Genomic DNA, 62,122 nt, shown 5'->3' with positions numbered 1-62,122 from the left:
ATTTTATTTTTAGCAAATTGCTGCAGAAATGTGGAAACCGAATTTAAGATGGGAAAAATGTGAAACTGACAGATCCTTCCATCCCTATTTATGTGTAAACAATCATGAAAGGGAGAATAGGGACATGCTGCTAAGCCCCACCCTTTCCAAAGCATGACCATCATCCATCGTATTTACAGATCTGCACAAGTATAAGGGCAAAGGTCCAAAATGCAATCAGGGCCCCTCTATGAGTAAAGGAGACATTCTGTCACAGACCTTTGCCCTGAAAGTCATAGAGGGCTGTAAACTTGATGGTGATATGCCAGAGGACACACACGTTCCTTGTCTATTTGAATGCCCTCAAATGGTTCCTGTCTTCCATGGATTCAAAAGCTCAGCAAGTGAGATGTTATTTTGGTCAAGCAAAGAAAAACAGACCTGCTAGTTCAGCCCAAAGGCTATTCTGTTCCCACAATGGCTAGTTTTTGGGAAGCCCATAACCAACATATAAGTGAAAAAGTCCTCTCACAATTGGGGGGTGGGGTGGGTGACATAATTGTCCTATGCTTCCAACAATTCGCAATGTACCTCTGAAGCTGGAATGAAGTGGTTTGGACACAATACTAAACCATGAACAAGCCTGTTCTTATCTCCCTCTTCCAGAGTGACTTAGAGCAGTGTTTCTCAACCTTCTTTGAGCCACGGCACACTTCTTCCGTGAAAAAAATCACGAGGCACACCACCATTAAAAAAGTTAAAAAATTTAACTCTGTGCCGCCCTATATTATAATTATGACTGTAAGAAACACTTGCCAAATATTGCTTTCCGGCGGGTTAGCGTTGTGTATTGGCGGCCGCCAGGCTCGTTTGCACTGAGCTTTGGGAAAGAGGAGGAGAAATATTGCTTTCCAGCGGGTTAGGGGTGTTTATTGGCGGCCGCCAGGCACGTGACAATGTAAATTGCCCTTCTCATCGCCGCACGTCGCGGCACACCAGCCAGCGTCTCACGGCACACTAGTGTGCCGCGGAACAGCAGTTGAGAAACGCTGACTTAGAGGAAGCAGTCAAGGTATATACTTCTGTTTTCAACTGAGTGCAGGCTATTTTGTCTAAACTGAGTCCAACTGTGGTTAGTTTTAACTAAGATTTAGCTGAAACAAGTAGGACCAGAAATCACATTTTGTTACAACAAGCCAGTGTATATTATTCTTTTGTCCTGGTTTGGATGAAAGGACAAAATGTGGTTAGTTGAATATAGAGATGTTCCAGCTCTATTCCCTGAAGCACTGAAAGGGAAGTGGAATACGCAAGTCTAAGTGTCAGTCACATAATGTTTGTTTAGCATTAAGGCTGCTCAGAGTCTCTGTATAATAGCAGGCTGTGCATACACATGCATTTTATGTATAACAGTGCAGGAGTAGGGAACCTGCAGTCAGTCCTCCAATTGTTGGGGCTCCAGTTCTGATCAGTCCCAGCAGTCTCATCAACATTTGGAGGGCCAAGTGCCCCCCCACCCCGTGCTAGAGACAAGATGACTCCCCCCACAAAGACTTAAGTGCTAGACAGCAGGTGAGTCAAATCCTGCACCCAAGTTTAGCAGCTCTTACAATCAGCATTTTAACAATGAATTGTCCAAAGGGCAAAAAGCTAGGGACCGGAATTTCTTGAAACAAAAGTATGGGTTGTCTTTGGGTAACAGGACTTGTTGGTTATGGTTGTTGGTTATGGAACTTCCCCAGTTCCATATGGTTGTATGCTAATTTTGTGGTGGTGCAGCCTTTTTATTGTTTCAGCTGTTAATTGCTTGTATTTGTATTTTATTGCTTTTAATTTGTGAACTGCCCAGCAGAGAATGATTAACTGGATGGTATATACCCCACCCCCAAAGGTTGCCCTGAGCTCCTTGGAGGAAGGGATATAAACATAATCTTATTGAATGAAGAACAGCAATTGCAGCTCCCCAGATGTCTATGCAAAGCTCCAGAAGCAGGATGAGACCATTAACAGCGCTCTCCCACTTGTGCATGCCAACAACCAACATTCAGAAGCACCTATAGGAGAGGTAACAGCTTTATCATCCATGAATTTGTATAATCTTTTTTCAAGTCATCTAAGTTGGTGGTTGTCACTAAATGTTGTGGGAGCCAATTCCATAGTTTAACAATGTGTACTGTATGACGAATTGCTTCCTTCTGCCAGTCCTAAGTGACTCTCAGTTCTAGTACTGTATTAAGAGAAAAACACCATACTGTATCCTTCTCCACTAAAAACCAGTAACAGGGAAAATACAGAGTCTACTCTCCCTCTTGCCCTTTATTCTTAAGGCTCTTAGTGGCTAGGTTCTACCTGAGTATGTCTCTCCATGTCGGGGACTGGGAACCACAAGTTGTGAGAGTTATTTCGTGCGCAGGTCCTCCTGGCGGGCTTCCCCATATGCGCCACAGGACCCGGGTTCAAATCTACACCTGGCCGGGTTACCTCGGGCCTGCCGCGGCCTTTCAGTCCAGCCTACCCCGCAGGGTTGTCTGTGAGGGGGTCACTGCGCCACCTTGAGCACCTTGGGATAACAAAGGCGGGGTCTTGAAACGATCCGCCTGGCCACGGCGAGAGCGGCCTTGGGCTTCCTCTGGCGTTCTCCTCCTCCTCCTAGCAACCCTGTGAGGTAGCGCGGGCCGAGGGGCGCGCAGCCTGCTCGCCAGGCCAAGGGAGGCTCGGGGCTCCTCCGCGGCCTCTCAACAGACACGCGAGGTCGGCGGCGACGGCCGCCTTGCTTTCTCCCCGCGCTCCTTCTCCGAAGAGCCTCCCACGCCGGGCGCTGCCGAGGTGCGAGGCCCCTCAACGCTCGCGGCGGAAGGCGGGCCAGGCCGGCCAGGCCCGGCCCAGTGGGAGGCGGGCTGCGAGGAGAGCCGGCCTGCCTCGCGCGCCCCAGCCGGCCCCGCCTCGCCTCAGCCAGCCTCCTCCTCCGCCGCCGCCGCCGCTGTTGTTGTCGGACAGCTCAGCCGGCCGGGGAAGCGGCAAGGCGAGGACACGTCGCGGCCTGGGTCAGTGCGAGAGGAAGGCGGCGGGGAGGACGGGCATGGGGCTGCTCGCGACAGGCGAGCCCGGGGCGGAGGGCCGAGCGCGGTGCCTCTCTGAGGCGATTCTCGCGAAGCAGCGGCGGCCAAGGGGATGCTGCCGCCGCCGCCTCAGAACATCATGGAAGAGGAAACGGAGGGGACTTTCTGACCTCTAGGATGTCAGGAGGAAGAGGGGCGGGCGGGGCGGGGTGGGGTGGGGGGCAGATCCGCAGCCTCCCGTGGCTTGTGGAACGATGAGCCCCGTTCGGACGTTTAGCGAATGCGTGTCGGCGAGGGCGGGGACTCGCGGTCCGTTCTGCGGTCGCTGCGCCTGAAGTCTAGGCGTGTTCGCCGCCCGGCAATGGGTAAAAGGGATGGGGGGGGGGATGCAAAATGTCATGAATTCCCGTGGGGAGTGACAGGATGGAGTGACTGTGCGCGTGTGTGTATCTGTGGGGCGGGGAGGTCATCGGTGCCCATGTGGTGGCAGGGGAATGATGTGTGCCTGTGCGCAGCAGCTCCCCCTGCGCACGCAGATAGACGCAGGTTTACCTGCGCCCTGCACCTGCCGCCCTGAGTGTAACGGACAGGATGTTATCAATACCTGCCCAGCCAAGCAGTGGACTGGGGGGGGGATGCCCAGTGTCCAAGTGCGTATATTTTATTTTTATTTTTGGGAGGGATGGTGTCAGGGGAGCATTAAATGGGTTGCGATTGTTTGGGTGTCAAGAAGCTGAAAGATAGCCTGGGTCCTTCCTGTAAGGTGTTCTCAAAGGCTGGGTACCAGGTAGGAGAAACCTTGGTTACAGATGATACGGGGATTAGTTAGGAGGTGGCCAGTGCTGCGAAGGTGCTGAGGAGGACAGGGTGGGTGGCCTTTAGACTAACAACGGCAACAGTGGGTTACTGGATCAGGGGGGCAGCTGGGCTTGGAACGTGGCATCCGTAGCGTCAGTAATGGCTGGGAGCAGCTGTGTGTGTGTGTGTGTGCCAAAGCACAACTCATTTTGTAGGGATGGGTGTTTCTCCAGCCTCTTCTTCCTAAAGCGAATCTCTCAGACTGTCACATTTGCTGTCTGCTGCTCGGCACAACCAGTGCAGTATTATGAAACTGGAAGCATGTGCTGAAATTGAAATGATTGGTTAAGCTTGTGGCTTTTGTATTTGGTAGCTGGGTTCTTGGCAGTAAATACCCTGTGCATAAAATGAGATGGGGTCACTGCCTCACAGGGACCAAAGTGTTGTTGTTTTGCTGACTAAGAATTTAGAGCAGTGTTTGCACGGCTAATTTGTAACCCCCCCCCAAAAAAAATTCTGCATATTTTTGCTTAGCTTACTGTTTTTGATGCTGAAAGCACCAGTCTATTTGTCACTGTCCTTATGTGCATTCAAACCATTGTATTTCTCTATTGGAGATTTCTGGAGAAATACAAGTGAAACTCGGAAAATTAGAATATTGTCAAAAAGTGCATTTATTTCAGTAATGCAACTTAATATTTTATTTTATTTTATTTTTACTAATGCTTTCTTTTGGAAATTTCACAGTAATAAAACAAATAGTTAAAATAATACAAAAATAAACAACGCTATTACATTTCATCAATTACATTTCATTTATAATTGATCCGCCTAATGACAAATAATGACAATTACAACAAATAAAGGCTTGACATATCTTGCTTTGCATGTCATGCATCTATCTCATATATTGGTTTCACCTTTTAAGTTGCATTACTGAAATAAATGTACTTTTTGGCGATATTCTAATTTTTCGAGTTTCACCTGTATTTTAGAAGAATTGTCTTGTGACAGGTTAGTGTGTTTTGCCGTGTGGAGGCAAAACCATCACAAAACTGAATATGGGAAGCCATCTATAGTTTGCAACAGCAAGAAGTCAAAATGTCTTAATATTAGCTTATTTAATTATCTTGATGTATATCCAAGACTGAAATTTAATGTGTTAGCAAGCTCCTAGGGTCTCTCTAAAGTAATAAAACCTGCCCCCCACCCTGTAGTGGAGTACAGACTGAGCAGTTAGGATTCTGTGGCTGTAAGTATCTTATTTAAATGATCATTTGGGGGTACATTTTCATGTCAGTTAGGTGGGGAATCCTACCTGTCTGCGAGTGATGTAGTTTTATTTATTTTCATTTGTATTTTGATTCATTTAGCTATTTTCATTCAGTTATAATTTCTCTTCTGGTTCTCAGATGTGGAGGTGTAATTCAAAGGGATGGTAATATGCCTGTCCATGAAATTTAGAATGATGCATTTAAAAATATTCATAAAGCTGCAGAAGGGAAAGTGGTTCTGACGAAGTTGTGGGCTCTTAGATGTTTAGTTAGTGGTCCCACTGAATTGCTTTGTGCTGAAGTTGCAGTCCAAATTGTAACGTTTGATTTGGTTTGAGAGGCTTGATGTCTGTATGGTTGCTGTTGGCTCATTTGTAGCAATTTACAATTTTATCTTGCTTGTTTTCTTAGAAATTGTGCTGTTTGGGGTCATATTTATTCCTATGTAACCTCTTCATTCATTGCTATCAAATAAACTGTAGGTATTTTAAACCATATTCTGTTTCCCGTCTTGTGTTCTTCCAGGCAGTGCAATGTCAGCAGCAGAGCATCAACCGGCAGAGCCTTCTCCATTGCCCAATTTAGCCAGCTCATCTGAAGCACTGGAAACAGATGCAGCCAATAAATATGAGGCAGTTTGCCCTCATTGGTTTTATTGCAAGGTAGTAGATTCAAGAGAGAGGTGGATTCCCTTCAGTGGACAAGATTCAGAGAAGTTAGAAAATGCTCATAAATCCAGTAAGTTGAAATGCTGGGGAGGTGGGAGCTATCCTTTTTAACACTAGGCCTTATTATTAGTTAGCAATCTTTCCCGGTATCCTCTGTTGTATTAGTGGTGTTCAGAGGCCTTCCACAATATGAGTATATCCAATTCTAAGTCATCTTCCCTTGAAAGATGGCGTGGTTGCATGGTTCACTCAAATACTAAAATTCCCCTTCCAGTAGCACCTTAGAGACCAACTAAGTTGGTCATAGGTATAAGCTTTCGTGTGCAAACCAACACGGCTACCTACCTGTAACTAGGACTTGAAACTGGGTTTGAAATATGAGCGTTTCCAAGCCAGAAGCCCATTGTCATGGCCACTCTTATAGTACAATCCTATGTATGTCACTACTCAGACATAAGACCCATTGAGTTCAATGAGATACACTCCCAATGAAGTATATATGGGATTCAGGCTTAATTTGAAGGCTATTTTGTCCCTAAGATTATAAGAAGTGCCCCGCTGGATTAGGCCAAAAATCCCCTAGTCCAGGATTCTGTTTATGTACAGTAGCAATCAGATGCTCCTGGGAAGCCAACAAAGCAGGGAATTGAAAAAGTCAGAGGTAGCTTTCATAATTTTCCCCAACTCCATATAATCATTGCCATATGTTGTGGCAGTGCATGCTATAAATATTGTGTTGTGCAAATAAGTACTTTTCATTTGTCCATCATAAATTTATTGCCAATCAATTTCATTGGATGTCTCAAAGTACTTCTGGTATAGGACAAGGAAGAAAGCCAGTGATTTACGTACTAATATAGTGGCTTCTTAACTAAGTGAGTCTGAAGACTATGATCTGCAGTATAATTGTGAATACCAAGTGATCAGAGGGTGTGTTTCAAAAGCAGGGAATTATTAAATAATGACCTACCTTTTACAATTGTACTTCATTGCTAGTGTTGGTGGCTGGAAGTAAGTGTGTGAGAAATGAGTGGAGAAATTTAACTGCAGGTCCCTGGGGAAGGACAGGAAAGCTATTTCTTCAACCACAAAGATGATGTACTTGCTTTAAAGAATAAAGCTGCAGTCTTCTGAATTCTGCATTAGATACCATATTTTGTAGGAAGCAAAAAATAGGCCACTTATTCTTTAGAATCTGGTTTTAGCCCTGCTTTTCCATTTTAAAAAGCTCTCTTAATAATGTGTGGCTGTGGAGGTCAGGTGTCCCCTTATCTTAGGTTTAATATCTGCTTTATAGTAGTCCTTTTGTTCTGCAGGCAAGTACTGTGATGAGCTAGTTGTTCCAACAGAGGGGGGAAGATACGATGTACATCTGAAGAAGAGGTTACGCTATGCTGTTTACTGGGAAGAAGATGAATCTGAAGTGAGGCGCTGCACTTGGTTTTACAAGGGAGACAAAGACAACAGATATATTCCATACCCTGAAAGCTTCAGTGAAGAGCTAGAGGTAACTGTAAATCATAACTGCTGCCTCTGGCAGGCACCAGGCATACCCTGATTGTAATGTTTCCATTTGGGGCAAGTCTATTTGATCTTGGATATGCCAAGTTTTGTAACTTTGTAAAACACCATGGGAGCTCACAGGCCCCTGTGTGGGAAAACTTATATGTATGATATCGGTACAGTATCTGTAAATTTTCACCTACAAGTCAAATGGCCAAGGTCATGGTGTGTGTGGAGAAAGGCTACCCCCCACCATTCTACATTTCTAATCATCTCTCCCCTCAGTTGATAATAATGTCAGTTACAGCAGAAGGCCCAATTTCCTGATGCCGCATTTTGTTTGGCTCCCAGATTTATACTTATTACATAGACAAGCATTCTTGGTTACTGTTCCCTCATTGCTGCCTCACCATCTCCCAGACAGTAAAATACCTACATATTTTGCTTTTTCTCTTAATTGTCTCGATTGGCGTGTCATCCACCCCGCCGGCATGTATCGAGAGGTTAATTAGGACTTCATTGGCTTGGTTCTTCAAACTATTGTTTTGGAACTGATTCTTGTCATTTAGTTTTGTACACTGTGTTCTCAGAATAGTAATCCAGTTAAAGATGAGTAAATATGCATATGATTGTGCTTTAATTTTTTTTTAAAAAAAAGACATGTATTTGACTATTTAAAGAATTTTTTCTTATTCTCAGGACACCTATATGATCTGTGTCACCTTAGATGAGTGGAAGAAGAAACTGGAGTCTCCGACCAGAGAAATCATAATATTGCATAACCCAAAGGTATAGTGAAGCTTAAAAGTTTGCTCTTTGCGCCTCTCAAGTATTACAAGCATCGTCTATCTTTTAATAAACAGTTTTGACTCTGTTTCAGGAAATCAGGAACTTCTGAAAAGAAAAGTTCATTTCTAGAGGGGAGAATAGGTGAAGTGTTATTGCCTGGTCTGTTAGAAAATTGGAGAAAGGGGTTTCTATATTCTACCCATTTTCTGGGTCTTATGGTGTAGACATGCATGTGGGTTGTTTGAAGGTGTGAGATTGAATTATGCCTATGGTTGCTGAGTGTGGAGAGTATAATTTGAGGGAGTGTCAAAATGGTAGGTATACTTATATTGGTTTATAATATGTATATGCTGGATTGATGTAAGTGTATTGATCATGTAAAGGTGTGCTTGAGAAGAACCGAATGGAAGGCATTTTTAGCTGTAATTTATGTTGTGCTTATTGTTGGGAATTTAATTGCTTAATTATATAATCGATGGAGATATGGTAGCTTGCAAATGGGAAGTGGTTTTTCTTTTGTCTAGTTGTCAATCATGCTGTTTTAAAATGTGGAATTTACTGTATATATTTTTAGTTGGTTTTCATTTGTAATATTTCATTTCCTATGTTTAGAGGGTATTTTGTTTAGCTATGTACTATATTCCACAATGTGGCATTTTCCTTTTATTTTTGTAGCTAATTTTCCTATGTAATGTTTATTTTGCTGCTAAAGAAGATGCTCTGCTTATTTCTTAATTGTCTGATAGAATGCGGACATTTTCTGGCAATCTTTGTATTTGTCATTGGAAAAAAAGTTTTAATCTATGTTGTAAACCACTTAGAGATTTGCATAAATATGAGCAGTATATAAAGTTTCCAAATAAATAAAATGGGTGTTTTATAGAGCCCATACATCGAGAGGGGAGAATGTCTGTCTCCTCCAGCATTCCTGCATGTCCATATTTGGGAGTTGCATTTAAATTATTGCCCACCTTTGAAATTGATTGTCTCTGCTTTGTGGTTTGTTTCTCCCATTTATATAGTGCTAACATCTTTTATTTTTGTGGTCCTTTCAAGTTGATGGTACATTACCACCCAGTAACAACCACTGATGACTGGGGCGCAAGTCCCACAGAGCAAGGCCGGCCAAGAACTGTGAAGAGAGGAGTGGAAAATATTTCTGCTGAAATCCCGAATGGTAATGACACATGTTTTTTCCCCCTTGCTTATTTTAAACTTACCTGCTTTTCCTTTCTTGATATGATTTTACACAGGAATTGTTCATGAAACAGGGTAAACACATGTGACTGAAATGATTAAAAAACTGCCTGGTACTTCTGCCCTTGCTTCAAACCAAACCAAACCAAACCCAAACGTGAACATAATTCTTATACTACAACTGAAAAGTAAATAGCCATGTTTGTCATTTTTAAAAATCTATTAATGATTTTTTATTTTTCTAAATTAGGGAAGCCAAAGCATAATCAAATATTTGATTTACCTCAAGTACAGAACCATAACTTTTCTTTGAAAAATTTAAGCTTTTGGGAGAAAACTAGTTATATTTTGAGAGAATGTCACTCCCATTTGAAAATAGTGTCTTGAGAAGTATGTAATTTCTATTTATTTCAGGGGAACCTTTGCAGATAGACCATTTGGTTTTTGTTGTTCATGGAATTGGACCTGCATGTGATATTCGGTTCCGGAGTATTGTTCAGTGTGGTAAGTCTGCAGTATAAAAGATACTTGTTGGCGCTGCATCCCAGGAGGTCCACAAAAGATGTGGGTCTGTTGTACAGACAGAGTTATTGTGATATTTTAACCATTTTATTCCATTATATATTATTTAATTGTATTCCACTTTTCAGAGAGACATTCCCAGGGCAGATTTACAGTTAAAACAGAAATAGAACAATACGGCAGAAACAGTAAAATGAATACAATAAAACAATAGCAGTGGAATCTAAAACAGCTGATGTCAGAGCCCACTGGTCCAGTGAATATCAGCTATATGCTAGAGTGTAAGGCTGAATATATGTTTTGTTCATATGATGAGGAAATAAACTGATGACTGTATTTGACTAGAAAGTCAGTCAGATTGATTCTGTTTGAGATTGAGAAGCAAGTTGTCCACCAGACCAATTGGCTAATGATTCTAAGGGTTATATGTACACTTAGATCTCACAGAGATTGCCAAGGAGGATATATCCAAACGAAACTAGTACAGTAGTTCCTCCATATTACAGCAGCCTTAAATTACATATAATTATCTTTCCATCAGGGTTGAAATAGGAAAATTGCAAGGCTTAGTGGTCCAAAACACATCTCTAGAGAATGTCGTTTACATATGTTTATTACATATAAGTTCTCACTGGCACTGGAAATTACATTTTAAATTTTTGTTGATTAGGCAGAATAGTTTGGCACATCTACCAGTTCAGATACTTTCAACAGGAAACTGGTGATGGTACTAAAAGAATAGAGTATAGGTGCAAAAGTTCTTCAATATCCTTTCACCTTACGACACTTTATTCTGCAAGTAGTACAGCTTTGCTTGACCTTGTTTTGTAATCAAGATGGTTGCAAAACTTGCAAAGAACACAAATGTAGTTTACAGATGTAACAAATCCAGGTGCGTAGGAAGAGGGGGGCGGTGGGAGCGCACTGCCCCGGGCAGCGCAATCCTGGTAGGGTGCCATCGCGGCTATCCCCACCCCCAGAATGCGTGCCACGCCCCTGTGGGCGGCGCGCTCCGCCCCAGGACGCTCACCAGCCCTGGTGCCAGAGCATGAAGCTCCGCCACTGAACAAATCATTGGGGCTTACTTTGTTGAAGAATACTGTATTTTTCCGTCTATAAGATGCCCCCATGTATAAGGGAAACCCCCCCATTTTTGGGGACTCAATTTTAAGAAAATGAGGGGAGATGACCCAAAGTTGTTGAGCCGCTCCCCTCACGCAGCTGTGGGCAGGAAACACTCCAGTGTGGTGTAGTGGTTAGGAGCAGTGGACTCATAATCTGGTGAACCGGGTTCAATTCCCTGCTCTTCCACATGCAGCTACTGGGTGACTTTGGGCTAGTCACACTTCTCTGAAGTCTCTCAGCCTCACAGAGTGTTTGTTGTGGGGGAGGAAGGGAAAGGAGATTGTTAGCCGCTTTGAGACTCCTTAGGGTAGTGTTAAAGCGGGATATCAAATCCAAACTTTTCCTCTTCTTTTCCCTGTGGCAGTTCATTCCTTGGGGGGGGGGGAATCCTTAAAAAGCTCAGCAACTTTGGTTGGCCCTCACACATGTTCACTTCATCAAATCTGGCCTTCTTTGAAAAAAGTTTGGACACCCCGCCCTAGATCGTTTCCCGTGCGCAGCAGCATGGGGGAAGTTGCACTTCCCTGATGACACCGCGTGGAGGAAACAACCCAGGGAGTGCCTGCTGCGTTCAGCGGCATCGGGAGAAGTTGCGCTCTTGCCAACGAGCTGGCTGGCGGCACGCAGCTTCTCCCCCTCCCACACAGCTCCGGGCAGGAAACACCCCCCCATATCGCTTCCCACTCACTGCAGCATCGGGGGGGGGAGCCACACTTCTGACTATCGGCTGGCTGGTGGCGTGCCGCTTCTCTCCCCCCCCCAATGCCACTATCCGTGTATTGGATGACCCCAGTTTTTTGACATGATTTTTGAGTCAAAAAACTTCTCCCAGTACACGGAAAAATACAGTATGTCCTAGATTGCTTCTACACTAGGGCTTTTTTCTATAATTAGCAACCTTTGCTCGCTTTCTTTTTATGAGAAATCTACTTATTGTCATTGCAGAAATGCAGAATTCTTATTTTTTCTGCATTACCCTTTGTGTGTTTGGAGACTTGATGTGTGGCTTTTTATTTTTAATAATAATTTAACATGGCCAAGATTCCATTGCTACTGTTCTGCTGTACAGTATTCCTTTTACTGTCTTTGCTGTATTATTGTATTTCTATTTTAACTGTAAACTGCCTTGGGAATGTCTCTCTGAAAGGTAGAATGTAATTTTGTTTGCCTCTTATGGTTTCAGCAGTAACAGGACTTGCCAAGCAGCAGCTCCTCCTTGGTCATGATGAAGGACAATGCAGTGCTTAAATGGCCTAACCCAGGCAGGTTACAACAGTGTAAAACTACAGTACTGAAATTGGTTAAAACAATTTAGAATCCGAATAGGGTGGGTCCTAAAAACATATAATCCTGGGTGTCAGAGGCCAGGGTAAAAAGGTGCATCTTCAGTGAAATGCTCACCTAACACTTCTCCTTTTTACGCTGCAACTCAAAATGCAATAAGGTGTGATTCAATATGCAGCCAAACTAGTTTTAGGAAAACAAGAGAGTATATTTTTTCAGAAGTTAACCTTGGGTGCAAAGCTGTCTGTCAATGTTTGGTTTTCAGTTCATCTTGGTTTGCAATATAAGATGGGTAAAATGCTTCTTGGAAGGGCTATATCTCAAAAAGTATGAAGTTACCCTGTTACAATTACAGGCCAGTGCTATGATTCCCAATGCTATGCTCCATGAGCTTTGTAAGCTGATTGCGGTATATGTAGAAACACTAAACCTTCAAAATGTGAATTGTTCCTTGAATTAAATATGCATAAACTTAATAAACTCCTTGGGTGCAAATCAGATGAGATGCTGTGGCATCCATGATCAGATCTCCCATCCTTCATCTTCTTTTTCTAAAGACAGAAGCCCTGACATGAGGTTGGGCCTGAGGGGTCGGGGGGGTCAGCCTCTCTCTCTTTTTCTGCTTTCCCAATCTGAATCCCCTTCCTAGCTGCTATTTGACCCCCTGATAGGGGGATGTACAAGTGCAATATGAAATTTGAGTATCTTCCTTCTCCTCGGTCAAATACCAGCTTTGGGGTGCAGTCCAGATTGGGAAAACAGAGCAGGGGGAATTTATTAAATACTCCCTCCTTCTTTTCCACCCCCCCACCCCCCACAATGGATGTTCCTATTTTGGAAAAACGTGGGAGATCGGTTTATCCATATCCCATCATTACATCTAGTTGGGCCCTCAATGTGGGATGGTTGCTCTGTGCCTTGATGCAGAATTGATTTTATTTTTCTTACAGTCAATGACTTCCGCAATGTTTCATTGAGTATGCTGCCTGCACACTTCAAGAACGCTCAGGAGCAGCAACAGATTGGCCGAGTAGAATTCCTCCCAGTGAACTGGCACAGTACTTTACATACTGGAGTAGATGTGTAAGTGAACCAAGAGTGTTCCCAGCAAACCTGCCAGTCATTGTATGCTGACAGCCTAGAGTTTGCCAAAGTACAAGAGATCTGGAGGGTGGCAACACAAGAACAGGCCTTTTCTGCAGTGACTCCCTAAATGTGGAATGCTCTCCTCAGGAATGCTCACCTGGAACCTTCATTGCATATATTTAGGTGCCAGGCAAAAACATTCATCTTCTCCAAGGCCTTTGGCTAATTAAACCAGGGGTCAGCAACCTTTTTCAGCTGTGCGCCAGTCCACTGTCCCTCAGACCTTGTGGTGGGCCGGACTATATTTTGAAAAAAAGAAGAAGAACATATTCCTATGCCCCACAAATAACCCAGAGATGCATTTTAAATAAGTGGACACATTCTACTCATGTAAAAACACGCTAATTCCCGGACCGTCCGTGGGCTGGATTGAGAAGGCGATTGGGCCGGATCCGGCCCACGGGCCTTAGGTTGCCTACCCCTGAATTAAACAATCCATGGCCTTTTAAACTGTGTTGGGGGCGGTTATTCTTTTTTGTTTGTTACTATGTTATTTATTTTTGTGTTTCTGTATTGGAAGCCACCTTGTAATCCTTGGATGAAGGGCAGTATAGATATTTATTAAATAATGATAATACTCCTATTTCCTACAATGTGTGAACTGTCACGGCTGGTAATAATGACAAAGCAGTGGAGACAGAATGGGAAGTGCATGTTATGGACTTTTGGCATACTCTAATTCTGTTCAGCGTGTCCAAAAATGGTGTTTTAAGTTTGCTGTTGCTACTTTGCTCTAGAATAGCCTTGCAAATAAGGACTCAGAAGATAGTTGCCCCCTATTCAATTTTTTTTGCATGCCGCTCCCACAGTCTCCTAGATCAATCTCTGTATTGGCAACAGAGTGGGTTATGGAGGCACTTGCATTTATTTTCAGCGAATAAGTGCCTAATTACAACCACCCTGTAGTAAATTTGCACCGGAATAAGGGAGTTTTTTTTGTAACTTTTTGCTTGAAGGATCCAGCAAATCCTCTTTGGTAAACTTTTTGCCAAGTATTTCATCTCCCACTCCTGCTCTAATCACCTGGAGAAATAGAGCTGCTTTCAAAAACCCTGTGCTGCCTGGAGGATGGAAACAAAACACTACACCTTATAAGCAGGTCTTACAATCTGCCTGCCTACCTGTCCCATGCATATGCTTAATCAAGGGTTAATTGGAAAACTGGACAGCTCCCTAGGCTTCTTTGTTCTAGTATTAGACAGCCTATATTGGGAAACATTGCTTCAAAATAGGGATGGAGAGCCCCCAGCTCTCTGACCTCTCTGACCTTGGAATTCTCTTCAGTTAGAGACCCTTTCTCCAGGCCACAGTCCCTTACCAGACATGCTTTGCACCATCCATGAGTGCTTATGCTGGCTGTTTGCTGTAATAAAAATTGATTGATTGAGTGCTTTTGCCCGGGTGGAATATATTTTTGAACTCTGACAATGCTTCTTGCTTGCCTGGATGGAGGATAGAGAGGGGTGTGTAGAAATTAGCCTACTGTACAAAAAGTAAAATTCAGACTTGTTGCTCTTCTTAGGGCCCCCGTATTTACGGGACCGCCTCTCCTTGTATGCTCCACAGAGGACCTTAAGGTCCATGAATACCATAGTTTAGAGGTCCCGGCCCCTAAGGAAGTCAGACTATCCTCCACCAGGGCCAGGGCCTTTTCGGTGATGGCACCGACCTGGTGGAATGCTCTGTCCCATGAGACTAGGGCCCTGCAGGACTTAACCTCCTTTCGCCGGGCTTGTAAGACAGACTATTCCACCTGGCCTTTAATTTGAACTCAGCCTGATCTTTTATTTCCCACTCTGGGACCCCACAGCTAATTCTCCCCTGGCCTCCTCGCTGGCCCAAGTAGGATTAATTTAGCCAGCTAACCCTGGTGACTATCTAATGTTTATTGGATGGATATCCCCCAAATTGATTTTTGAACTTTGAATTTTATTGTTATTCATGCTTTTATACTGTATTTTATGCTGCTTTTATGTTGTATTACAATTAAGTGGTTTAAATTTGTTGTTAGCCACCCTGAGCCCGGGTTTCTGAATCGGGAAGGGCAGGGTATAAATATTTTTTTAAAAATTATTATTATTATTATTCTCACTTTTGCCTCTGGCCTTGCCCATAACTAGCTATGTGCTCTGACATAGCTCAGTCAGTAGAGCAGGAGATTCTTAATCTCAGGGTTGTGTTTTCAAGCCCCATGTTGGGCAAAAGATGCCTGCATTGCAAGGGGTTGGACTAGATGACCCTAGTGGTCCCTTCCAACTCTACACTTCGGTAGTTTTCCCTGGAAGAATGTGGACCTCAGGCTGGAAAAGGTTCCCCACGCTGCTTTAGAATACAGTGATGCAAAGGAAGGTCTTTCAAAGATCCTTTCCATCTTACTTTCATTGACATTGTGTTTGCTGAGCATTTTAATGTCGGATTAGTTATAGCCCATTCTTGTGTGTAGTTACCTGGCAATCCACTGAATTCAATGGGGCTTTCTTATGAGTGAACAAGTGTAGTCAATGGAGTACAGAGTGCAGCATTTGGATTTGTACTTTTCATTTTCAAACTTTATTTTTATCTGGTTTCTAAGATCAGGTATCTGTGTAGCTTCAGTGGAGTCCAACAGCATCTGGGAGTCTACATGCCCTTCTCTGTTTTGTTTTCAGAGACTTGGAGAGAATCACCTTGCCAAGCATCAATCGCCTGCGTCATTTCATCAATGACACCATCCTAGATGTTTTCTTCTATAATAGCTCCACCTACTGCCAGACCATTGTGGACACAGTTGCTTCAGAAATGAACCGTATCTACCTGCTCTTCTTGGAGAGGAACCCTGACTTTAAAGGGGGAGTCTCAATAGCAGGTCACAGCTTAGGTATAAACCTTTCTCTTATTTTGATGCATGCAAACATGTTTATTTATTTATTCTATTATTATCGCATCCTTCCTCACAAAGGTGTTCTTTCTATGGGACCTGACCAGGTCACCTGTCCCTGAACAACATAAAGGTATATGGTCAAAATTCCCTTTTCCCATTTCCTTTTCTAGCATCTTAATTGAATGGAGACATTTGTGTCTTGGAATACAATAGGCTTTGTATCCTTGTAACCTGTTATTCCATTTTTTTCAGTCTTATAGTTTCATAGTGTAAGGTTTCACTCCCTTTTAAAGATAAGTTGCCAATCAAAGCAGCCCTTCAGAAGTCAAAACAAAATAAAAAAATCCTTCCAGTAGCACCTTAGAGACCAACTAAGTTTGTCACAAAAGCTCATACCTATGACAAACTTAGTTGGTCTCTAAGGTGCTACTGGAAGGATTTTTTTATTTTGTTTTGACTACGTCAGACCAACACGGCTACCTATCTGTAACTATTCACAAGTCAATAACTCATTTTGTGGCTATTGTGACTACATATCAGATTTATCAACTGCTGGCTGCGTACAGGTTTGGGAAGGCTGAATTACATTCAAAATCTGTCTCAAAAATCTGCAACCAGAACTCCCACATTCTATACATGGAAATAAATAAAATGTGAATATATTTCTGTTTAATATCTTTCATTGCAATATCCAACCTCTTCGCTCTTCCACTTTCCCACAACAACAACAACAACAACAACAACAACAACAACAAATTTTAAATGCATTTCCCCCCATGAGTTCATGGGATTGAGAGGGTTTGTTAGTGCAGAAATCAGAGTTCTGCTTCCTCTGGTTTTTATTTCAAATGTTTAAAAACCCTTATCATTTTATAATCTAAAGTTTAAACTTTTAAAAAAAATATGATTAAGAGCAGAGCTGCATGTGATGTTTAGTTCCATGATTATTTTAATAGGCTTCTTTTTAAATATAAAATGCATCCGCTGCAGGCCAAACATGACATGCCATAGTGTTGTTGCCATTTTAAGTAATGGCTACCATGCTTGGTGTAAGACAATTTACATTTGGAGCATGATGGGAGAAACAGTACCAGTATATCCTAGTTTTCAGAAGTCTCAGTTGAGGAGACTGTTGGAGGTGCTGGGAGTACAATGCTCTCATAATTTTCTCTTCTCAGCCCTCTTGTTGCTGTTTTTTGGCTTGGCAGATCCTCAAGGGCTACAGAGGAGTAGCCCACCTGCCCTGTGTTACTTACATCAGTACATCAGTCCCAGCAAACACAAGATTTAGTGCCCAAAGAGGGCAGGGGCTCCTCCTACTTAATAACATCTGTCCAACATATTGCCTCCAGGAATTTAGAGGCTAATAAAGGTAAAGGGACCCCTGACCATTAGGTCCAGTCGTGATCGACTCTGGGGTTGTGGCGCTAATCTCGTGTTATTGGCCGAGGGAGCCGGCGTACAGCTTACAGGTCATGTGGCCAGCATGAGAAAGCCGCTTCTGGCTAACCAGGGCAGCGCATGGAAACACTGTTTATACCTTCCTGCTTGGAGCGGTACCTATTTATCTACTTGCACTTTGATGTGCTTTCGAAATGCTAGGTTGGCAGGAGCTGGAACCGAGCAACGGGAGCGTACCCCATTGCAGGGATTCGAACCGACAACCTTCTGATCAGCAAGCCCTAGGCTGTGTGGTTTAACCCACAGTGCCACCTGTGTCCCCAGAGGCTAATAGGAACGCTGAATAAAGCTGCAATAAGCTTAATTTGTTCTCCTTTTTTGAAGCCTTGTACCTCTCTCTCAATTTTTAATAAGCGTAGCTCCCCTTTTATTCTTTTTGTACTCAAGGTGCATATATATTCATTTAATGAAACAAACTACAGCTGCTGAGGTTGCAATTGAAAGGGGAAAGAGAAAAAGAGAGCACTGCCACATATTTTCATCTGGGTAAGAAAAGGCAGCTTGGGATAGGAGTTCCCATGGTGAAAAGGTATACAAATGCAGTTTTCCCTGTCAGTCTCCCTCTTCCTAATCTCAGCCTCAATAAGCTTACACACAATAACTAGCTCCATCCTAGAAAGGGAAGAAGAGACATTTGTGGTGCCCTAGATGTTATATTCATGACCTTTCCACCAAGACACTGACTGTAATCTTTTCTTAGGATCACTTATATTGTTTGATCTTCTCACGAATCAAAAATGTACATCTGATGGAGAGGAAGATAAAAATGAGGTATGCGTTAGCATGTTTCACCAACTTTCTGAGTTTAAACCTGGGCTTGTAAGTTCCCTGTGTTTTGGGGAATCTTTGTTGCTTTTGTGCAAATTAGCTTTTTCAAAGCTCAGGGCTCTGTACTTATTCAAAGCTAGGTGACTCCACAAAAAGTTTCCCTAGGCTCCTGTGTCAGGGCTGGCTGTTTTCCTATTTTGCATGTTTCTCAGAAAACGGGAAAATGTCTGCACAGTCTGGCCTAAGATGGCAAGCCTGGTGCCCTCCAGATGTTTTGAACTAGAACTCTCATCAGCATTGAATGGGGCAATGAGTTGAAGTCCAACAACATCTGGAGGGTCACAGGTTCCAAATCCTTGGTATAGCCAAAGCTAAGGACTTTTAAGATTTTGTTGATTTTAATAAAGGAGGCTTATGTATGTGTTTGCTCTTTCACTGCAGGTAAGTTAAGCAAATGCTTAAAACCACCCTTTGATAATACTAGATGCTAAAAGTGCTTTACATGGCTGGGTTGTGCCATAAAGTGCTAGTTTTGACCTATAAAGCTTTAAACGGCTCAGGACCGCAATGCCTCAAGGAACACCTCTCCCCCCTAAACCACCCCAAACTCTGCATTCATCGCCTGAGGCCCTTCTTCATGTTCTTCCTCCACCTGAGGTCCAGAGGGTGGCAACACGAGAATGGGCCCTCTCTGTAGTGGTTCCCCATTTGTGGAATGCTCTCCCCAAGGAGGTTCAACTGGTGCCTTCATTATATATATTTAGGTGCCAGGTGAAAACATTCCTCTTTAACCAAGCCTTTGGCAGATTGATATTATACAGCCTTTTAAATGTGTCTGTGGGAAGAGGGGGGGTGTTACTGTTTTGTTTTTGATTATTTACTTGTTTTATCCTGTATTTTATTCTGTGAACACCCCTGAGATCTTACGTTGAAGGGAGTATATAAATCTAAGAAATAAATAAACAAATAATAAAAGATAACATTTATAACAATAATAAAATAAATGTACACACTCTGATACAATCAGTACTCTAGCAGTATAGTCCAGTAGCTATATATCGGTAACGATCCTGTCTTAAGTGCTTTATCAATGCAAGTCAAAAGCTGTACAGAAGTGGTATCTATTTTAACAGGAGTCACAAGTATCAGCAACCGGCCAAGAAGGCATTGGATCTGTGACAGACATTTTGACAGAGCTTGAGCTTTCTGAATATTGCTCTGTATTCGAGAAGGAAAATGTGGACAGACAAGCACTGGTAAATATAGAACTTTTGCATTACTTGCTTTGCTCCTGTATGTCTATTTCTTCAGCTTCTAGGCTCCTTCATGAAGATCAATAACGGTAGTTTGCGGGGGCATGGGGAGGGAACAAATCCATTCAGGTCTTTGCTCGGATCTCTTGTGAAAGCGGCTTGCAAGGAGTGGTCACAAGACAACTGCATTCAAGTGTGGCATCAGCAGCAAAACTAACCCTGTGCCCAGATGGTGCCAGGATTATTCAGGAAGCATTTCCTGCCCTCATTCTTGATCTTCTCTGGTGTTGCCTTTTGACAACTGGACAGCAGGTCCCACTGAAAGTCCTCTGAAGCTACGGAGTGGGCTGAGCCACTAGAACTTGCACAATCTGTGAAGGGAACAACTACTTGACAACAGTGTTACCAAGACAGACCTAAGTTGCTGCACAAGTCTTATAGATGGTTAGTGGTGGAAGAATATTTGCATGAAGAGTTTCTGAGGCTGCTTTTACCAGTATTGCTTTATTTATTTATTTATAAGGGTGACCTTGACCATATTCAACCCTCTGTTTCTCAAAGGACAGCACTGAAACACAAGTTACTAAAGTCCAAGCCTCTTTTCATTTAAGTCGCTATCTATTGTAGAACCACAGCTCGTATATTTGTGTGTGATTCTTATTGTAACAGGCCTTGTGCACAGAAAAGGAACTTAAAGACATGGGAATTCCCCTGGGACCCAGAATGAAAATTCTGCATTATTTAAGGAACAAAAGCAACAACCAGGTACGCTTGGGGTAATTGTTCAAGTGATTTAAATCCATACCTTCAGCATTAGGGATTGGAAAAATGCAGAATGCTTTGAATCTCCTTTTGTGGATATTGGCAATATTTATTGACTTGAACCAAATGGAACATCCAGCCCTTTGCTCTCTCCCTACCACCACTTTTGGCAATCGTATCTTCTCTCTCCCCCTTCTGTCTGTCAATTCTACTCTTGTTCGTTAGCAGGCAGGCAGCTCCATTGCAAGGACATTTCATAATCTCTGGGGCAGGATTGGGCAGACCAGCTCTATCCAGTTCTATTCCTCTTTCACTCGGTTTCCTCCACCCTGCCATTCTGTCCTCTTTCTTCATAAATATGTGTGTGTTTAATTTTGCACACATCCACACTATTTTTGCACTACATCTCTACCATATGTGTTGAAATAAATAAATAAATAGACTGTCCAGTAGCACCTTAGAGACCAACTAATTTTGTTCTTGGTATAAGCTTTCGTGTGCATGCACACTTCTTCAGATACACTGAAACAGAAGTCACCAGACCCTTATACAGTACTGTACAGGCATCCCCAAACTTAGGCCCTCCAGATGTTTTGGACTACAATTCACATAATCCCTGACCACTGGTCCTGTTAGCTATGGATTATGGGAGTTGTAGGCCAAAACATCTGGAGGGCCGCAGTTTGGGGATGCCTGCCCTTATATATAGTGGGAGGGTGGGGTGGGGTTTTTCTACCCCACCCACCTGAATCTATCTCTGTGTTTTTTTCTTTATTTCTTTATTGGAGAGGAAGTGGAAATTGATAAATTTCTGATACCTTATGCATACATACTTTAGGATGTGGAGGGGGCTACCATATGTTTTGCTGGTTTTATTTCTGTTTTGGACTACCTCTTTGGAAGGGAGACAGTTTTTTTCATGTGTGTGCTCCTATCTGATATACCTTGGGACAGACTACATGTTATACACACAAGCATGCAAGAAAGTCCCAGTGTCCCCTCCCCTTTTTGATTTCTCAAATGAAAAGCGGTTAGGAGGCCGAACTTTGGAGTGAGTGGTAAGATAGATGTGCTTAATATTTCCCTGTCTGCTATGTTTTCCTTTAAAAAATGTCTCTGCCTCCAGTAGCTTTTCCAGATGAGATATTCATATTGGGAAATAGCATAAAAATTGGTAGAACTAAGGCAGAGGCATTTGCATTTGTTACTATTGTATTTTTAAATTAGAGATTGATCTTAAGTGCATGTTTGTGTGGAAACTGACCCAAGCCTTTGAATGTCATGGGCAAAAAGTAAATAATGCAATTACTTGAGCAACCAGTGACATTGGCAAATGCATATTGTTTATAGTGTAGAAATGCTAAATGGTAATTATTGTGCGACACTGAAACCTTTTTGCAAAGCGAGCCTCCTTCTAGTGGGTTGGGCAGTTGTGCCAGCAGTGTGCTTGAAAGGAATGGTACAAGAGATGGCGGTCTGATTTTTGTTGCAGAATTCTAAAGGGCAGACATCTGCAGCTGCTGGGGAAGGTGGAAATACCAAGCAGGAGGTACCTGTAAAGCCTACAAATGCAGAGACAAGTTGCCGGCGTCTGGATGTTGTGACAGGGCAGGTAACCCCCACCTCCCACACAACTCTGTGCCAGCCTCAATTTAAGAGCCTAATAAATGAACAGATGGCCTGTTGGGCTTTGAGTGACTCTTGAACTGTTTTAAGAAAGTATTACTTAAGTTCCACAAGTCCAGGCCAAATTTGTTTTGGATTTACCTGGCCCAGTCTCACAGCTAGGTTGGGAAAACTTATATTATTCTTCTATATTACGTCAACAAGCATACCCAGTTGACATTGCGTCTTTCAAAAAAGCTTATTTCAAAGTACCTTATGAAAGAACCCTGAGTAAGCTTAGCAGTCATGGAATAAAAAGAGAGGGCCTCTTATGGATTAGGAAACTGGTTCAGAAACAGGCAAAGGGTAGAAATAAATGGATAATTCTCCCAACGGAGGGTTGGTGATGATTAAACCCTTCATTAGCCGGTTCCTAGGTGTATTACCACAGTTTAAAATTTAGAAATAAAAGCTGTTAAATCACAGCCACAGGTATATGGTGGGTTCTGTGTAAAAGGCAGTATGTAGCAAGGGAGTCTTCCAAGGATTGGTATTAGGAGCTGTGCTTGTTTTTTGGTTTTTTAAAATAATTTTTATTAAATTTTCAAATTGTAACAACAATTTTTCCACAAATCTTAATTGAACAATTTATATATCCATACTCCCCTACCCACTCTTTGGCTTCCCCCGTACTTCCGTATTGATTTATTAAACAAATTCTATACCCTGCTGGTTTTACCTCTTATATAATTGTGAAAGTTTAGTCAAAACCGGCCAATGAGTCCAAATCTTTATACTGTCTTTTTATATAGTTTATAAATGGTTCGCACTCCTTTTTGAAATCGATGTTGTCTCTCTCATGTATCCTCTCTGTCAGAGTGACAGAGAGGACTGACAGGAGCTGTGCTTGTTAACTTGCTCATAAGTGATCTAGAGTTAGGGCAGAGCCATGAGGTAGCCTGGTTTGCTGGTGGTACCAAATGGTTGAGGGTGTTTAAAACAAAAAGGAATTAGGATGAGTTTGTCTCCCTCAATATATACAGTACTAGAACCTGGAGACATCCGATGACACTGAATGTTGGGAGATTCAGAACAGACCGCAACAATCGTCAGCAGGTCTTGCCACAGCAACCAATCACACGCCCAATCGCCACTGCAAATCTCCGGCTGGCTGCTGCCACCGGTCGCCCATCCCCTCTCTGCTATCCGTGTATACGACAACCCACAATTTTTCACAATTGTTTCTAAAGATAAAATATTGTCTTATACACAGCAAAATACGGTATTTCTTTACATAGTTAAACTATGGAATTTGCTCCCACAAGAGGTAGTGAGGACCACCAATTTGGTTGGTTTTAAAAGAGAATTAGACACATTCAGTAAGGACACGGGTGGCGCTGTGGGTTAAACCACTGAGCCTAGGGCTTGCTGATCAGAAGGTTGGCGGTTCAAATCCCCGTGATGGGGTGAGCTCCCGTTGCTCGGTCCCAGCTCCTGCCAACCTAGCAGTTCAAAAGCATGTCAAAGTGCAAGTAGATAAATAGGTACCGCTACAGCGGGAAGGAAAACGGCGTTTCCGTGTGCTGCTCTGGTTCACCAGAAGTTGCTTTGTCATGCTGGCCACATGACCTGGAAGCTGTACGCCGGCTCCCTCAGCCAATAACGCGAGATGAGCGCTGCAACCCCAGAGTCGGTCACGCTCATGGTCAGGGATCCCTTTACCTTTACCTTTTTAGACACCTTCATGGATAGCTATATTCCACCTCCCTTGTTGGAGGCTGTATGCCTCTGGATACCATGTGCTGAGAATCGTGCGGAGAGTATTGTGGGACTGAGGTCCTGCTTGCAAGCTTCCCATAGGCATCTAGTTTGCTACTGTGAGAACAGGATGCTGGACTCAATGGGCTTTTTGCAGTAGAAGTCTTATAGTCTCCTTCAGTAACTTGGTTTGAGGTTTTCAATACTGGTGATTTATGCTTCTGAGTCTTTAAACATCCCAAATGATAACTGAAGGGTTCAGTCTAACAAATATTTGCCTATCCCAGATAATATGTAACCTAGAGAGCTATCTGAAGCTTCCTGAGCCAGTTAATATCTGAAGCTTAAATTGTTTAAGCTTGGAGAAGAGATTGGCAGAGAAGCTGCTCGGAGGTCCTTGGAAGGAAAGTAAAATAAAAATCATAATGTCCTGCAGCAGTGAGTTCCACAGGTCAGCTGTGTGTCATGTGCAGGGAAGGATCGCTTGTTTCACAATTGCTATGTGCTTAATTTCAAGTAATATACTCTCATAAACTTGCCCGCATGAAACAATATGTTGTATTTAAACTCCATTAGGTCTCTGCAAACTATCCTCAGCTAATCTACAAACCAGAGATTTTCTTTGCCTTTGGCTCCCCTATTGGGATGTTTCTCACTGTGCGAGGGGTGAAAAGGATCGATCCGAACTACAGCCTGCCTACCTGCAAAGGCTTCTTCAATGTATTCCATCCTGTATGTATGAGCAGCAATGCGTTGTTCTCCCACCCCCCTCCGGAGGGTCAAATTACTGGGTGCATTCCACGTTATTCACACATCTATTTTTGTGGAATCTCTATAAGATTCATAATGACTAAATTAGGTCTCCTTAATTCCAATGGGGCTTAAGTGCAATTAACTTGGTCTGATTCCCACTCAAGATATTTAGATACCCTGCAGTGGCTTTACTGCATAATGTGGAATGTAAACTTAAATGTGGAATGCACTGCTGTCATGGGATCCACAAAGCTTCCATTAAAGGCAGGAATCCGGTTGCTCCTTTCATCATCCCTGATCATACTGGGGCTGATGCAGTTTGGAGTCCAACAACATCTGGAAGGCCACATGTTTCCACCCCAATTTAAGTGGATTGTAATTGGGAAAGATGCTGGTACTTGGCATTAAGTAGTACAGTATATCTATATTATTAAATGAAAACAGAAGAAAACAAAACCACTAACAGATACATACCAGTTCTGTGGCCAGTTAAATACCAAGTGTTCATTCATTGAAAATAACATAAAGTGTGACCATTTTGGACAATTTTGCCTGAAGTTCATTTTATTTCATTATTTTAAGTATCATGATACAGTAAGTGAATTTAGGATTCCTTCATCCTTCCAGGTACTCAGTGCAGCACCAGCAAAGGTTGGGCAGGGTGGCATCACTAGAAATCCCATCTTCTTGGCTAGGAGACCAGTCCTCTTGCAGACCAGATACTGATGCTGTGCCAGAGGGACAGAACTGGGATTCTCTTGGTGTACTTACTCTGCTATCCAACAGTTTGTTGTATGGGGGACATGCTGAAGCTGCCTTGTCAGCTACAATTCAGAATTTCATGAATGCGAGGGCAGCTCTGCAGTTTTTCCAGTACATTGTTGGCCAGGAGCAGTCTAGGAGTAGAGGGGCTTTCTATAAGCTTTTAGGTGCCATGACAAAAGAAAGGTGGGAAGTAAATGTAAGGAAAAAAAATCTTTTTAAATGCAATGTGATATATAGATATATAGTTACACTGGTTTTGCTAGTATATTTTAAGAATTGTTTTGAATTTAATCATTATATTGTTTATAGAATTTATTATAAGCCACTTAGTGGTCATTTGGAGAGGTTGGAAAGGAGATGTTATATATAAATTAGAATGAAGTGTCCCTGCTTGCTTTCTTCTGCAGTTTGATCCAGTAGCATACAGAATTGAGCCCATGATTGTCCCTGATGTGGAGTTTGATCCTATGCTGCTCCCTCACCACAAGGGGAGGAAGAGAATGCACTTAGGTAAAACAGGGAATCTTCCTACTGCTTTCATCGCCCTTTGAATCTCTCCAAAAAAGCCTCCTTATATTTCTGGCTAGTGATTGAACACAAGACATACAGATTGTCTTCTGCTCCCTTTGGGCAATCATAACACCTATTCTGATTCTGAGAAGAATCCAGAGAGACCCAGGTTTCATTTAGAAAGTTGTGTGCTAGCCCTTCATGATTAAAAGCAACCATCAACCTGATTAAATAACAAATCTCCAGTCCATACAGGGAATTTTTTTTAAAAAAAAAATAACAATATCTAAATAGCTCAGTTAAATTAATTATTTCTGGAATTATTGGAGGTTATTTTGTGGAATGTGGAAATTGATCAAATATTATATACCTGGAGACATTCAAGAGTTGGGACTAAAAATATGTATAGCTTTATTGTCTAGTAGACTTGATAAATTACTTATAATTATATTAACTCAGATCAAGTGGGATTTGTAACAAAATAATAAATTTTAGACCTAATTAGAAGAATTTTTAATGTTCTTTCCTATAGGAAATTGAACAAAACTAAACACCAATTACCATTTTGACGCTTAAAACATTCAAAGCTTTGGATAACTTAGAAGATAATTTTGTAACTGAGCTTATGCAGTTAGGCACCAAAACTGAAAATGCTCTTTCTGCAATTTATCTACATATGCTACAATTCACACTAATAATTATGACTCAGTACATGCTACCAGGGACAAAACAAGAGTTAGATGCCAAGTTCCCATATCACATTTTGCCTCCCAAAGTTGCTCTTCACGTGTTTCTACTTTCTCAGAATGTTAGCCACAGTCCTCTGGCAACCTCAACAAGCGATACAAATGATTCTTGAAATAACATTTTCACTTGTGTACGAAGATGAATCATTCCAGCCATCCATCTTCTGGAAATAAAACAATTTGTGAGAAATAATCCAGGGAAACAAGAGAATTGAAGAAAAGTTGAGGAACGTTCCAGTGGGGCAGGGAGGAAGGAGTGAGAGGCAGATGGTGGAATTGTGAGAATCAAGGATAGGATTGAAGAGATGAGGGAAGGAAAAAAGAGGGTGTTAGGAATTGACTGGTGCTAAAGACACGAGGATAAGCCATAAGGGGTCCACAGGTAAGAAAGATGCATCCTGGCCCGTTGATGACATATTTTTAATTTCAGGCTTTCAGAACAGGCTGGTTTTTTTTTAATTGTAAGGCTGTTTTTACCTTCTCCTTTTCAGAACTGAAGGAAGGCCTCACGCGAATGAGCATGGACCTCAAAAACAATTTACTGGGCTCCTTGAGAACAGCCTGGCAGTCATTCACCAGGACTCCACTTCCAGCTGTAGAGGCAGGAGCCACTGGAGATACTGAACAAGTATTGGAAGCTGAAGCCAGTTCAGAGAAACAGACTGGTGAGCAGGGGATTAATTGTAGTTTGTGAACGGGAGAACAAGGTGCAGAATCCAGCAGAATCCGCCCATTATTCCTGTTGCAGCCAAGGGAAAGTTTTGCCTGTTGCTCTGCACAAGTCCTTGCAAGATGCTTCCATTGATGCATTTATGCAAGTTCTATTCTGTCCTTCATTGTCAAGTGATCTCAAGCTGGCTAAAAGAAATATCTTCCTCCCTGTACTGCCCTGCCCAGATATACAGTAAAAACAAATGCATACATCAGCATTCAATAAAAAGTATGTGACATAAAAGTGAACAACATAAAATAGAATGAAAAGCAGTTCATGAACTCACTTAACCTGCTCCTATTCAGTGTTAAAATAAGTAACCTCAATCATGTCCGACTCCGCCCCCGCCGGCTAGTGGTGGGTCTTTAATTAACACTGGAAGCTAAGCAGCGTCACCACCAGTTGTATATTAAGGGGAAGGATGTTCCACAACTTGGGTTCCACCTCTGAGAAGGCCTTGTCTTGAGCCAAACAGCTGCAGACTACAGGCTTCACAGAGAGATGATAGGGAACCAGGCAGAGGGCCTTCTCGGTAGTGGCACCCGCCCTGTAGAACGCCCTCCCACCAGATGTCAAAGAGAAAAAACAACTTCCAGACTTCTAGAAGACATCTGAAGGCAGCCCTGTTGAGGGAAGCTTTTAATGTAGGACAGACTATTGTATTTTAATATTTTGTTGGAAGCCACCCAGAGTGGCTGGGGAAACCCAGCCAGATGGGTGGGGTATAAATAATGAACTATGATGATGATGATGATGATGACGACTAGAGCATCCCCAACAGATTTTAATTCCTTGGCAGGGCAGGGAGAGATGCTCCTTCAGATAACTAGGTTCAGCGTCATTCAGGGTTCCATACATCAGCACTAAAACCTTGTATTGGGCTTGGTAGCATATAGGCAGTCAGCGCAGACTCTTCACAATCCGTGTTATATGCTTCTAGCTGGCTGAGTCAGTCCAAACTGGCAGCAGCCTTGTGTACCAGCTGCAGCTTCTCAACAGTTTTTAAGGACAGCCCTACATACAGCACATTAAAGACAGCATAAATGAGGCTCATGGGTGTCATCCATTCAAGCACTAACCTGACCCAAAATTTCTCAGCTCTCTGCAAGAAGGTGGTCTCTTACTCCTTGGACTCTCAACCATGTGAGAGTTTTCAATAATTTTATCAATTAATTTAGATATCCTTTGGCCAGATACTGACCACCTTTGCTCCACTGGGTAAATAAACCCCAAGTGCCCTTTGAATTTGTGCTCTGTAATCTCTGGGCCTGCACATGGACTGGTGTAACTCTTTTGCCAAAATGTCAAATTAATTTGTTTTGCTTTGGCAGCGGTCACCCCTTGTTTTCAGTTGCCTATGATGATGCTTGCAAAGATATCTGCATCTAGTGTGTGACAGAGCATTAGTCCTCCTTAGGCAGCAAACATGACTTGCAATTAGGGTTGCCAGACTCAATAGAGGACAGGACTTCTGTGCCTTTAATTGCCCTGCTCTCTTTTGAGTCTGGAAACCTTAAAGAGAAACCAGCAGACCCTTTTGCTTGGAAATTAAACAAAGGGTCTGCTGGTTTCTCTTTAAGGTTTCCAGACTCAAAAGAGAGCAGGGCAATTAAAGGCACAGAAGTCCTGTCCTCTATTGAGTCTGGCAACCCTACTTGCAATACTTGTTAGCATTGGACAGTCATGCCTTCACCAACCCAGCCTGGTAACCAGTTTTAGCTGTGTATATTAATGCTGTCTTTCTTTCTTAAACAATTCAGATAGGAAACCTGAGGAACCAACCACACCAGTGAAAGAAGAGCCTGCCCCAGTTAACGTGGGTATGCTCAATGGGGGTCACCGCATTGACTATGTGCTTCAAGAGAAGCCAATTGAAAGCTTTAATGAGTACTTGTTTGCACTGCAAGGCCATCTCTGCTACTGGTAAACAATTTTTTTTTAAATGTGTCTTTAAATTAATTAGCAATTTCCCTCATCTTCCAAGAAGCTCAGAGCGATATATATGTTCTCCCTTATTGGGGCAAGATCTATCAATAGGCAGAACAAGGCTCTCTGAAGACTTTCCAGTAGGCCCCAGACAAGGGGCTTCCACCACTTTCAGCCAAGGAATGAAGGTGGGGTGGGACATTCTCATAACTTTCAACCACTTTCAGGAGTGAAAATTTGTGGGAAGACATAGGAAGCTGACGAGTAATCCAAACATCCTTATTATTGTCCTGGACACTTCATTCATTCAAAGTTGTGTCTTCAACAATTGTAGCTATAGCTGTAGGATGAGATGATTGTGTGTGTGTGTGTGTGGTTTTGATTTGGGCTACTTTAAAATGAGGCTGCATTTTAAAATTTTAAATTTAAACTGTATTTTATCCCGTATTTTAATTAATTGTTTTCCTTTCTTTTATGTCTTATTGTAATTTTACTGGTGTCAGCCACCCTGAGCCCAGTTTTGACTGGGGAGGGTGGGGTATAAATAAAAATTATTATTATTATTATTATTATTATTATTATTAGTGTTAAGATTGTCCTTTTTCCTGGTGCCTAAGTAAATCTGCCACTTTGGCACGCTTGCTCTATATGTAGTTCTAGTAAGTAATTCATTGTACATAAACATTTAACTTCCAGGGAGTCAGAGGACACAGTGCTGTTGCTGCTGAAAGAGATTTACCAAACAATGGGCATCGGCATGGACCAGTCCCTTCCATAAAGCCAGACTAATCAGCTGCACCAAATGTAAGTTGCCCTGTCTTTCTACTCATCACCCAGTTGGGAAAAGTGCAAAAAACTATTTTGGCTGTGGTGTGTGCATTCAACTCACAATGAATGCTGTTTGCAGATTTTGTGGGTTGTTGGTAGTGCTTCAAAAACCTACCAAGCCAGTTTGGACAAGCATGACCCTAGGACTCAAGAAATGAATGTGTAAGCCACAAATTAATATGTATTTCTCATACTACCTTCAGCATTCTTGTTTGTCCACAGCTAAAGTGGCTCAGAGGCAAATGGCCGTGAAGGAACAGTACAGCTTTAATTCCACAATCCTAAACAATACAGTGAAGTAATGGTTAATTCATTACAGTGAATCAAAATCTTTTTGATTCCAGCAAACTTTTATTTTCATCATACTGATGTTTAGCTGGTGCAGGGGCATGTCTATGTACCAGTAGTTTTTTGTTTTAGCGGGATGCACCCATTACCATCCAAGAAACATGGTAGGAATAGCAGTGGCTGTCTGTGTTGTCCTCAGAATATACAGTGGTACCTCGCAAGACGAATGCCCTGCAAGACGAATTTTTCGCAAGACGAATGCTTCTTGCAATCTGATGGTGACTCGCAAGACTAATTCGTTTTGTGAAAAATTCATCTTGCGAATCGCGGTTTCCCATAGGAATGCGTTGGAATTTAATTAATGTGTTCCTATGGGCAAAAAAAGAAATTTCAATGCATTCCTATGGGAAACCATGATTTGCAAGACGAATTTTTCGCAAAACAAATTGACTTGCGGAACGAATTAAATTCGTCTTGCGAGGCACCACTGTAACAGGATTGAGTGAAATCTCTTTTTCCATTGATAGTACAGGGCAGAAAGAGGCACTCTCCTTTCTTGAGGCCTATTTCCTGTTTTTCTGATTGTTTACTGTTTGTAAAAGAAGCGTAGACAACTGCCACATAACCTCCTCCCAAATGAATATACTTTGTTTAAACAATGCAAATTTAATATTTTAGCCAAAAGTCACTAAAACAGTTTATCTTTTGTTTTTCAATTATTTTTGGGAGTCTAAGTTGCACTGTTGAATGTGACTATATTTTTCAGAGATTTCTAATAATAATAATAATAATAATAATAATAATAATAATTATTTATTTATACCCCGCCCATCTGGCTGGGTTTCCCCAGCCACTCTGGGTGGCTTCCAACAGAAGTATTAAAATACAATACTTAATTAAACATTAAAAGCTTCCCTAAACAGGGCTGCCTTCGGATGTCCTCTAAAAGCCTGGTAGTTGTAGTAGAGCTACATGATGCATTCAGTACTATCCTTTTCCTAATTGTCACTTATGTTGACACATAAATGTTTTTTACCCAGTGTTTGCAGTTTTGAAATAGCCTTAACGTAGTTCCCATCCCTCTTTGATTTCTGCATCCACCCACCCATCCAACACTGGCTTAGCTAATCTTTCCCTGTTGCTTCCTTAGATTTGCTCCATACTGAAAACTCATCAAGGCTCCTGTCCACCTTCCTCTTGTCTCCTCTGTTGCTGCTGTGCCCAGCATGCTTCAACCCCACTGCCTGGAGCTCTGGAGGACTCACCACCCAAGTCTTATTCCATGGGAAGTGCAGCAAGCACTTTGACTCTCTGGGCTGTGTCCTCTGGCTAGAGGCTAGCGTGTGTCAAGTTGCAATATCACCGGCATCAGGTCTAGTGGTGCACTAGGCGGGGCCAGGAATCGGTGCTAGAACTTCACACCTCCTCTTCAGTTGGAAAGCCACGATACAGGACGTTGATACCAAACTGGGGAGATACCACACTTTGCTGAGTAAAGCTGTGAGGAATGTGGGCATACGGAAACGCTTGTTTTGTGGCTGCACTGGACACCCAGCACCAGACGTTTTTGTTTTGAGTAGTAGATTTTTGTTCCTTCAAACCTTAATGCTGCTGCTTTGCCCAACAGGTGGAGCTACAGACCAAAGCAAAAAGGCCAGTTCCTGTCCCTACTGTAGCAAGCGCTATTGTGCTGGTAATTCCCACGTATCATCCCGTACCAACCTTGCTACAACAGGAAAAGCACATAGGCACTCACTTAGGAATAAACTAGACAGGTGCTTGGAAAAACCCTGTAAATCTGTATCTGGCACAGGTGACTCCTCACATTATGAAATTGTCTCTATTGTCTGCTTAGTGTAGTTCTTATCCACATGGCTTTAGCATACTGGAGAAGCTCCATTTCATATGTATCCTTGCTGTCCATGCTGTGTTAAGAGCTGCAATGATCCAGCAGGTATGCAATAAGGAAGAGAGCCTGGGCTGTTGGGAGGGTCTTCCCCTGAGCTAGGTTCAGTAAGAATAGGATGCCCTACTACGAGTGTTTGGAAAGGATTATGCACCGCCAAAGATGGTGTCTGTGACTGAACATCCACTTACTTAACAGCTAATTCTGATCTCATTTGTTAGTGGGTGGGTGGGATAAGTCTGGGTCAAGGGGAATCATGTTTCCCAACCCTTTAAGCCTATACCTACTGACCAAGAGATCCTGGTGGTGAATTAAAACTAGGCCTGTGCCCATTTAGTAGATTGTGTTTTAAAACACTGGGTAGCAGTACCTCTGCACCTGCACTTTTTACACAGGAGATCATTTCCCCCCCCCCTGACAAAACATAGGAAGGTGGTTGGCCAGCTGCTCACCAAGTTGATATGCTGAGCTGTATATTGAATACAGGAGGCCACTAATATATTTACTCACCTCCGATTTTCTCCTTGCTACCAATTCTTCAAGCCCTGTAGTAAGCAAGGAGAAAGGCGATTTCTGCTTCACTTGCCCTTGAAGGTTGAGTAAGGAAAGAAACAGTGCTGTTTCTCTAAGCTGAATGTAAGTGAGTGCTTGGCACTGCTGGGGGTGGGTGGTCCACACTAGAGGGCAAGAGGGACTTACTTGCTGCTGGGGGGGGGGGGGGAATGTGGAACTGTAACCTGAAATAACAGTCATGTGATTCACCATGAATCCAGATTCAGCAGGGCTCACTTCACCTGTGTCTCAGCATGGTCTCAGAGGATTTGCTCATATTTTTAAAGAACCTCTTCTATGAAGGCAGCAGCAAACAATGTGCCATGCTATTTTCTCTCTGTATACAGTGTATCAAAACTCTTGTCAGTATTCAGTTTGGTTATTCATCCTATGTATTTGCACTATTCGTTTCTGCATTGTTCATAATCTCATCCACTCTTCACCTTTTGCGCTGTGCTTCCTAGACACAGGTCCAAGCTCCCAAACCCTCCCCCCATCCTGCTCACCCCCACCGCTGCTTTCCCCAGGAAAACCCACAAACAGCAGTTCAGGTTTTCTGCAGAATTGTTTTCAGTGGTAAAGAGCAGGTTTTCATAGGGAAAGTGCTGGGGCAAGAGAGAGAGAGAGAGAGAGAGAGAGAGAGCACACTTTGGAGCTTTAAAGCATGGACCTCTGCCTAGAAATACAACACAAAAGAGGAAGTCTGGATGAACCCTGAGTGATGCTGTTTGACACAACCAAGTTCTGGATTAGACTCTCTAGCAGCAGTTATAGGAAGAGTCCAGCCTTGGTCAATCAGTTCCCAAACAGCTGTTGAAGTTTATGCACTTTGTAAAATATATCTATTTTAAAAGTTATTTAATTTTTCTCCCAATAAATATTTGACTTTGGTGCATTTATTGGCCTCTGTAAGGAGAACCTTGGAAGTCTGAGTGTCCCCAATATAAGAACCCAAGCAAGGTTGGAAAAAAGCAGTGAAGATGCTTTTCTCGTGTAATTAGAGAACGGCCACAAGTGATTATAGCTTACTGCTTAATCAAATACAGTGGTGCCTCACTAGACGAATTTAATTCGTTCCACGGGTCTTATAACGAAAAATTCGTCTAGCGAATCCCATAGGAATGCATTGAATTTTTTTGATTTTTTTTTGCCCATAAAGGGACGCTTTAATTGAATTTCAATGCATTCCTATGGGAAACCACGATTCGCTAGACAAATTTTTCGTAAAATGAATTCGTCTAGCGAGGCAACCTCCGCTAGAAAAAAAACCTTTCGTTAAACTGAAATTTCGTTAAGCAGGGCATTCGTTAAGCGAGGCACCAATGTTACCTGACCTCTGTCATTCTGTGCACTGTGACAGAAATCAGCAATTCATCCAGCAATTGTCAACTTGCAAAAAATGCACATCTTTTTCCCCAGCATGTTCCTGTGTTGGAAAATAAGTACTACAAGGAGCAGCCCCCAAATACAGAACTTGCCTGCATTTCCTATTCCCTTTTCCCACTTCCCCTCTGTGAGGCCAAACACCGTGGCTGTAGACTTGAGGCAGTAGTTGGTTTTTGCTCTGTGTGCATCTTGTCTGTGTTGTAGGAAAATCCTGAAGTGCAAATGACAGAAATGGCCCTTAAAATTATGAATGTTTAAGGATGTACATCTGTAAGTTTCACCACTGACTGCAATCTAAGTTGCCATATTGGAGATGCTTCATACATCAGGAAAACATGCTGAAATATTGTGTCTTTATCATAGACATTAGCTTGATACTTACAGAGGTAAAAATTCTTGCTTTCATTCTAGGACTGTGCTACATACCTAAACCTTTTTGTCACACTTTTTATACCACACTGCAGTTGTACTGTGCAATAAGTCAAAGCAGTAGCACTTCTCTTAGAACTATGGTTTGTATCCAACCAATTTTTTCTCAGAGTAGACCCATTGAAATTCATGAAACTGTTTGCCATTTCAATGGGTCTACTCTGAGTATGACCAGCTTTGCTGCAACCTTGCACCCCAGTGTTAAGATCTGCAGATGCTAGTAATGACAGTGTCTAACTTGTGATCTTGCGGGCCAAAAAGAGGCTTAGTAATGTGTGGATGATGAATTTAGTTTTTCTTTTGTATAAGGAAACAACTGTTCTTCCAGAGAACATGCAAAACACGTTGAGCACAATGTGAAAAACAGACATCAGTAAACAGGTTAGGGGCAAGCTATAAAGTCTCGTTTAGTGCACTCTTCTGATGCATGTTTGCACTCTTCTGATGCATGTCCTGCAGTGTTCTGGTGTAAGTGTGCAGAATTGTTACCTTATAGTTAATCCCTCCTTTGCCAAATCCAATCCCTGCCTTACACTACAGTCTTAACTATCTGAAGGGAAAGCCTAAAATGAAGTAAATATTTTTTGTGAGCTCCAGTTTGATAGCTTCCGAGTTTATAGCACCTTGCAGTCATTCATTAGTAACATGAAAGACAGATTGTACGTACTTCTACTTTACAGAGTGCACAAGGTAAGGGAGAACGAGAAGTTAGTGTTTCACATTCAGCAATGCCTTGCATGCCCCATTTGGGTCTAATCTGAGGACCAAAGCAGTGCATTTTCTTTTGAAGTTTTAGCATTTTTATTAGACAGTTTTAAAAACAAAACCGTAAAACAATGAAAACACAACTCCATTGATTTGGCCTCTAAAAATGTACAAATTGTGAAAAATGAAGGTAAAATAATCTTTTATCACAGCAACAATCCTTCCATACCTACTAATGGTTCAGACTAGCCCAATCTGCAAAGCAGGAACAAAATTAACTGCCCGAAAATGCCCCATACCAGGAATGATAGTGGTTTAACTATGACAGGGGAGCAAAACCTTGAGATTCCCACGTGGGTAAACAGAGGAAACCTCACCATTCATTATAAATTGTTTTGCATATTCCTGAGACATCTGCTTGGCCACTATTTCGTTCTGCTCCCCTCCTCCTTTTATCAATTTTTTATTCTACCTCCTAGGAGCTTACATGATCCCGGCTGATTTTAACCTCACAACCACCCTTTGAGGTAGGTTAGGCTGCTAGTGGCTGGCTCAAGGTCACCCAAGACTGACTGTTGGAAACAGGAGGCTGATTGAGCCAGACTTTCTTTTATTATTTTAATATTACTCATCACCTTTCTAAAATACCACAACTGCTTTCATTAGAGACACAAGTTTTCTTTTTTCCTTCGCTGTGTCCCTCAACATTTTTAGTTCTGGGGCCTCCCTTTAACCTCCAACTGCTGGATGAAACTTCTTATTTATTAGCTAGATATATGCCTGCCTTCTCTCCCCCTTCTCTCTCTTGGTGTTCTGCCTTTTTGCTTGTCTCTTTGCTCTTAAAACGAGGTTTAAGATAAAATGAAGACTGTGTCCCCTTCATTAGCCCATGACCCAGTTTTGGGTGCCAAACCACAAGCTGACAACTGATGTGCTAGCCTATGTTATGTGTGTGCATAGTTCCCATTTTGCACAGAAATACCACCATCTCCCTGCCACTGTTACCTTGCTTAAACCAGAAGTAGTTTGTGTGCTTCCCTCCTGAAGTTGTTGGGCTGCAACACCCATCGGCCTAAGCCAGCCTGAGCAACAGGTCAAGGATGATGAAAGTTGCAGTCCTGCAACATCATGAGAGCACAACGTTGGCTAGTCCTGCCTTAAATACCGTAGTCTTGTGAAGCCACAACCATTATCACCCCTGTAAAAAGAAAAGCACTTGGCACTGCTTGGGTATGTGCCCCACATCCAGAGTTCGACAACATCTGGGCAGCCAGCCCTGCTGTAGTTGGGCTTCCACCAGCCTCAGCCAGAAAGGTCAATTGACATTGGGAGCCTGCTGCTCCTGATGTAGGTAAATGCCAGTTATGGCCTTCTGCTATCCTATTTAGGGGTATGCGAGGACCATTTTATTTGGGTGACAGCAAGCAGAAAGACAACGTGGCACATCCAGTACGACAAAGAGCAGCAAGGTGACATTCTGCTTGTGGAACAACTTCTGTAGAGAGGGAGAGGGAGGGAAGCCTTGTGCTAATCACCTCTCCCCCACCCCTTCTATGGGGGCACTCAGAGGGATGCCCACCCTGCAGAAAGGGCAGTTTATGCTGCTGGTGTTTCCCCCATGCCATACCAAGTCCCCTGAAAGAAAAACACCTGTTTGGAAACCTCTCCAGATTTAAGGTCCCAAATCCCAGAGAAACAGTTGAACCAGCCTGTGGTCACGGTACCGCCATCTGTTCTCAGCATTCAGAAACTTCTGGCTCTGTCCCAAGCACACCAACTTAACAGCGGCTGAATCCTAGCACAGGCACCAACCAACAAATGCCGTGGACATGGATGAAGGCCAGTGCGTCTTTGAAGGACAAGCTCCAGCAGTGAGAGCAGGGGTCATAAGCACTTAAGTCTACAGCTATATACAGCTCCCCCCTGAACTCCACGGAAGGGAAAGAACACCAGCATGATGGTGCATGCACATGCAAAGTAGACAGTTGGCCACCTAAGAGCTGCTGTCGTGCAAGACGGTTTCAAAGAGGAAGCAAAAGTCTGAGAGTGAGACCTTGCAGCAGAGACCTCATCACAGCCCTCACCAAAACCACATTGCAAATGGTGGAAGCTGCAGAGGGGGAGCTCACAGCAACTGCACATCTCCTGAGTTTTGCCTCTTAAGCTGGTTGATTTTAAACAGCCTTGAGATAGCTTGTTAAGTCTTTTGCAATTCCACTGTTGGGTTTGTGCCCCAGTTTCCACAAATCCTGGTGCAGAGAGCAGCAGGTTGTATACATGCAACTGTTGGCGAACAGGTTAGTGATTTATCTGAGAGGTAGTCATTTTGGGGCATTTCTTTGCAAAGGTCTACTATAATGGGTCAATGGGTTTCATTTTTTGCAACCTGCTAAGGTCTAGAATCAGGTTGTAGTCAATCCTAGTCCTACTTAAGAGTAGACCCACTGAAGTTAACGGGCATGATTAACTTAGGACATTTATTTCAGTGGGTCTACTCTGAACAGAACGTAATTGGCTATAACACATAGAGTTGGCTAGGCCCTCAATTATCATCTATGGTGCAACAATATCCATCCCAGGGAGCTATCCAACCTCTGCTGGACAACCTCTTATGGATGAGAGCCCACCACTTTCTGAGATAGTTTGTTCCACTGCCAAGCAGCTTGTAACATCAAGAAGTTCTTCCTGCTAGCTCAGACATCCCCAAACTTCGGCCCTCCAGACGTTTTGGACTACAATTCCCATCTTCCCCGACCATTGGTCCTGTTAGCTAGGGATCATGGGAGTTGTAGGCCAAAACATCTGGATGGCTGCAGTTTGGGGATGCCTGTGCTAGCTGGTCAAAAACCCTTCTGAGAATTTGAGCCCGTTGGTTCAGGGCCAACCCTTTGGAGAAAAAGTAAGCAAACACATACTATCTTCTACGTCAGGAGTGGGGAGGTTTTGGCTCTCCCAATGTTGCTTGCTTAACTACAACTTCCATCAGCCCTAGGAAGCACAGCCAATTACCAGGGATGATGGAAGCTGTAGTTCAGTTAACACCTGGAGGGTCAGAGGACTCTCCTCCCTTGTTCTATGAGATGGCCCTTCAAGTGTTTATTAATGGCTCTCATATTGCCTCTTAATAATATTGTCCAGAGAGTAGGGAAAATATACTCAACTTCTTCACCCCTTTCTCAGAGGACTTGATATCCAAGACATCTTTGTCACCTTGCTTTGAACATGGTCCAGCTCAACAATATCCTTGTTAAACCCCAGAACTGGACACAGTACCCTAGCAGACATATGAGCAAATCAGACTATTACTTCCAGAAATCTGGATATTAGCTTTCTGTTGATGCAACAGAATTGTACAGCGGTACCTCTGGTTGCAACGCGGGTGGCACTGTGGTCTAAACCACAGAGCCTAGGGCTTGCTGATCAGAAGGTTGGTGGTTCGAATCCCTGCGATGGGGTGTGCTCCCATTGCTCGGTCCCTGCTCCTGCCAACCTAGCAGTTCAAAAGCATGTCAAAGTGCAAGTACATAAATAGGTACCGCTCTGGCGGGAAGGTAAACGGCGTTTCCATGCACTGCTCTGGTTCGCCAGAAGCGGCTTAGTCATGCTGGCCACGTGACCCGGAAGCTGTATGCCGGCTCCCTCAGCCAATAAAGTGAGATGAGCGCCACAACCCCAGAGTCGCCCGCGACTGGACCTAACAGTCAGGGGTCCCTTTACCTTTACCTCCGGTTGCAGACAGGATCCATTCCAGAGGTCCGGTTGGATCCCGCAGCTTCTGCAACCTGAGGACTGCTTCTGCGCATGCGCGCATGGCGAAACCCCATCAAATGCTTCTGGGTTTGCAGTTTTTGCATCCCGAAGTTTACATAACCAGAGGGTTACGTAACCGGAGGTACTACTGTATTAGCCTTTTTAGATACTGCACAACACTGTGGGATCACATTTAGTTTCTGGTCTACTAAAATCCCTGAATCTTTTGCATTTTTACCAGGCATCACCCATCTTGTATACGAGTGCCTTATTCCTCCTAACTAATGCAGAATTTTACATTCAGCTCTGTCCCCTGCAAATCTGATAAAGATCCCCTACAGTCCTTTGTCCAACTCATTGATAAAGGTGTCAAATAACAGAACAGGACAGAACCCCACACATCACTTCTTTCCAGATGAACAAGGAGTCATTGATGGGCACCCTTTGGGTACAGTCTGTCAGGCAGCTACAAATCCACCCAACACTAGCATCATCTAGCCCACATTTTACCAATCCGTCAACAAGAATATCATGGGGAATCTTGTTGAAATCAAGATATGCTACTAGGAAGATAACAAAACATTAACAGATAAAGAACATGATTTTCTCACAGTAAAGTTCCATACATCACTACAAGCCTGGAGTCCATAGTCTGCAATGACCTGATAAAAGCAGGATTGACTCAACACTGAAAAAGTGCACATTTGACATTTAGAATAAATTACCCACATTCTATATAATAAGTTAATGTTGCTAAGACTCAGGTTTTCATAGTCTAGATTTTTCAGGGCTGGGATCAAGGGAAGGAAATGTGGAAAACCAGGATGTATGTGCAGTGAGGGTGGGGAAACACTTAGTTACAGCCTATAGCAGGAATGGGGAGTCTGTGGCACCTCCAGATGTTGCTGGAATCTCCTCTGCCCTGGCCAGAATGCTGAATGGTCAGGAATAGTGGCCAATGTAGTCCAACATCTGAAGAGCTACAAGTTCCCCACCTGTCTAAAATGAGGAATATATTGAAGCCCTGCCCACCTAAAGGCCACATGGGGCACTGTTTAATTTTCTAAGTGGACAAGAGATAAAAAGCTTCTATGCTTTTTTCCCTAGCTCTAGGGACACAATTGCCTTTTTCAGAATAGAAGCTTCAGTTCTCAGGGCGCCAGGCTGCATCTCTGTGCACCCATCCTCTGGAATATGCACAAAGTTAAATCCAGCCAAGGAAAAGCTGGTCTGCACAGCACAGAACCTGCTTTTGCAAGAGGTCAAAGGAGCAGATACTTCTGAGTGGCAGAGGGGCAAACTGGGCTTATCTGCTGCAGCAAACAAAAGCAGAGAGAGTCCTCTGGTACCAAAAATGGTATCAAATGCATCATGGCAAGAACTTTCATTCATTAGTCCATTGCATCATAACATGCATTAGCTGCAACTCTGCCCCAAAATTTTCTTGCTCTGCTCTCAACTGCAATCCTAAAGACACTCACTGGTGGGTAAACACCTGTGAACTGGGAGGGACTTACTTCTAAGTAGACATGCTCGAGGTTCAACTGACAGGCTCTCATATGTATATATGAGAGAGGACTATAGAAACATAGGAAGCTGCCTTATACCAAGTCAGATCATTGGGTCCCTCTAGGGTGGCTTCCCAGGGTTTCAGGCAGGTGCTGTTTCCCAGCTGCACCTGGAGACACTAGGAGTTGATCCTGGCACCTTCTGCATGCAACGAATATGCTCTCCAACTAAGCTGCATGCCGCTTCCCCGAGAACCATACACCCCACCGGCCAAGGGTAACATTTCATGCATCTGATGGAGGAAGTGGGCTCAGATCCACAAATGCTTCCGCTACCACACACTTTTAGGCTTGCTAGGTTTCTGAACAAAAAAGCCAGCCGACCTGTGGGGGGAATGTACAGGTTGAACGAAGAAAGCCTGGAGGTAGCTGAAAGGGCAGAAAACCGATCAGGGACCCTGTCTATGCTAAAGAAGATAAAGAAGAGGTCACCAAATTTTCAGGGCCCAGTGGGCTCATCTGAATTTTTTACAATGTGCCATCAACTCTAGTCCCAATAAGGTTGTCACTGGGCGTGGTATAGCACAAAAGGGCAGAGAAAGAGACAAGACCCCAAAATTGTGTTGGCGTGCCTTCTTTCATCCATGAGGGGGGAAAGGCATCTATGCTCTCAGCAGCTCTCCTCCATTCAGAATAAATGGGACTGAGGGTGTCCCACTCTGCTGGTCAATAAAACCTGGGTCATGTTTAAGGGAGTGGTGTTCATGTAGGAGAGGCACCCTGGCTGGGATGGAGCTCTGATGATCTGTGTGGAGGCGAGCTGCAGGTGATGGTTTTGCCTTACAGCAAAGGACTGGACCAGATTGCCTTTTGGCTTAGGGCAACTGCATTACTAAGAGTGGCATGGGCGGAGCTGGAAATGGGCCAGCTGCGAAGGGCCTGCTGTCCAGGGCCTGCTGTCTAGTTGGAGAGAATTGCCTCCAGAATTGCCATGCAATGTCCAGCACTGTTCCCTAGGTCCCTGTGCAAACAGATTGGAAGGCCAGAGCAGATCCCAAAGCCCCAACTGGACTGCCGGCATGGTGTGATCCAACTGCACTCCTCTTCCAGGCACAAAGTAACATAGAAGGCTGTGGCCTCCCTCCTTTTCCAGCACCCAGGACATGCAAGCGGGGATCCTGAGGTCTTTATACATCAAGGCTGAAACCAGAGACCGTCAGCTTTTGTCTTTCTGGGGCAGAGAACCTGGATTTGCGCTGCAGTGGCTGATGGCACTCGGGATCAGTCAGAGGAGGGTAATGCTGTCTGTAGCACAGGTAGGCAAATGCGAGGCCCATTCCTGAACCGACCAGCACATCTTGGGAAGAAAACACAAAGAGGAGAGAATACAAAGATTGTTTCAACTTGGGGCTGGCTAGCAACAGCACAGAACTCTGCTCCTATCCTCTCCATATGTAGGGAGCAGAGTAGGAAATTGCCTCATTCGAAGTTAGACTCCTGGTCCATCTAGCTCAGTATTCCTGACCCTGACTGGCAGTGGCTTTCCAGAGTTTCAGACCGGACATTCCCTCTCCATTGCCCGGGGTGGAACCTGGGACCCTCTGCATGCAAAGCAATGTTCTTCCTTCCTCATAGGGGAAGTTCGGACCATTTGTTCATCTAACCCAGAATTGTTGACTCTGACCGGCAGAAGCTCTACAAGGCTTCAAGCGGAGAGAGGTCACTCCTATCACCTGCTACCTGCCTTTTAAACTGGAAATACCAGTGACTGAACAGGGAACGTTCTGCATACAAAGCCATGTGCTCTGCCACTGCCCTATGCTCCCTCTCCAAATGAGTGGATGTTAAAAATACAAGATGGCATCATGCTTGCTCAGATATGCAGCTCATCTAACTGGGTGCCAGAAGGGAAAACCCAGAAGTCTAGCAGTGGCAAGAGCAAGTGGTTGCTGCTCTAAGGACCAGTGCCATAGTTTGCTTCTCACCTCCTCCCTCCCAATCACTTTTCCCTGTGTGCTGATGGGTAAGCCTGAAGGCAGGGACCAAGGGATTCCTCATATTTATTAGCTGTTTTTTCCCAGAGGAATATGCAGAGTAAAAATCCTGTAATGGGCAGAAGGGGATTCAGCCCTCGATCCTGATCCAAACCCTGGCTTGGACGCAGGCATGCACTTAAGTAGGGAGTACAGCCAACCTCCACCCATTACTCCAGGGTTGGGGATCCTGAAGCCTTCCAGGGGTTGCTGGACTATAACTCCCATCCTCCTTGACTACTGCCCGTGTTGGCTACGGCTAATGGGAATTGTAGTCAAGCAACATCACAGGCTAGCCACAGGAAGACAGCCACTTGCTATCTTCGTGGCATGTGCCTCGCTTCTCCACCAACGTCTCACTCACCTTGCCAGTGATGTTTGTAATCACAGGTGCGGGATAAAGCAATGAGCATCGCCACAAAGAGGGGCGCCAAGAAGGCACAGAGGCGCCAGGACTGCCCACGCCCGCCAGGCGCAAAGCAGTGGAGCTTCCCTGCGATGTAGAACGAGCCAAAGGCGAGGCCGGCAAAGGCAACTGGAAGAGAGGAATGATCACTGTAAGACCCAGCAGGGCAAACAGACCCTGCTAACATTAGCGACAGATTCATAGACACCTGAGGAACTAATAGTCCCTAACAGGGAGACCAATTCCCAGCAGCTCGTCAGCATGACCAATGGTCAAGCACGATGGAAGTTGGAGTCTGTGGATAAATTCTCTATACAGTGGTACCTCTACTTACTAATTTAATGCGTTCCAAATGCACATTCATAAGTAGAAAAAAATTGTAAGTCAAATCCCATAGGAATGCATTGGGAGAAAAAATTAAGTAGAAGCAACCCTATCTAAAAATTCGTAAGTAGAAAAAATCCTATCTAAACTGCATCCAAGATGGCGGACGGAGCTCCATTCGTAAGTAGAGTTATTCGTAAGTAGAGGTACCACTGTATATGGTTTGTTTTGTTCCATGTTTTGAAGGAAGAAACATTCTGTTACTGCAAAGGGCTGTGGTGACAGGTTCTAACAGAGGAAACATGATCACTTTAAGATTTTACTAGGCAGGGCCTGGATCAGGTATATTGGTCTGGGTGGCAGGAGACAGGAGATTGGCTGCAGGTTCTGGCCAGCTGAGAGTTCCCTGTCAGCGAGGGAGACGGTTAAGTTGTTCCAGTTGCAGAGAAGGGAGAAAGGGGTGGGTGAGGGCAGCGAGAGGAATAAGGACAGAGAATAGTGGAAGGGGAAACTGAGGCCTGTACTTTAATAAGCATGTTGTATGGGGTGGGGGTGGACATCAAGCAAAGGAGCATTCTTTGGGGTTTGCGGGGTGGAGATTGGGCAAAGGAGCAGACGACAGAGCAGATTCTGGACATTGCATTGGGGTGTGTGTGTGGAGATCAGGCGAAGCAGCAGTATTTGGGTATTGTGTGGGTGGAGGGTTGGAGACTGGACCTACGTGACCTAGGAGTAGTCTTTAGATAATATGAACATGTCATTCTTAGGAAGAATAGCAGCAATTAAGATGAATATCTTACCTAAAATGTTATTCTTATTTCAAACTATACCTGTGGTGAAGGGTACAAGACAATTTCAAGAATGGCAAAAGATTTTGTCAAGATTCCTCTGGCAGGGGAAAAAACCTAGAATAAAACATAAAATCTTGGTAGACAGAAAAGAAAGAGGTGGTTTCTCCCTGCCAGATTTAAGACTTTATTATGAAGCGTCTTGTTTGTGCTGGATTAAAGAGTGGATAACGCTAAAAAATACTGACCTGCTAGATTTGGAAGGTTTTAACAACAGATTTGGGTGGCATGCATATTTATGCTATGACAAAAAGAAGTCTCATACTGGGTTTACTAATCATGTGATAAGAAGATCTCTGTATGAGGTGTGGGAAAGAAATAAAATGCTGTTAGAGACCAAAAAACCATGGTGGGTTTCACCAGCAGAGGTATTAACAGTGAAGAAAGTAAATATGGAGGGGAGGTGGGCCACTTATGAGGAAATCCTGATAAGGACTGATAAAGGATGGAGACTTAAACCCTATGAAGAAATTAAAGGAGTTTTAACAGGATGGATACAATACCATCAAATAAATGATGTTCTTAGGGAAGACAGGAAAATTGGATTTGAGGACAAAAGGTCCAAATTCCAAATAGAAGTGCTAGAAGGCAAAACAAAGCTTCTGTCAAAAATGTATAACTTGTTATTAGAATGGTATACGAAAGATGAGTTGACAAAAGAAGTGATGATTAAGTGGGCAAAAGATTTTGGGCACAATATTGACTATGACGCGTGGTTGAAATTATGGACTCAAACTTTGAGATTTACAGCATGTACTGCTTTGAAAGAAAATGTGTATAAGATGATGTATAGATGGTATTTAACACCAGTTAAATTAGCCAAAATGTATAGAATGAGTGACAAAACTTGCTGGAAATGTAAAGAGAGAGATGGTGAATTTTATCATATGTGGTGGACATGCGATAAGGTAAAAAGATTTTGGGAGATGTTATATAATGAGTTGAAAAAGATGTTTAAATATACTTTCCCAAAAAAACCCGAAGCATTTTTATTAGGAATAATGGGAGGAGAGATTAGAAAAGAAGATCAAGTATTGTTTATGTATGCGACAACCGCGGCTAGGACTTTGTTAGCCCAAAAATGGAAACTACAAGAACTTCCAACGATTGAGGAGTGGCAGATTAAAATGATGGACTATGCTGAACTCGCAAGGATGACTTGCAAGATCCGCGACCAGGGGGAGACAAGGTTTCAAAAAGACTGGAGTAAATATGTGGAGTATATTGAGAAAAACTGTAGATCTTTAAAATCACTTGCAGGATTGAAATAAATCCTACGAATTGACCAAACAGTCAAAAAGGAACTGCAAAAATGTAGTCAATAAGAAACCCGCATGAAGGGAGGGGGGGAAGTCGTAGCTCGGCAGAGTAAAATGTTAGATGAAAATTTATAATGTTTTGTATAAAAGAATGTTTTTTTTTCTTTAATTGGTTAAATTGTAAATTCAATAAAAATTTATTTATTTATTTTTTTAAAAAAGGAGTAGTCTTTAGAGATCACGATGTGGGGGTGGAGATGGGGCAGAGGAGCCGTCATGCGGATTTATAATGCTGTAAGTGTATCATGTGGATGTAGCCACCAAAAAGTCTCTCTGCAGATGCTCCCTGGAGAGATCTGTGCATGGCTGACTTGAACTCACCCTGCATTCATCCCATCTCCCCATCTGGTGCTTCCCATCCCCGGCTGCATCCCCCAAACGAGACAGCTTGCGCACTCACAAGAGGAATGTCCACTGGGGAAGCTCTTGCGCCCCTCGGTCACTATTTGAGCGTCCCCCGTGCACAGCAGCTGAAGGGTTTCCCGGCCATCTGGGAAGCAGCGGTAGAAGAAATCCGGTCGAGGCCTGGAGTGAGGACGAGACGCAAAACGATAAGTGTGGAGAGGAAGGCGAAATCTAACGCTGTGTTCCACAACCTGACCATGCAGCTCCTCTTGCACACTCCACAACTACTGGTCCTTCCATAACCCATCCTGGCGTCTTGCAAGTAACGGCCTTTGCTTGGCTGAAAATGGCTCTGGAGAAGGCAGCAGCAGAGGACATAAATGCCAAATCCCAACTCCTATCACCTCCAGCCAGCATGGACCATGCTGAGAGGATGAGAGCTGGAGTCCAGCAACGTCTAGGAGACCCCTGCCCAGTCTGCACCCCCAGCCCTGCCTTTTCATTCTCTAGTCTCTAGGCAGTAGCCTAGAAGCAGCTAAGAAAGAACGATGAAGGAATAGAAGGTGAATGGGATTTCAGGAGCCACGTTTACTAGGAAACAACCTGCCTGGCTTACCCATAGAGCAGAACTAGGTGACAAGTGATAGCAGAATCCCGAGGTGGCTTGCTGGATTGTTAAGATTCCAGATCAGTGGTGGAGGAAAATCATGGATTGTATCCAATGTCAGCCATGTAGTCAGAGTAGACCCATTGGGTCATATTCAACTAATTTCTACTCAGAGTAGACCCATCTAAATCCAGAGTTGGAACTAAGTTGGCCTGTCTATCCATTCCAATAGGCCTACTCAATGTGTCTGGCTGCAAACCAGAAGGTTTGAGGTTTGGGCCCACCCAGGGATAGCCGTGGAAAGAATTTCTGCATTGCAGGGGTTTGGACTAGAGGGTCCTTTCCAACTCTACAATTCTCTGATTCTATAGTCTGGGTAGAAATTAGTTGGATACAACCCCCCCCCCCTTTTAATACTCCCCTATGGAATTGGTGGTGGTGGGAATGTCCCTGCAAGTAGAAAACTAGCAGAACAGGCCTTGTGCTGTGCTGCAAGCTTTCTGCTCAATATGAACCACCATGGTACCACTTCTCATAATGAAAGATGGCATTATATACTGTGTATATATGTGCAGAAAGAGTTTTAATGAATAGATAAATACATAAATTGTGCCATGTTCTCTAGCACTGGGGAACTATTCCACATTTGGGATGAGCATTCAAAAATGGCAGAGACAAACCCACTGCAGTCTGAAATGTTACTCTCCACTCTGCCACTCTCAGGATATTTATGCAATCTCATTCTGCATCACAAACAACCCGATCCAGCCTTCTGCAACCAGCAGTCAAAATGCAAAAATACACTCTCTACAGAAAGGACTAGAAAAAACACACACACAGAGAGAGAGAAACAGGATCTCACCTGCCCACGGCCAGCTTCACAGCATTGGTAAAGACACCATTCAGGGTAAGGGCCAGGCTGGCAGCTGGAAGAAAAAAGAGCGCAGAACCCATCGTTTTCATCATCTTTACTGATTCAACCCTAGGCAGGCTCTTTGTCAGAAATGTTGTGGCAAGAGGGCTGTCTTAAGGGGGAGAATAATTGCAAAGGTAAAACACTATCGTGGAATTCAAAGCCATGCTCTTCCCATCATTCCATCTGCACAAGCATTGCAGTTTGTCAGAGAGAGAGAGAGAGAGGAATGGATGGGGGTGGGAGGGGAAGCCCCACTGCACAAGTTTTAGCTCAAGGCTTCCAGTGATGGGGCTGGTAAGATGAATCCCACCCAAGAAGCTCAATATGTTTAATAGTGGTTGAACTGTACTCTGTAGAAATAAAGGAATATTTTATTTTGCAACATTAAAAAAGAAACTGGTCTTGCAAGTTATTCCAGTGTCTTAGCACCCCAGCCAGAAAGCTAGAACAGATGAGTACTGGATGGTTTATCTGAACATTCGAATAAGTTCTAAGTTTATACATGATCCTTCTTTCGGTCCATTAATGTATTCTTGCATTTTCTGCTGTGGAGGGGGTAAGTTGGACTCTGTTAGTTTACAAGTGGGTCTGGAGACTTGCTAAATCAGACTAAGATCCCCTCACATCTAGCATCCTATTTCTGCCCATCCAGATGTCTAAGGGAACTCATGAAGCAGGATATGAGCCCTGCAGCACTCTCCTGGCCCAGAAACTAGTCCTGGGTTTGACACTGCAGGCAATACAAGGTCCTTGTGACTAGCAGCCACAGACAGCTTTATCCGCTGTGAATTTGTATAGCCCCCCTTTCAAAGCTGTTCAAGTTGGTGGCCATTGCTACATCTTGTGGGAGCGAATTCTATAGTTCAACTGCGGTGTGCAAAGATGTATTCACCTAAGCAGGCTTCCCGTGTATCCTCTTGGTCAGCGTTCATGAAGAATTTGGCCAGGAGAATCAAGATCAGGGGAGACAAAAAGGAAATGAACTGGAACGAGATGGGAAGAGACAAGAAATAGAGTCAGCCATGCTGCAAGAGCAACAACAAAACTATAGGGTTGTATTCAGCATTAGAACGGACCCATTGAAAATAATGGACAGGCCTAAATTATGCTCAATAAGTTCACAGGGTCTACTCTGCGTAGATCTTCGTTGGATACAACCTATCAAGGAAAAAGGTGCTTGCCGCCCACAATTTTTGTAAGTACTATATTAAAATTTATGCTGCCTGATAAATCAAGCGATAGCAGTTCATTTTAATCAATTACACATTGCAATCATAGTTGATATCCAGTATTAACTAAATTAGGTAAAGGGACCCCTGGCCATTAGGTCCAGTTGTGACTGACTCTGGGGTTGCGGTGCTCATCTCGTGTTATTGGCCAAGGGAGCCGGCTTACAGCTTCCAGGTCATGTGGCCAGCATGACAATGCTGCTTCTGGTGAACCAGAGCAGCACATGGAAACTAAATTACTAAGGTATTTGAGGCTCTCCAGCTTGTAGGAGATCCTTGGAGTAGAGGGATTCTTTAGTTGTGATCCTGCATTGCAGGGGGTTGGTCTGGATGACCCCTGAGGTCTCTCCCAATGCTACAATCCCATGGTTCCACGGAGTGTTTTGGAACCTATCTCCCATCCACAACAAGCAACATGGCCAATGGTCAGGGATGTAATCAAGCGACTTTGGGAGGAAAAGACCTCGTACGTCATCGAGTCCAGTTAGGAAGAGTTCCTAGATTAATTTCGGGCCATGTGCATGAAAGCTCATACCAATGACAAACTTAGTTGGTCCCTAAGGTGTTACTGGAAGGAATTTTTAAATTTTGTTTCGACTACGGCAGACCAACGCGGCTACCTACCTGTAACTAGATTAAGACTGTAATCCCATGTCCAAGGGGACTAAGAGAAACTCCCATCAGTCCCAGTCAGCATGGCCAATGCACAGGGATGGTGATGGTTATTAATTTATTATTATTTGTGCTTTTCAGGTTTATACATTTCACTAATTTTACAATCATTTTAACATTTCAAAACTCGACTTCCTTCCCCCTCTCTCTGCGGTTCCTTAAATGTATTTTTAACATCTTCTGCATATCCAAAGTAACTTAATTTGCTAATTTATTCATCTACTTTAAATATATACTCTTATATAATGACAGGTTATTACAATAATCCTGCCAACGTTCTTTTTTAAAAAAATAATTTTTATTGATTTTTTTTTATAAAGACAAAACATACAAAACATATACAATAAACTCTGTCCCTTCCTTTTCCCTCCACTCACAAGACCGCTTCTGCCACCAGTGATACCCATGGGCATTGGGAAACAAAGGGGTCCATTTTAAGCTGGGTTTGACCTCCCCCCTCCCTCCTCATCCCCCCCCCTGCCACTGAGAGGACAGAGGCGGAGGATCTCTGAGGTTTGGCTTATCCCCCAGCTAATTCTTCAATGTAACTCAACAACAAAACCACAAATAGAAAAAAAAGAAAAAACATGAAAAAAGGAAAAAAGAAAAAGAAAAACATATAAATTCCAAATCTTATTTTCTTAACAGTTTGTTTGCGGCTTCCACGATTCTCTTCCTCCTGGGTTTCCTAACTTCTTTAATTAATTATGGCGGGTTTTCTATTCTAATTCGAAATCTTATTCTTATTATATTAACTTAATCCTCCTCCTTCTTCATGCTGCCCCCCTCCGAGTCCCCTCCTGCCACTAGGGTAACCCGAGGGGTTCAGCAGTCAAAAGGTTCCATTTTTGTGCCTGGGTTTCCCTCCACCCCTCCCCCTCCCCTCAAAGCACCCCCTGCCACTGGATGCCAAGAGTAAAGAGAGGGAGACAGGCAGTTCTCTACCCAAACACCTCTCTGATCACCAAAAATGTTAAAAACAAACTCTAACATATTTCCTCAGCCATTCTTCTGCTCCCTCCTTCTTATCTGTTTACAATAAATCTGTAAATATTCAATAAACCATTTCCATTCTTTTATTTAAAAAAGTTTGTTACCTTGATTTCTTTTTCTTATTCCCCGGGCCTTAGTTTGCCTACCCATGGTTTAGGTAGTCCTGTCCCTATAATTCCCAACAGAAAAGCTTCTGGTGATGATTATTAAATTTAATAAAATGGTGATGGTGATGATGATAGGAATTGCAACCCACAACATCTGGAGGGCATCCCAATGAATAACCCTTACATAGATGTGTGTTTCACGTACCACACACTGGAGACAAATCTGAAGCAGCATCTGCCTGCAAAGGACACATAACTACAAGCACAGCCTAAACTGCACCAAGACGGCTGGCATGAATGAATACTTACAAACATGGGCTTAGCGGGTACATGGTCGGACTCCACATAGGGGTTTTTATAGAGCCACATTTCTTCTGGCTGTATGACACGCTGGAAAGGAGGCAGCAGCTCAGTGAACCTAGAGAAGAAGCACAACCCAAGGACTAAAGGCTCGTTTGCACAATACGCTGAACACAGGTATGAGCAGCCTCCACGCACGTGTTAAGTGTGTGAAAGAGTGTGCGGCTGTTCACGTGTACAACCCTTGTCCCACGCAGACTGTGCACCCCTTGAATGTAATGTGTGAACACCTCTTGCGTGTTGGTGATTTTAAAGAAAAAGCAGAAGGCCGGTACTGGGGTTTCCTCCCAATCTGATCACAGGGAGATCTGAGCAACAAGAATGATGCAACCATTTCCAGCAGGCATTTTCAAAGCGGTCTACAGTTATCACTTGAAATATCAGTTCAAATCGTTTTCATAAAGCAACCAAAATTCCAAATAAACACAAACAATACAAGAGCTCCAGCCATATGAGGAACAGGCAGCCAGTCACTGAGCTGACGACCATTTGGCTCCCTGCGCGCAGAGGACTGGATTCATGGAACGCCAATCCAGGTAGGATGCGTATGGAGAGGGAGGAGAGGAAAAACCAAATGGCTCTAGCGTGGCAGAGGTGCCCCAGCCCTGGAACACCCTCCTCCTCTAGGCATGGACAGCCATGAGTTTGTTGGGAGTTCACTGCCCTTTTGTTTTGCTGCAGGTTTGGTAAAACTGATTCTGAGTCTCTTGAGTCTGCCTCGTGGTTTTAGTATTGATATTGACATTGCCGACGTTTCACCATTATCTTAACTGTGCTCTGTGTTTTGGAATCAATGATTTTTTTAAAATACTGCTTTGAGGTCACCTGTGACGAAAGTCAGTGTGTAAGCACATTAAATAAACAAATGATAAATTTTAAGACGTGCTTTCCCCACTGTATGCACACACATATAAGGGACCCTGCCCCACCTCTGCCCTACACAGTGGTTGATAAGAGGGGCTTAACCTGTGCAAGCTCTAGAGCTGGATTTCTGCAGGTTATGAACTACAGATTTCAGCAGCCTGGAGGGTGCATTTATCTCATATAAGTGAGGAGAGAGGATGCCCTCTCAAGGCAGGGAGAGTGGCTACGATCCTAAGCAATGAATTTTGAGCAGGCTTGATATCCCTGATTGTGCAAAAACCTACAAGCTAGCATTGGACCGTTCAGCATTCTGATAAGACTGTGTGCACATGCACACATGATAAATTCCTATTTGCTACTTATTTGCTACTTTGTTGCAAAGGGTCTATATGATTTCCCCTTGAAGCTGTGAATTTTGTGTTTTCCAAGTCAGGAATGAGGAGAGTTGCTGAGTTCAACTCTGACCACCTCTAAGCCAGCACAGCCAATGGTCAGGAATGATGGGAACTGTAGTCAAAGAGCAACAGGAGAGTCACAGTTCACCTATCCCTATTCTAAGCGAAGAGCAATATTTTGTATATGTGAAAATGTTATTCTCTCATCACCCACTGTGGCTAATCCTTTGCTCTTAAAATTGGTGCATGCAATGAGATCAACCAAGTTAACATGGGCTCATCTTGGATATTCTTTGCAACAATTAACAATGATGATGATGATGGTTATAATAATTGCCTGCTTCACCATAAGGTCCCAGGTCCTACAACAATGTAGAAATACAAATTTAACACCAGTTAAAACAACTGAAATGAACAACAAGGGATACTTTTCATCTCTCCCACTGTTTTTGAAATTGAGTTTCAATACGTAAAATAGTGTTGGACCAGAGGCTTGAGGGTCATGTGAGGGTTAAAACATGTGCTTTGTCCTACCTCAAGGAAAAGCCCCCGGAGTCTGCTCTGCTCCACTGTAAAATAGCAACTCCCCTCTCCTTTCCCGTGGGCATGAATCAGAAATTGATTTTAAAAGTTGAGGCATTTGTGAGATCAACAGGGACACGGGGTTCATTTTCAACAGCCTAGCTCGAGAGAGAAGATGGGGCAGTAAAAGCCTGTGCTGTGAGAACGCAGCAGAATTATTTAAACAACATCATTACAAGTCAAAGCAGAACAGCCCTACCCCTACTTCTCTGGAGCCGAATCCAAAAAGAACACATCAGCCTTGGACTCCTGTCAGTCCAAATGTCAGACAAGCAGCGTCATCACTGGCAAAACATAGGAGCAGCTACTCCTCTCATTGTGTCAACGCAAGGAGTGGGGGGAACGTCAGCTGACCAGGTGCCGCCAGCAGGTCTTGCCATATCAGCTGCTCGCCACTGGCATTTCCTGGGGAGTTGTTGCCAGTCAGGGTAGAAAACACTAAGCCAGGCATCCCCAAACTTCGGCCCTCCAGATGTTTTGGACTACAATTCCCATCATTCCTGACCACTGGTCCTGTTAGCTAGGGATCATGGGAGTTGTAGGCCAAAACATCTGGAGGGTCGCAGTTTGGGGATGCCTGCACTAAGCTAAATCGAGCTATGGTCTGACTCAGTATAAGGCTGCTTCCTGCAGACCCCTGTGTTATACCCACTGCAGAGGAACCATGTGGAAAGGGGTGTGTCAGAGAGAGCCTCTGATTTTCCATGCACTGGGGAAGTATCAAGCACAGCAGGAGTGAGAGCCAGGAGTGTGTTGTAGACCTAAGGAGGCTTTTCCTGAATACTAGTATGGTGTCCACCTTGAAGGCAGAAGGTCCCAGGTTCAATCCCCATCATCTCCAGCCAGAGACTCCTGCCTGAAACCCAGGGGAGCTGCTGCCAGTCAGGGTAGGCAAACTGAGCAAGATGGACCAATGGCCCCATTCTGCAGAAGGCAGCTTCCTGTTTCTAGTCTTTCCAGACCCTTATGTTAGGAAACCTGCACTAGAGGCACGTAGACCTAGATATGAAGGAGGACATCGTCTGGGGCCCTTGGCCCATACAATGCACGCCGCGCAGCAGGGCACGGTGGATTTTCTTTTCAGCTCCTGCGAGCCACACAATATGCACAAGGCAGATACCGACGACCAGACGTGCCAGGGTGTCCTCCGGGGCCCGCATATCGCATACCACCCCATGCCCCAAACACGGCACCGACAGGCCTGGCTCTCACATCCTTAGGCGCAGGAGGGCGGAGGGAGGCGCCTCTCTTGCGCATCGCCCAGCTTGACGGAAAGCCGGGCGAATTGCCTTCTGCTGCACCGCCGCGTTGCTTTAAAAAGGAAGCTCACTGCTGCTGCGTGCATTGCGGCAGAGAGAGAGAGAGCGCGATTTCCCCTCATCCTCTTTCCCAGGGATGCCAGGCCCGCGCCTTGCACGCCTTCCTCGCCACCCCGCCCGGGGAACGCGGCGCAGAGACCCCCCCCCCCAATCTCGGCCCGCTTTTCCACTCACAGGAAGAGTCCCAGCAGCGCGGCGCGCACCCCCACTTCCAGCAGCAGCAGCGCCAGCCCCGCCCGGGGGACCCGCCGCATCTCCGCTCGTGCGGCCCCGGGAGCCACGCGCCGCCCTCCTGCCTGGCGAAGCTCCGCCCCCTCGCGGAGCGGGACCGGGGGAGGCGAGGCGGGGGAGGGGTCTCCTCCTCCTCTTCCTCCTCTCGCTCTGGAGGGAGGAGAAGGGGGCGGGGCGCGCAGGGAAAACGGACCGCGGAACTTACTTCCGAGTAAGCCCAGCCGCACTCTTCCGGCAAGACGGAAAGGGGCGGCGCGGGGCACGATGCTCCTTGCGGTTGCTGCTGCTGCAGCTGCAAAACCCCATGCAGTTTCATGGGCGTAGCCAGGATCTAGGTGGGCGCGGGGCAGGCTTTACGTTAGGGGGAGCAGAACCTCACATAGTTAAGTGTTTTGTATTGATTTAATTGATTTGGAGGGAGCTGCCCATGGGCGTAGCCAGGATTTGTTGGGGGGGGCAGGTTTTGAGAAACCTCAGATTTATATTGATTTTTATTGATTGGGGGCAGCTGCCCCCCCCCCCCGGCTACACCCATGTGCCGTTTCTCGCTGCATCAGCAAAAGCCTTGGGTCCAGATTGCGCAACTTTGTTGTCTTGCGCTCTGCGCTGGTGGTGGCAACCAGGCGCAACTCGTGCTGCGTCTAGACAGGGCAGGACCACCCATAAGTCTTACCCACCCATCGTCTAGGGGTGCTGGGCGCCGGGCTCTCAGGGGCACCAGGCCGAGAGTCCGGGGCCGAGAGTTGGTCCTTCTGGACAAAAAAAACAGCCTGGGTTGGGGGGCCACGACAGGCAAAAGCTTTCCAAGGGGTCAAAGAGCTGCTGCTATCAAATTCAGTGTTGACACACTTTGATCAGACTCTCCCAGTAGTGCTGGCTTGCGACGCTTCCCCCTATGGGGTAGGCGTGGTACTGGGCCACCAACCATCGGATGGTAGAGAAGTCCTAGTGGCGTACTTCTCTCAAACCCTCACACCAGCTGAACGCAACTATTCCCAGATAAAGAGGGTTTAGCAGTAGTGAAAGGAGTGAAAAAAATTCATGATTTTCTTTATGGTCGGCCTTTCACTATAGTAACAGACCACAAGCCTCTCTTGGGACTCCTAGCCCTGCATCGACAGACACCCCAGACACTCTCTCCTAGAGTTTTACGTTGGTCCATTTTCTTGGCTGGCTACCAATACTCGATACGGCACCGCCCCGGAAAAGCCATGGGGCATGCTGATGCTCTCAGCTGTTTACCACTGCCAGAAAGCGGGCCAGATCCTGCTCCAGCTCATCAGATATTGAGACTGAAGGACTTACCGGATAAGCCCTTGCATGTCAAAGACGTTGCTGCTGCAACAGCGAAGGACAGGTTGTTGGCCCGTGTTGCGGAGGGGGTGGGGAGGGGGTGGGCCAGGAAGCCAGGACCAGAATTTGCAGCTTATACGGCCCACAAGGACAAACTATCCTCTCACAGGGGGTGTTTACTGTGGGGTAGCTGGGTCATAGTCCCCCTCCTGCTCAGGAGAAAGGTCTTAGAAGGCCTGCACGTGTCTCACCCGGGAATAGTCCGGATGAAGGCACTGGCCCGAAGTTACGTATGGTGGCCGGGCATAGATGCCGAGATTGAAGGATGGGTCAAACATTGTGAACCCTTTCAGGTCTCGCGGCTGGATCCACCCAAGGCACCAGTGCAGTCCTGGGAATCCACACAGTCTCCATGGTCCAGGTTGCACATAGACTTTGCAGGTCCTTTCCAGGGCCAATTGTTCCTCATAGTGGTAGACTCCCAGTCTAAGTGGCTCAAGGTTCCGCCGACCTCAACCACATCCAGTCGAGCCACCATAAACACACTCGGGAAGCTATTCGCAACTCACGGTTTACCTGACACCCTGGTGAGTGATAACGGCGCCGCTTTTACTTCAGCAGAATTCCAATAATTTGTTTCGAAGAATGGAATCTGCCACGTTAGGTCTGCTCCCTTCCATCCGGCCACGAACAGTCAAGCTTGGTTTGCATGGTTCGCACTACTAAGGAGGCGTTGAGACGGACCGTACGGGGAGACTGGACCCTCCGTCTAACCGAGCTTTTGCTGGCCCAACTTGTCACCCCTAGCACTACAACTGGTCGTAGCCCAGCAGAGTTGTTAATGGGAAGGAGGCTCATGACTCTCCTGGATTGCATACATCCCGACAGGGCCTTGGAGCAGCGACCATCCACTGTGGAGCAGAAGGCACCTAGGGGTTTTGCCTCAGGGGATCTGGTATATGCCCGCGACTATGGGTCGGGTCAAGGATGGGTTCCAGGCACCCTAGGCCAATGTACTGGCCCGTTTTCTTATGAGGTGGTGCTAGAAGGGGGACTGGTTTGGAAAAGGCATCTTGACCAGATAAGGGCCAGGGCATTTTCCAAACCAGAGCAATCAGCGGAGTCACAGGACGAGGTAATAGTGCTAGCTGGTGACTTGGTGAGTGGAGCAGGTGGAAAAACAGAGGGTTTGCAGGCAACCGAGACACCCCAGCAGAGTGACCTCGGGCCAGAGTCCTCGGCTGACCCGGGACCACTTACTCCAGCAGAACCGCCCCAGCCGGCCACACCCCGTGGAAAACAGGTACTGGGGGAACTTCCCCAGGACCCTGCACAGATACAGGAGCCGCGACGGTCACAGCGAGAACGGAAATGACCAACACACTTAAAAGACTTTTATTGTTAATGATGTTTGGAATTTGGGGGGAAGGGGTGTTGTGTACCTAGTCATATTGGAGCTATTCTTCCTCCGCACAGGGTCCGCCTCCTGGCTGGCGTGACCCGACCAATCGCCAAGCGGAGGTGAACACTCCAATCAGAAGCCGACAGTTAGTCTAGTTCTGGCAGTTGGCCAGGGACTGTCAGTTGAGCTTAGGCAGGCACACACGCCACATGGGGTTCTTCAGAGTGCTGTTCTACTCTGGTGTTTGTTAATAAAAGGAATGTTGGAAACGGAACGGACTCAGCCTCTTTCTAGATGTGGATTTAACCAGTTGAGACCAGGGAAGAGCCCACCCGTCGGTCGGAGTGCTGCGCTTCGAGTTTGGGGGGGCGACCGAGTCAGCAAGATGCTGAGGCAGCCAGCCAGCTCTCCCCTCCTGCGTGCCTGGGACTGGGCACCTGGGGGGGGGGGCAAGCAGGTGGATCTTTGCACCTCAGCGCCGCATATGCTTAAGACAGTTCTGCCCATAAGGCAAGGTGAGGCCACTGCCTCGGTCAGGGGCAGCAGATTTGGATCTCTGTCCCCACCCACCCTTGTGTTCCAGATGTAGACCTTGGGTTACCCCATCTTCCCTGGAGGCAGAGGCCCCAACTATGGGCTGAGCCCCCCCCCCTAGCCTTGAGGGGCTTGGCCTCATCAGGCCTCTCTGCAGTGGCGGGACTCAGCCTCTTCCCATTGCGTGCATGTGCATCATTCATGCACGTGATGTCACACACACATGTCACCCCCTTCCAAAGCTAGGCAGAACCAGGCGCCTGCGGCAGGGAAGCGGAACTGCCGTTTTGTGGAAGAGAAGATGAAGAGCCTTTTTAGTACATAGGTTTTCAAATATTTGAATGGTTGTTACGAATAAGATTGAGTGGGTTTGTTCATTTGCACCTAGGAATTGTAGTTCAGCTATCACAGAGTTACTTTCCCCAGAACCCTTAACAAACTACAGTTCCCTGGATTCTTTGGGGGCAAGCAATGTGGAGACAGCCCTAGCCTAGGAAACTGGACTACAACAGTATGGGTCCATGGGGTGGCACTGTGCGTCAGTCAGCTTCCTCCTCCTTAGTCTCAGTGTCCTCATGGGCACCAACAACTGCTGCTTCCGGCTTCTAAAATCACATGATTCTCCATGTGAGAGCAAGTAGTCCTTCAGCTATTCTGCTCTTAGGCAAGTTGATCAGAAATTTTGCAGGGCTTCTGCACTTGGGAGGTATCAATGGGTTCTTAATGCAGTTGCAACCCTATTTAAAAAAACTGGGGAACTCCAGATGTTTTGCAGGAGGCATTCAAGCACATCTAAGCATGTGCAGTTAAAGTGGGTGAACCTATACAGCAGACTCACTTTTTAAAAGAAAATGGAAAAAGGATGGGCAAATGCACTGAAAAGTGTGGGGTGAACATATGATTAGTGGGAAGATGTATAAACACCACAGATACAGATCAAGAGGAATACCCGTTGTCGTATATGGCAGGCCAAATACTCAGTAAATACCAGATATAGTCTAACCAGCATGTAACCGGGAGGAATGATCACTAAACAGGTTTTTCTGGAGGAACTCTACCACGGGGGCATGGCCTTAGATCAGGAGTGTAGGGGCAAATTCAGATGTGCATTGTTCCTTCACACTCACAGGACAAATCCTGCACAGCCAGCCACCCTTCTAAGATTATCCAACCTTCTAAAGGCATGCAATAATCTTATAATTAGACAATAATTATTAGCAATGCATTGCAAAGTTCAGTGCAGATGTCCACGTGCTGCTTTTAAGCTAAATCTGCTATTTTCTGTAGTAATGATTGGGCAAATTGTTTGGTGTGCTCCAATATCTTCTTTCGGAATGCTTTAAGTTGTGTGTTCCTTGACGCTTCTCCTGAAGCTAATGTACCGGTGAGGGCTTCTCACTCAGTGGTTAAAAAGTTCTCCTTTCATGCCGGTCTGATGGCTCTAGGATGCTGGAAACAGGGCCCCTGCTACAGAAATAGAAATGGGACTTTAACCCCATCCCGCAACCCTGTGGCCACTACACCTCAGCCTTGGATTATATGTAAAAGGAACAAGCCATACATCATTAGACACTGTTCTAGAGGCAACTTCCCAAAGGTCCATTTCAACCACATTTGCTTTGCTCGTTGCTTTAAGACATACACTGCTTTCCATCTCTGCTCAAGGTCTGGAAAATATTACATGTTCTTTTTTTTGGCAGTGATGAAATAAACAGCAATTCACTCTGGACTTGGTGGCTGCTTAATTTCGTTGCGAAGCAATTATGGAGGCTAATGGATTCCTTGCAGGATCTGTGCTGTTAACGCCAGTGTTTGAGGCTTAGCTTCCTGTCTGTTTTACCATATAAGAAAAAAATCCTACCAGATTTCATCATGCTTAATTATTAAAGTAGCCCTTTGGGATGCCAGTTAGGATTTTGGACCTGACTTTGTGTAAGTGCTTCTCTTGGTGTTGATTAGAAAAGCTGACTCTGCCAAAGAACCTCCAGCACAAATTGCTACTCTTCTCTAACAGTCTGCACATGGGATTGATGCTTACACTGAAGACAACTTACTTCCCCATCTTTTGCAGGTTAGGTCAGAATGAGGCCCCACTGAATCCTTTCCTCCCTGGAAAGGGTGCGTAGAATGGCAACCTTACAGAGCTGCCCTGCCCCTTTCTTCCCAAGCACATTGTCATTTGAGTTGAGTCTCTCTTCCACCTGTTAAATTTTAAGAGGGTCTGTTTCTGTTTGCTTTGGGGCAGGAAGCTTTGCAGCACCTGTGGCTTTGCTGAAGAGGTACGAAGCTCCCTTCCTTTTTTTATTCGGAAACTTTGTACTTGTCTTATTATGTAAGATGACTTTTCTATGTGGTATCTGAAGAAGTGTGCATGCACACGAAAGCTTATACCCAGAACAAACTTAGTTGGTCTCTTAAGGTGCTACTGGACAATTTTTTATGTATTTCGACTATGTGGTATGGTTACTGGCCAACCCAATCTCTGCTGAGCAGTGCCTGAGATACCAAGGGTATTGGCACTTAACTAGGGTTTAATCCATGGGTAGGCAAATTAAGGCTCGGAGGTAGGATGTGGCGCAATAGCTTTCTAAATCCTGGTGGACAACGTCAAAGTCGGCCTCAGATTTAGTCACTTCTTAATATTTTTGGTATTTGATTCTTCTCTCATCTTGTTTCTACCTGCAGCAGACCTAAATGTGTCACCCACTCTCAGCTTAAAGAGCTTCAAACTTAAGCAAATGAGAGGTGATTTGGTAAATGACATGGTTCTTTTTTGTTTGCAGATATTTCATCGTATTTAATGACATCTCACTTCTTTGGTGTTGGCGCTATTTTGTTTTGTGTTCCATCCTTTTTAATTTTTTATTCTGCCTAAAGCTGGAAGTGGCCTAGGTCTCTCTGGACAAATGAAACCGAGTGTCCCTGATCCTTGTTCTTGCTGGCCAGGGCTGGGAGCAGCACACAGACACTCAAAGGCTTGGCCAGCATTCTCTGTAAAACGGACTGCAAACACACACACAAACAAACACACAAACACACACACACAAACAGACACAAATACACAAACACAGCATGTCCCAGAACCTTTTGCTATTTGCAGTGTTTCTGAAATGCAGAAAATTTGAAAAGCACTGTATACAGTAGTCTGCAGCAAAATAAGCACTCCAGCATAAGTGTGTGACGAGATAACATTCTTTTTATTGCTTAAAGAGACATAGCAAAAAATAAATACCTAAATATAAGTTTTATACTTTTCATTTATTCCCCCCTATTTATAGTTAACCCTATGGTGGGATACAGAAGCATTCACAACGTCCCATGCTACTATTTAAAAAAAGCCAGTCACAGGACTGGAACCATTCCTTAGCCATGACTCTGGCATGGTTTCTGCTTTAATATGACTTTTGTATCGCCGCCAAATAGTTGGGTTTTCTTCTTCACATTCAAATGTCACAGAAGTCTTCATTCTCGGTTTTTGGTCTTCAGTGTCTGCAACACTTTCTGGGTCATTTACGACTTTTTGCTTGGAAGTGTTTATTTTCCAAAAATATTTTTCGCCCAGAACCAGAGTTCCACTTATCAGCTGGGAAGCTGCTGCTATAAATCCAATATAGATAGAAATTCCAGCCCTTTGTTTTGTTGGAAGGGGAGGCACCCCCAAAACCTCCGGAAGCTGAATTCCTTCATTTGTTAATATAGAATGAAGGTTCCACAAAATGGAAATAAGTACGCATGTACCCGCTCCGAAGATCATCATTGCTCCAATTGAAAAGAAGGTAGCGATGAAATTGTCGGCTTTTCCCGGCTCAAAGATGTTAAATAGCGCAAAGGCCATGCACAGAACGGTCGCTGCATTGGCAAGTGAGGCCAAGGGCATCAAGTCCTGGGCCATGAGGATTTCAGCTGGTATGGTCTCCTCATTTAAGCGTGCGCATACCATGTTAATTTTCTCTTTTGTAATGCTTTGCACGGAACAGGCGCTCCAGGTCCCAATGACCACAGTGCCCTGTTGGTTGCTGCCCATGACCTGCCAGACTCTCCATTCAAGGTTGGCAGATGACCAGATGCTCATTACGCAGCCCAGAACAGCCAGGACAAAGGCACCTAGTTGCATGCAGGAGACCCTGCACAGCAGTCGGACTGGGAAGGAGCCGTGATGCCCCTGGGGTGGAATTTCAGCTTCACTACTTGGAAGTCTTGCGATGGAAGGCATGCTGGAGAAAAACACAGACAAAAGATAACCGTTAGATACTTAGGCACAGTATCATATGGACATCTCCTAAAGTTTGAGCTAATAGTGATGTCAGGCATGATCCCACCAAAGTTATGCATTCTACCCTGGAAAGGAAGTTTGGTGCAGCAGACCAATACAGCTACTGTTCAGGAAAGAATCCTTTCTGACTTTAGTCCTCTTTCTCTTTCTTTTTCTCTCTCTTTCTCTCTCTCTCTCTCTCTCTCTCTCTCTCTCACACACACACACACACATTGTGAAAAGCCTACAAAGTGGCTCTCAGACAGGACAAAAGGAAATTTTAAAAAGTCTATTTGTTCCTATCTGAGAAAACACTGCTATGTTGGTGGGGAACTGAGGAGCACTACATATATGCACCTACGTCAAATAAATCAGTTCTTCAACCAGTCTTTTTCCTGGGCAAGGAATTTCTCCAGGTCTCTCTCTTCCAGTGTCTGACCTAAGAGAAGAGTGAGGCTGGTCTGAGTGCCGTAGCAACTGCTCCTTGGAGTTCTGAGGCAGTTAGAATGCAGCTTG

General features: G+C 44.4%; 3 protein-coding genes across 6 annotated transcripts; 1 reads left to right on the top strand and 2 right to left on the bottom strand.

Moving 5' to 3' along the window:
• The first annotated feature begins 1,923 nt into the window (after positions 1 to 1,923).
• DDHD2 (DDHD domain containing 2) lies at positions 1,924 to 33,692 on the top strand. Of its 4 annotated transcripts, none has more exons than XM_035139567.3 (18): positions 1,924 to 2,044; positions 5,636 to 5,848; positions 7,095 to 7,285; positions 7,981 to 8,070; positions 9,127 to 9,247; positions 9,682 to 9,771; positions 13,149 to 13,281; positions 15,993 to 16,201; positions 18,366 to 18,436; positions 19,567 to 19,689; positions 20,356 to 20,451; positions 21,941 to 22,060; positions 24,388 to 24,543; positions 25,737 to 25,839; positions 27,077 to 27,250; positions 29,058 to 29,220; positions 29,920 to 30,027; positions 31,490 to 33,692. In XM_035139567.3, exons 2-17 carry the CDS (start codon positions 5,644 to 5,646, stop codon positions 29,999 to 30,001), a joined length of 2,127 nt encoding a protein of 708 aa, XP_034995458.3. In that variant the 5' UTR covers positions 1,924 to 2,044; positions 5,636 to 5,643; the 3' UTR covers positions 30,002 to 30,027; positions 31,490 to 33,692. The 4 variants fall into 4 exon arrangements, with proteins under 4 accessions (XP_034995458.3, XP_060124587.2, XP_088514033.1 ...); XM_060268604.2 differs by lacking the exon at positions 1,924 to 2,044 and adding an exon at positions 2,636 to 3,023; XM_088657907.1 differs by lacking the exon at positions 1,924 to 2,044 and adding an exon at positions 2,656 to 3,023 and having other exon boundaries at positions 21,941 to 21,997.
• Positions 33,693 to 39,478: 5,786 nt separating this feature from the next.
• Positions 39,479 to 54,339, bottom strand: PLPP5 (phospholipid phosphatase 5). Its single transcript, XM_035140142.3, has 7 exons — positions 54,069 to 54,339; positions 50,684 to 50,792; positions 48,266 to 48,356; positions 47,320 to 47,383; positions 45,906 to 46,030; positions 42,973 to 43,143; positions 39,479 to 41,932 (listed from the first exon to the last, which is right to left on the bottom strand). The coding sequence occupies exons 1-7, from the start codon at positions 54,146 to 54,148 to the stop codon at positions 41,763 to 41,765; spliced, it is 810 nt and encodes a 269-aa protein (XP_034996033.1). The 5' UTR covers positions 54,149 to 54,339; the 3' UTR covers positions 39,479 to 41,762.
• Positions 54,340 to 60,532: 6,193 nt separating this feature from the next.
• Positions 60,533 to 62,078, bottom strand: LOC148683474 (uncharacterized). Its single transcript, XM_088658127.1, has 2 exons — positions 61,968 to 62,078; positions 60,533 to 61,568 (listed from the first exon to the last, which is right to left on the bottom strand). The coding sequence occupies exon 2, from the start codon at positions 61,565 to 61,567 to the stop codon at positions 60,683 to 60,685; it is 885 nt and encodes a 294-aa protein (XP_088514253.1). The 5' UTR covers position 61,568; positions 61,968 to 62,078; the 3' UTR covers positions 60,533 to 60,682.
• Between the last annotated feature and the right edge of the window lie 44 nt (positions 62,079 to 62,122).

This window comes from Zootoca vivipara, chromosome 14, assembly GCF_965207765.1.
Source record: "Zootoca vivipara chromosome 14, rZooViv2.hap1.1, whole genome shotgun sequence".
NCBI classification, from domain to species: domain Eukaryota; kingdom Metazoa; phylum Chordata; class Lepidosauria; order Squamata; family Lacertidae; genus Zootoca; species Zootoca vivipara.
Note: the sequence above shows the minus strand (reverse complement) of the source record. Positions and strands in the feature narration are given on the sequence as shown.

Excerpts from the sequence above, each read along its gene's own strand:
- LOC148683474 (XM_088658127.1), bottom strand. The coding sequence starts at position 61,567 with ATGCCTTCCATCGCAAGACTTCCAAGTAGTGAAGCTGAAATTCCACCC.
- PLPP5 (XM_035140142.3), bottom strand. The coding sequence starts at position 54,148 with ATGCGGCGGGTCCCCCGGGCGGGGCTGGCGCTGCTGCTGCTGGAAGTG. Across the intron at positions 46,031-47,319 it reads GTGAAGCTGGCCGTGGGCAG|GCCTCGACCGGATTTCTTCT; the intron begins GTGAGATCCTGT and ends TCCTCACTCCAG. Across the intron at positions 43,144-45,905 it reads CCCCAGTGGACATTCCTCTT|TTGCCTTTGCCGGCCTCGCC; the intron begins GTGAGTGCGCAA and ends CCTCTCTTCCAG.
- DDHD2 (XM_035139567.3), top strand. The coding sequence starts at position 5,644 with ATGTCAGCAGCAGAGCATCAACCGGCAGAGCCTTCTCCATTGCCCAAT. Across the intron at positions 24,544-25,736 it reads TCTTCAATGTATTCCATCCT|TTTGATCCAGTAGCATACAG; the intron begins GTATGTATGAGC and ends TTTCTTCTGCAG. Across the intron at positions 27,251-29,057 it reads CAGTTCAGAGAAACAGACTG|ATAGGAAACCTGAGGAACCA; the intron begins GTGAGCAGGGGA and ends TAAACAATTCAG.